General features: G+C 42.4%; 2 protein-coding genes and 1 long non-coding RNA gene across 3 annotated transcripts; 2 read left to right on the top strand and 1 right to left on the bottom strand.

Moving 5' to 3' along the window:
- The first annotated feature begins 21,408 nt into the window (after window positions 1-21,408).
- On the top strand, window positions 21,409-24,328 carry LOC137637398 (proline-rich protein 36-like). Its single transcript, XM_068369603.1, has 2 exons — window positions 21,409-21,496; window positions 23,757-24,328. Exons 1-2 carry the CDS (start codon window positions 21,409-21,411, stop codon window positions 24,326-24,328), a joined length of 660 nt encoding a protein of 219 aa, XP_068225704.1.
- Window positions 24,329-30,882: 6,554 nt separating this feature from the next.
- Window positions 30,883-47,438, top strand: LOC137637400 (uncharacterized). Its single transcript, XR_011043615.1, has 4 exons — window positions 30,883-31,002; window positions 32,351-32,563; window positions 41,811-42,027; window positions 47,066-47,438. It is a non-coding gene; the product is annotated as an uncharacterized lncRNA (long non-coding RNA).
- A 12,327-nt stretch (window positions 47,439-59,765) lies between these two features.
- On the bottom strand, window positions 59,766-65,700 carry LOC137637399 (uncharacterized). The gene has a single exon (XM_068369605.1). The coding sequence runs from the start codon at window positions 65,683-65,685 to the stop codon at window positions 65,218-65,220; it is 468 nt and encodes a 155-aa protein (XP_068225706.1). The 5' UTR covers window positions 65,686-65,700; the 3' UTR covers window positions 59,766-65,217.
- Window positions 65,701-72,089: the final 6,389 nt, after the last annotated feature.

Here is a 72,089-nt window from a genome sequence, read left to right as displayed (position 1 = left end):
TGACAATCAACATGGGCATAGAAAAGATAAGTTCCAGACCTGCGGAACATGTGAAACGAACTGTGCGTCCAAGCCATTTGAGCCGATGAAGCTGACTTTTACCTGAGAGATCATACTTTACCTCCATGGTCATTTTATGATATTCAATCGGGAGCCTTTAACATTTCACAATGCGTAATGTTCGCTTCCTGCTTGATCATCACTGTCAAAACACTCGCTGAGTAAGAAAGTCTTCAGTTTCCTCTTGAAAGCTTTAATATCTTCAATTATTCGGATGTCTCGTGGGAGAATATTATATAGTCTCGGGGCAGCATGGTATGAAGTTGGTGAAGACACCTACGAACTGGACATGGTCAACTACTTAATAGCAATAGACTACTATTCTAGGTTCTTTGAAGTGCTCCACATACTAACATGATGAGCAGGACAATGATTAAGTTGAAAGCAATTTTTGGCTACTATGGTGTACTCTGAAGTCAGGAGTGATGCAGTCAAGCAGTTCATCTGCGAAGAAATCGCATAATTTTCATTGCCATACAACTTCAAACGCAAAGTCAGTAGCCCTACGTATGCTAGACCAAATGGAGATGCCGATGCATACGTTGAAGATCACTAAGTAGCAGGTGAAGCAAGATGACCCAGCGTTAAGCCTGACGGTAAGATCGCACAACGCCACGCAGCGACTGATGTTGCCCCAGCGACATTGCCTGTAATGTTAACCAACTTCCATCTGTGACGGCCAAATGCGTCCTTGGTACATCAACGAGACGATGCCTACAAGTGATATATGGCATACATTCATAACCGACGATATGGCCGCATACCTGAAGAAAATTTCTGTGTAGGGGACAGCCTGTATGAAGACTGATCACGAAGCTGAATAGATGCCTGCAACAATAACACGCAAGGCACATTCCCCGAGAAACTGTGAGCTGCAGATGCGTCATGACCACATACTCCAACATGAAGCACATCATGTAGCTGTACGGCATAGATCCGGGGGTAATGCAAATTCGAAATTTACTTGATAATGGTATTAATCAAACTTGTCGATATACTATAAGTTTTCGAATTCTTTGAACTTCTATGTTTTCTCTCTTCTTTTACGATTTTCCATGCTGTATATAAGTTTGCTCCTTTAGAAAGTTTTATTTATAACATGAATGTTTCTTTAATTCCATTTGGCTATGGTGACTTGAGAGATTTCCTTATAACATGATCTTAAATTTATATATTCAAGCTGTCGTAAATATGGCGTATTTCATTTGTAAATTTTCATAATCATCTTTAATTTACTCAATTATAAAGCTAATTAGAAGCAGAACGCTTAAGAACGGTAAAAACTACTAATTTGTCTGTAAATATCCTGTGTTGAAATGATAAGCAAAAGTACCCTAGTTGTATTTCGTTTAGAAAGTAGTGTAATCAGTCATTAAAGTATTGTATTAGTCATTAACGAATATTTCACATTCTAATAATTAGTTAATTTATAAAACATCATGTTCACAGTACCTCTCATAGTAAAAAAAAATCGCTCAATGGTTCAGTGGCTACTTTCCTCTTGGTAAGGGTAGAAGAGACTCTTTAGCTATGGTAAGCAGCTCTTCTGTGAAAAGGACATTACAAAATCAAAATATTGTTCTCTAGCATTGGGTAATGCCATAACCTCTGTACAATGGTCTTCTTCTACTGTGTTGGGTTTGAGTTCTCTTGCTTGAGAGTACACTCAGGCACACTACTCTATGTTTCCTGATTTCTGCTCTCCAATGCAGGGCTATTTTTTCTTGTTGGGGCCCTTGGGCTTATAGCATCTTGCTTTTCCAACTAGGGTTGTGGCTTAGCAAATAATAATGATAATAACGTTATCTTGTGTGGATCCTTTTTCAAATATCCAGTCTAAAAAGACACAGTAGCCTATATACAGTTCTTAAACCTTTGCACGCACACACACACATACACACAAAACTTCAGTTAAAGATAATAGCAGTAGGTTAAAAATACATCTACAATATTATGAATATATAAAGAAGTGATTAAGTGAATATTTTTATGAAATATTCATTTAGTTGTAAATCTACCTTAATGGCTGTCTTCCAAGTCCTTTCACACAGGGGAGGCCAACTTACTACAAGACCCACAAGATCTTTTTTTCTTATACATTCTTAGGTATTTATAGTTTCACACAGCGTATTCCATATTAATTGTCAAATTCACATTACCGAAGCACTTAGAGAACAAGAAAGTCTTCAGTTTCTACTTGGAAACCTTAATAGCTTCAGTCTTTCGCATGTCTAGTGAGACGTTGTTTAGTCTAATTGGTGTCCCATATTTGGTATCTCTAGACCTTACATTAGAGGTACTTTTTAGCTCTAATAATTTGAAACCATCTGTAACCATTCTCGTGTCTAGATAGTTTGTTGGCTAAAGGGAGAAAATATAAGCCTATTTCTATTTAGACTGTTCATTATTTGAGTCTTTTGTATGATTACTTAGCAATCATATTGCGGGTTAGTGTTTTACTATTGATATATAGTTACCATCTTTAACAGTCAAAAATCAGTCGTAATTTACGATAAAAAAGCTGTGTGTAATTAATTTCACAGTTATTCTAAAATAGAATGTGTTAAAAGTTTTAATAGTTGAGCTTACCATTAATATACGTTTTCTTTTATGGGAAAAGAATATCCATTTTCTTTATCAACATCACGGGAAGACTATTTTGGCAATGTACCAAATAAATCTCACAAATTAAGCCCAAATATTTAAGGAGAGAAATTTGAGATTTTGAAAAAAAAAAAACATTAAAGGTTTCAATTAATTAATTTGCTTTTATTGATTGTAAAAACTGATATTTTTTAACCTGGTCCTTTATCACATCTACAATATTTGCTTGTCAAATAAATCCTTTATATTTTCAAAGAATCATATATATATATATATATATATATATATATATATATATATATATATATATATATATATATATATATATATATATATATATATATATATATCTATCTATATATATGTAGCCTATATATGTATATATGTATATATATATATATATATATATATATATATATATATATATATATATATATATATATATATATATATATATATATATATATATATTGGTTGACTGCACGATGTGTAGCAATTGTCTTAGATATTTTGAACGTCCAATTCTGATAACTTAAGTCTTTGCGAATATATTTAAATGTATTTCAACTTAAATAAATAATCATTGCAGTTCAACCAGTAGGCCTACATAGATAGTATATTTATCAGTTATCTTTCTCCTGCTTTTATTATGTTTTGTAACTTCTTGAGTTGTACTTAGATTGCAATAAATGGTTAAAATGGAGGTTAATAGCTCGAGTTATAGGCCTAGGTGATGTAGAAATGTCACAATTTTGTATTAATTATCAGGTAGTGTATTATATTTCTTTTTTTTTCTTTATTTCTTTATTTCCTTTCCTCACTGGGCTGTTTTTCCCCTGTTGGAGCCCTCAGGCTTATGGCCTCCCACTTTTCAGCTAAGGTTGTAACTTAGCTTGTAATTAAAACAACTTGTGGGGCACTCAGTAGAGCGCAGACCTCCATCACGGCAGCTTTTTTCCAAGACCTTTTACTCAACAGTGACCTTCCAAAATATAATAATTTACAGCTTTTTCCGTAACAGTTAATCCCTGCAAGTTTCATTTCTCTGGGATTAAAATTATGGTCTGGGAGCTGTGCACACACACACACACACACACACACACACACACACACACACACACACACACACACAAAGGGGGGAGGGTAAAACATAACCTACTTCCAACTTCGTTGGCAGAGGCAATAACAGTATTGTTCTTAAATTTGCCCTCTTTAGTAAAGACTTAACAGTTCCTCCTTTACTTAAACCAGGTGGCTCAGTCACTCACTGTCCAGAGGGAAATGCTGAAACCATTTTGGCTGATGTGTTTGACAGTAAGCAGAGTAATACGGGAAACCCAGTCTTCTGGAGCATAAAATAAATGCTGAAGAATAATATTTACTGTTTTCTGACAAAAAAGGACACCTTAGCTATGAACAAGAAAAAGGGCAGGGACTAGAGCAAGCTAAGCCCCCCCCGACCCGAGCATTTGTACACCCCCAAAAAAGTACCTTATGATAATAGGCAAGGAAATGGTTGTGGTGGCCGATGTGGTAACGTCCCTGACTGGTGAACGCCAGACTGGGGTTTGAGTCCCACTCAAACTCACTAGTCTCTTTGGTCCTGTAACCTCACCATCCTTGTGAGCTAAGGATGGGGGTGTTTTAGGGAAACACCAGCCATTCCTGGCCCTCCCTGGTCCTAGCTTGGGTGGAGAGGGGGCTTGGGCGCTGATCATATGTAATATGATCAGTCTCTAGGGCATTGTCCTGCTTGATAGGGCAATGTCACTGTCCCTTGCTTCTGCCATTCATAAGCGGCCTATAGACCTTTAAAGTAACATGGCGTTTGTAATTAGTTGAGAGAGAAGCTTGTGGTGTGTCTAGTTCGTTCTTACTTTTTGTTCTCATTTTTGGTGTTCGTATATGGACGGAAAGTAAACTGAATGATTGCCATCTGTTAATATTAAATGTAAATTTTTAACTTTCCCCTTTTTATATTTTAATCAAATTAATTAATTTAAATTTAAATGTATTCCTTATAAGGAAACAGTTTTGTTTTCCCGTCTTTATTTTTCGACGTTGTTCAAGAGTTTCGGACAAAGTAATAGAAAACGGAGATGATGATATTAAAATTGAAGATTTAAATTCGAAAAACCAAGACGAGATACTTCTTGAAAAAGTTGAAACATAAAGACTTTATTTAATTTGATTTGAGTTAGATCATTCTAACAGTATGAATGGTTGAGCCAAGTCTCCGTTATGGGAAGAAGTGTGAATGTTCTAATTTTGAAGTGATAAAGACTGATAAAGGGGTTGATCTGAGCATTTGGAGATGGCTTGGTCAAATGGAGAGAATGGAGATATTTTGGTGTAAATTATTTCAAAGAATGTTTGTGAGGGTTTGACTTGATGCTGATGAGCTTTCTTAGTATGTATTAAAAAGATAGGCTTAGGATTATGGAAATGGTCTGGATCAGGTTTCATCTATGATTCAGATGAAAAAATTTAGTGTTAGATTTTATAAAATTCACTGATAGTGTGATGTGTTGGAGAAAACGTGCTGTTAGTGAGAAATATATTGTGCAATCTTTGAAAAGATTCTAATAACAGAGAGAGAGAGAGAGAGAGAGAGAGAGAGAGAGAGAGAGAGTCTAATAATAATAATAATAATAATAATAATAATAATAATAATAATAATAGAGAGAGAGAGAGAGAGAGAGAGAGAGAGAGAGAGAGATTCTGATAATAATAATAATAATAATGAGAGAGAGAGAGAGAGAGAGAGAGAGAGAGAGAGAGAGAGAGAGAGAGAGAGAGAGAGAGAGAGAGAGAGAGAGAGATTCTGATAATAATAATAATGAGAGAGAGAGAGAAAGAGAGAGAGAGAGAGAGAGAGAGAGAGAGAGAGAGAGAGAGAGAGAGAGAGAGAGAGAGAGAGAGATTCTGATAATAATAATAGAGAGAGAGAGAGAGAGAGAGAGAGAGAGAGAGAGAGAGAGAGAGAGAGATTTTAATAATAATAATAATAATAATAGAGAGAGAGAGATTCTGATAATAATAATAATGAGAGAGAGAGAGAGAGAGAGAGAGAGAGAGAGAGAGAGAGAGAGAGAGAGAGAGAGAGAGAGAGAGAGAGAGAGAGAGTATATTTGATGCTAAAGAATCCTTGTTAAGTGTTTCCTATATTCCTTCTTCCTTGGAGAGGTTTGTTTATTTACTTACAAATATTTCCGAATCATTTCGTGTCATAGTTTATTAAGGAGTGAATATTTTTAGTGAATATGTGAGTATTGGTAGATAGAATGTTTAATAGGTTATTTTGTTAGGAGTGTATCCTATATAGGCCTAGATTAGATAAGCATGCCAGCATTGAATGGGTTAAATACAGATATGATTGGACCAAATGTGGATTGACATAATCTCAATTGTTTACTCGAGGTATTTATTTAATATTGTCTTACTGTTCAATAGATAGATAAAAATTATTTTTTCATTTGATTTCATGGATTAGTTATTTAGTTTTAATTAACTTAATGTATATTTGTATAAGCTATACAGTATTAGGCTACAATTTTAGGATAATTTCACCTAGGCTATCTTAGGTTACTTACCCTTGGCGGTACTTTACCTTATCCACGCCCTCCTTGCGGCTATTAGTGCTTTTAGGGTCGAGAGAACCGTTTATTTTTTGTACCTTAATACATATAAATCAGTATCCATTTCATTTTAATGAGGTGGCGATGATAGAAAACGTTTGGTTTTATTTCCTCATTCTTTACCTCGCAAAATACCGTACTTTTTTTTTTTTTTTTTCTTGCAATTGGTCTGAAATTATGTTGAAAATTTTCCACGTAAAATGTGTTAGTGGCCTATTTTTTCTCCCTTTAGTTCAAGTTTCCTCTACTTTTCATATACAGTACAGTATTCAAGGTAAGATTAGAGTGAAATATTAGTATGCATCGTAACATAGGATACTATATCTTGCTTGACGGTATCGGCCCCATAACCTAACCTCACCTAGGTTGTTATAAATGTAAATATAATTTGCTTAGTTGTTGGTACCATTAATCAATCTACATATATTTGAGACCTCGGCTGTAACTCGGCCCGTTTGTGATTATTTCTATGACTGAGAGGATGTTAAGATATTCGTCGAGATAAGGAATACCGTGCAATTTTGTACTATGGTACCATCTTGGGGGAAAAACTTAATTGGATATATTTTGCCTAAAGTGAATAAATTGATTAAGGCCAAGGAAAATCAGAATTATACATATCCCTGTTTAGGTCATTCATAGCTGTCTTAGTTCAACGCTAAACAAAACCTAGTTCGTTTGCCACTTAATAACTTTTTATAAATGTAAACAAAAGCTGTAATAGCACTGACTGTTTGCACATATTTTTATATGATACTACAGTATACAGTATATGACTTCTAATACAATTCCAAATGCTGTAACAGTCAAACTATTACTCTTCTACTTTTTGAAATTTTTATTTCTTTAAATACGACATGTAATGAATTACATAACTGTATTCAGGTACATACAGTAACCTACTGTATTCAGTTTTATCAATAAACTTAGTTATTTGATATCACCTGTATACTATATATAGGAAATTCTTTTCAGCACTTAAGTGGAAATTTTCTACAAAATTCATATTTATTAGGCTTCTTTCATTATAAATAATGACGGTGAACAACTACTGTACATGCATAGATTTCCAATGCTGCTATTGCTGGCTAGTTTTTTTTTTATTTGTCATATAAAATTTGTAGAATAGTAGGCCTATTATGTTCCTACATGAATACAAATGTCTGTCCTTTATTAGATTTATGTATATAGCAAAGCTGGACAAGTCTGTTAAAACTTAAATGAGGTAGCGGTGATGGTAGGTAGCTAGTGTGTGGTGGGTAAGCCTGCCCACCTGACATATCACTAAGCTCCCACATTGTTTTCAATTGCCAGATAGTACAGACATATTCTGTCACCCTAAACAGGATTTGTTCCGTAACCGAAATACAAACCACGCTATTTACAAAGGGTTATTACTTTTAGCGTAGCTGAAATGGCGAGCCATTAGAATTTAACGAGGGTGTATTACCCCCGCGCTAGTTAGCGGGGGGGTAGGGGAGTGGTAGCTAGCTACCCCTCCTCCCCCTCACACACAGGTGAATACTCACTTTCACTTTTGGCTCGGACTGTGACAGACGTCTCTCTGTCTTGGTCCTCGCTTGGCAGCCATTGTCTGTTTTGTCTTTACTTATTCGCTTACTTTTCTTTTACTCAATATATATGTAAACATGTTTTCATGTTTGTATATATATTTGAGTATAGAAATAAGTAAGTTTCCTTTTCAGATGTGTGTGTGTAGTGTACGATATCTACGTGGAGGCCTCGGCAGTTAGGCCACCACGGCCTAATTTTATGGGTTGCGATCGAGTTTGACTTCGGTCTTTCTCTCTCTCTCTCTCTTGAGGTCGTTCACCCTTTTACTATGTTTTACTACGCCCTTGTAGCTTCCTTCCCGTGTGGGTGGGGTTGCTACGCCGTACATTTTGTCTCAATTAGTTTATGAATCTAATTGTAGTTGTTAATTTTTCAGCTTGTAGAACGATTCCTTTCGGGGTTTTCGTTTTTTTTTTCTTTAGTGTTCATTCATTTTTAAATTACATAATTACATAGTTACATAATTATAATTGTTATAATTCTGTTTTGGTTACAGCTCTCCTTCCGCGAGTGTAAGTGGTTGTGAGGGCACGTGCCTGTTGTGTAATTCTTGTTCCTTTTCCTCGGGATTCCTCTTCGGAGCCTTCCCGGGGGAATGAATGTGTACTAATATTATTTGTTTTATTTTTTTACAGTTACCGATCTAGTTCGTTTCTGTAATATAGCAACGGTGTGAGCTGTCTGGTTGAGTCCTGGGGATTCGGCTGTTGCTGCCTCCCCCCTTGTATTGTCGTCAGGGGCGTGTCTCCTTCTACTGGTAGTACTCCCGTGTCGACGGACAGCTCTCCAGTTCATTTTAGAACAGTCAGGAGGCTTGCCTCCTTGGGCGGATAACTTTCCTTCCGAGGGAAGTTTTTTTCCTGTCCAGGCTTGAGCTTTTCCTCTTATGGGGGGTTCTTCTCTTGCCTTTTTTTCGTGCGACTATGCTCTTGGTGCTGAGCGGTCGCACCTGCAGTTTCGCTCAAGGGGCTGGGCAACTGCAGGAGCTCCTCTTCGGAGGATTGCCCCTTTTAGGTCACTGGCTGACCAGTCTCTTCCACGAAGTGTTTCTCTTTCGTTCGCGAGAGAGTACACTCATAGAGACTCCTCTTCGGAGGTTTCTTCTGTTGCTGTTGCTGTTGGCCTCCCTCGCCGTAAGGCCATCCGTCCGCCTCGTCGTAAGGGCCTCTCATCTCCCTATAAGGGTGCTTGAGGCGCCTTTTTGAATCTCCGTTTGCAGCCTACAACTTCTTTTTCTCGATCTTCCGTCTTGGTGCAGATGGACAGCAGTCTAATCTCGTCTTCCGACGGGCAACGGTCTTCCCGACGGACAACGGTCTTCCCGACGGACAGCGGTCTTCCGACGGACATCAGTCTCCCGGCGGACAACGATCCCTTCGGAGCAAAGGGTTGCCCCCACGGGGGTTCTTCCCTTGCGTGTCAGGGTTTCCCTGCGCGCCCTTCTGTTCGTCAGCGCTCTCCTGTTCGTCAGCGCTTTCAAGATGATCTTCCCTGCGGTTCCTGTTACGTGCCCTGTGCGCCCACGTTCGCCCTCGCGATCTAGAACTTCGGTTCAGGTCGGGGTCAAGGACTCTTCTTTACGCAGGCTTCCACGCGTAGCCTTCTGCTCGTCAGCGATCATCAGCTCGTCAGCGATCATCAGCTCGTCAGCGATCATCAGCTCGCCAGCGATCGTCAGCTCGTCAGCGATCATCAGCTCGCCAGCGATCTCCGGATCGCCCACGTGTGTTACAGCTGGCACGCCAACGTTCTCCAACACTTCTGATGGAACATGGTTCGCCAGCTACTAGCTCAACTGCGGATGCTGATCGCCATCGCGCGACCCTCAACTGCAGATGCTGATCGCCATCGCGCGACCCTCAACTGCGGATGCTGATCGCCATCGCGCGACCCTCAACTGCGGATGCTGATCGCCATCGCGCGACCCTCAACTGCAGATGCTGATCGCCATCGCGCGACCCTCAACTGCGGATGCTGATCGCCATCGCGTGACCCTCAACTGCGGATGCTGATCGCCATCGCGCGACCCTCAACTGCGGATGCTGATCGCCATCGCGCGACCCTCAACTGCGCGCCATCGCACAACCCTGAACGATTGCCCGCTTACGCATGCTGCTCCTCATCGCACCACCCTGAACGATCGCCCTCCTGCAGATGCTGATCACCATCGCACCCTTTCACGCGATCATTCACCTGCGCATGCTGCTCGCCATCGCACAACCCTGAACGATTGCCCGCTTACGCATGCTGCTCCTCATCGCACAACCCTGAACGATCGCCCTCTTGCGGATGCTGATCACCATCGCACCCTTTCACGCGATCATTCACCTGCGCATGCTGCTTGCCATCGCACAACCCTGAACGATTGCCCGCTTACGCATGCTGCTCCTCATCGCACCACCCTGAACGATCGCCCTCCTGCAGATGCTGATCACCATCGCACCCTTTCACGCGATCATTCACCTGCGCATGCTGCTCGCCATCGCACAACCCTGAACGATTGCCCGCTTACGCATGCTGCTCCTCATCGCACAACCCTGAACGATCGCCCTCTTGCGGATGCTGATCACCATCGCACCCTTTCACGCGATCATTCACCTGCGCATGCTGCTTGCCATCGCACAACCCTGAACGATTGCCCGCTTACGCATGCTGCTCCTCATCGCACCACCCTGAACGATCGCCCTCCTGCAGATGCTGATCACCATCGCACCCTTTCACGCGATCATTCACCTACACATGCTGCTCGCCATCGCACAACCCTGCACGATTGCCCGCTTACGCATGCTGCTCCTCATCGCACAACCCTGAACGCTCGCCCTCTTGCGGATGCTGATCACCATCGCACCCTATCACGCGATCATTCACCTACACATGCTGCTCGCCATCGCTTACCGCCAGCGATCTTCTTCACCTACGCGGCAGCACGATCCCTCGCCGTCACGCCCATTCGCCCGCGCGATCGCGCGCCCGCGCGATCGCTCGCCCGCGCGATCGCGCGCGCCGCGCGATCGCTCGCCCGCGCGATCGCTCGCCTGCGCGCCCGCGCGATCGCTCGCCTGCGCGCCCGCGCGATCGCTCGCCTGCGCGCCCGCGCGATCGCTCGCCTGCGCGCCCGCGCGACCGCTCGCCTGCGCGCCCGCGCGACCGCTCGCCTGCGCGCCCGCGCGACCACTCGCCTGTGCGCCCGCGCGACCATTCGCCTTTGCGCGACCGTTCGCCCTCGCGCGACCATAGTTCGCGGCGAATTCCACAGCCGGTGGTAGCAGCAGGGACGCCTGCTCCTAGGCGGCACTCGGGATCACCTCCATCCAAGCACAGGTTGGTAGTGCAGGACGAAGACAGGTCAGTACAGCATTCTTCCCACCTTCTTTTCAGGCAGGAACCGTCGTGTCCTCTCCAAAGGATCGCCCGATCCCTTTCACCTTAGCGAGGATTTCGGACTCTGTGTCCTTGGAGCAGCAGACATGGTTTGATCCGCTGGCACGGGCGTTAATGAGGGTTATGAAACCAGCACTCACCGGCCAGGGTAACAAACCAGCGGCTGTCTCTCCTACGCTGAAGAGAAAGAGAGGAGTGGACTTCGTGGTGACTTCCCCCAGGGCGAAGTTGGTTCCCAAGAGGTCGGTCTCGAGGGTCCCCACTCCTGCACGAGTACTCTCTCCTTCTCCCGCCCTGGAAGGATTTTTGGCGGGGGGGCTTTCCGTTGAAGATTTCTCCATCGGACAAGGGGTGACTGCTTACCTCTTCCTCTGGGAGCTTACCAGGTTCTTTCCCTCCTCGGTTACGGCCCGAGGTTTGGTTCAAGGAAGCTACAGGAAGATCAAGGGTACTTTCCTCCTCTCGAGCTCAGGCACCTTGGCCTTTCGTCGTTAAGTATCTACTTGCGGACAAGCTCGATGTTGTACCATCTGGACGCACTGACTGAAGGCTTCCTTCGGGTGTCTCATCTGTGGAGGTCAACGACCTCAGACACCCTTCCATCCTTGAGAAGAGTTTTGTCTTTGCCCAAGGACAGAGACTTAAACATCTGCTGTGCGGAGTAAATCGACTTCCGGTTTCACTCCTCCAAGGCGCTTTCTTCCAGACTCTGCAGGGCTCCAGCTCCCTTTTCTTTCAACCACGTCGGCCTAAGTTATCGGCTACGACAACTGGGACAAGGTGTCCAATTGCAGTTTCCTCCTGTCAGGAACAGATGGCACGGGAGACTTCCCCGGGGGAGGGCATAGTCCTAAAAGGAGTTCACGAACTCTAGGATTGCAGGTTTTTTCGCTGGGAGGATGCTTAAGGTTACTCATCCGAATGACAGCTTCCCGATGCCCATTCCCGCACAATCTCTGTGAGTAGCCAAGGATATCGCGCCTGCCGTCTCTGTCAGCGAATTCAGTGTCTCTGAACCTCTATGCCATAGCATCAGCAGAGTTGCCCGGTTGGGCAGAATGATCCATACCTTAGGCGAAGGTCTTCCTTAGGATCATCGACGGCTTCACCCCCGGCCCCCTCAGTCGATCCTTTCTTGTAAGGAAGGATCTGAGAGGGGATGTCCATAGTCGACCTCTCAGCCCTGATCAAGTTTGTCGAACAAACTTCGGCCAGCGTAGACCAGCAGAATCGATCAGACTGGTAACGAGGCGACAGGACTCCTTTAACCCTGGATCGGAAGGACGGGTACTTTCAGTTTCCATTCCATCCATCTTCCAGGGTGCTCGTCGAATTCAGCCTAAACTGCAAGTATTCCTGCTTATGATGCAGTGTGGCTATCCCGCCGTGGCATAGCAGGTGTGTTTCCCCAGAGAACTCTCCCTGCCTTCCTTTTGGCCGCTCAGGTGCAGACTTTCGCCTCCTCTGCTGTTTGGAGGGCTGGTCAACTCCGGTAGGCTCGGGTTTCGACCTTCTTCAGCGCCGGGAAAAGCTTCCGAATGCTGACCATGAGTGTGGGCTCATGGTATTTTGCTTGGAGCCTTCTCTTCCTCTGCCTCAACATCTGGAGTATCTGGCCATGATATTGAGTCAACCGCCTTACCACGTTGGAAACCCCGCTTCTCGTCCGTCCAGCGAGGTTAAGCAACGTCGGTACTTGGATGGGTGACCACCTGGGGACGCCAGATTCTGTTACCACATCCTCCGAGCCTTCCTTTCGGTTGACTGTGGCAAGACTGAGGAGAGTCGCAGTACCTGTTCTCAGTCAAGCAGAGTTTTCAGCCCTACCTTGGAACGTTTCCTAGTTCTTCTTTCCTCATTGACCCGTTTATAGTCCGAACGGTCGCCTCAGGATAAGTTCCATGTGGGGCGATCCAAGTTCCGGTGGCTTCAGGCAATGTTTAACCGGACTCCCTGGCCCTATGGGACCAGCGGAACTATTAAACCTGCAATGGGTGTTGACCTATGGAGCCTCTTGATGGTAGTGGATATTCTCGTCCTTTCCCCACATTCTTGATGCGGTTCTCGGACTCGTCAAAGGAAAGGGGGGGGGGCATGTTCCGGTCCAGGCCTATGGTCAAGACCTGAAGGATACCTCTCCATCATTCAGGCAGGCTTAAGGGCCTTAGTCTGGCCCCTCTTCAGATCCTACCGCTCCTGCCAAGTCGCCCCGTTGCGTGTCGACTTCATGCTAACCAGCAGGGGACGCATTTTCACACCTTCACATCTTGCAGTAGAGATACCGGGATGATTGAGATTCTCTCAATTCCACCATCGGCTCTCTCATTCCAGGCAGGGGAATGTTTCTCTCAGACTATCCGAGCAGAGCCTCATAGAGAGAGTGTACCTAAGGGTCTTTGACCTTGGGTAACCAGCAAGTGCTGGTCTGGGGGACCTGATCGCGACAGCTTGGAACCTCAAGCTTCCGCTAGTTTTCCCCCCAGTCTCAGACCCCGAGACTCTGGCAAGATGCATTCCGGTGATGGTGGGACAACTTCGACGCCTGCGTCTTCCCTCCTTTTTGTCTGCGGACAATGGGTCTCAACAAAACCAGGTTGTCTGTCAACCTTTCAATGGGAGAGCTCCACTGGGACTATGCGCAGAACGGTTTCTGGACCCTCTGCTTCCCCTGACGGAACTCCCGGGAGAGCTTCTCCCACGGCGCAGACTACTCAAGCAACCACACTGCGACATCTCTCCCGAACCGGGGCGTCGCTTCGGCTTCATGCCTGGAGACACTACGCTTCCTCCTCTAGAAGAGACAACCCGCTACAGTCGCGGTACGGAGGTCGCGTCATCTGCGATAGTCATCCACAGGGGTCTCCCAGGCAAAGTGAAGAGTCTAAGGTGGTTGGTGCCGTGGGAGATATACCTCTTCCCGTGAGGCCTCTTCTCCAGCAATAACGGTCTTATTGCCTTTCGGCGGGAGGAAACTCCTTTCCGCTCTTGGCAATGAAGCCTGTCGCTCAGCCTTTCCCTGACCTTCAGGCTTAAAGGAATAACTTTTTCCTGCCCGCTGGATCTATCCTCGCTCATGCGAAGCTACGATCGTCCCTGCCCTAGTCGGAGGAAGACCTCCGACTTGGAGCATGGCTCGGACTTTTAGTCCTTTAAGAGATCTTCTCAAGACCCTTTTACGACAGGCCTCGGATTGTATTCCGCCTTGGGTCTTCTGCTCACTCTGGCCACGGCCAGTGTGTAAGCAATCTTCTTGGTCTCTTACTACTCCCCCCCTTTCTAAGGAAGAGGAGAAGGCAACATTCAGGCTCGCTCCTGAGTTGTTGGCTAGACTCAGAATCTGAGGGTCCCGACCCTTCGGTCCGATTCATTCAAGATTTTGAGTCTCCATTCTGTGTCTGATGTCCCAAGACCTTCTCTTTCTTGCCAGTACAGGAATCGAGAGGTTAGCGCTGGGAACAGCTGCAGTTTGGCCTCAGTTGCAGCCGATTTGGGAACACAAGGAGGACATGGGGGGAGAGTCACCAGTATACCTCTTCAGCCCGGACTCAAGGACATTCATCTCGACCTGTCTTCAGACCCTCCCCCGTCACGTCGCCCTACAGCACGATGTTGGATACATCGCAACGTCCCTCGCCTTCGAGTAATACTACTCTGTGACGCAGGTGCTACAAGCTGGAGTCTGGAAGCGTCTGATGACCTTCGCAGCCCGCTTCCTGCAGGGCGTGACCCACAGGAGTCTCGATACGTTTTCTATCGCTCTGTGGTGGCTACACAACAGCTGGTCTAACCTCAGGCTCCTTTTTGGACAGGTAGCAGAAGGTTGAGGGCATTGTTATCAGGTTTTAGTCTGCATGAACGAAAGAAGTATGTCTGGCCCTTACTTCTTTCTTCATCATCCCCTCTACGGGGAAGCAGCATCCTGGTCTCTGCATAGCTGACCTCGAACCTCTGCAGGTAAACCATGCTTCCTTGTGTTCCGAGTATTGAGTCAATACTGTCGCGTCCCCCATACCCTGACGAGGTGGTATTGGGAACGTCCTAACCCAGAGTTCCTTCTGGAACTCCAGGTCAACTGCCTAGGACGGGTCACACTTCTTCCTTCACACACAAGCTTACGTAGGCCACATGGTTCCTTGCGGTGCAAGGAACTTGTGAGGTGCAGGGACTCCTTTTCTCGAGTGCGACTCACTCGGATTCTGAGTCCCCGGGTAAAGCCAAAGCCAGTATGGCTGGGGACTTTCCACCCTTCCTAAGGGATAAGTCACCCTTTGTAAATAGCGTGGTTTGTATTTCGGTTACGGAACAAATGACAAATTCGAAGATAATTTGTATTTTTCCTAACCATACAAACCTTAGCTATTTACACATATTTGCCCGCCAGCCCTGTCCCCCAAGACAAGTCCTACCTCTAAGTGAAAGTGAGTATTCACCTGTGTGTGAGGGGGAGGAGGGGTAGCTAGCTACCACTCCCCTACCCCCCCGCTAACTAGCGCGGGGGTAATACACCCTCGTTAAATTCTAATGGCTCGCCATTTCAGCTACGCTAAAAGTAATAACCCTTTGTAAATAGCTAAGGTTTGTATGGTTAGGAAAAATACAAATTATCTTCGAATTTGTCATTTTCTAATCTTTTTTTTTTTTGATACATTTGACAGATTGTTGTGTGCGAGGGATATTTAGGAAAAAGGGACTTGCAGTAGTTTCCCGATGGTTGTAGCAGGATGACAGTTTTCTGTGCAAACCTGCCAATATCCCGTTTTCTTCCTGTTAGATAGCATTCATGTTTGGTATTTATTCCCTTCGCGAGTGTGGCCTTGTAGCGACGATGCCAACGTATTCATAAGGAGGTAAGGAAGCTGTCAATCCGTAGGCATCGATATGATCTGTCAGAGGAAGAAAATTTTGCTGCCGTCTAGTGTGAGGGGGATGGGTGCCTTCCTTCTCCTTATCTGTCTCCCTAATCCCTGAAGGTTGTAAGGATGTAACACCTGTTTGTGCTGCATTTTCATAGAACTCCTGTGTTCTCTTCTCCTGTGAGAGAAGTGTTTTCGCTGCTACTTATACATTGTCTCCTACTGTTTCTCTTAGTGGGAGACAGTGCAGTACCAGGAACCTTATTTCCAAAGTGCTGAAAGTTGTCTTTTATTGTAGTAGGAAGGAAAGTTTGCTCTCAATTCTGGGGAGATGTCTGGGTACTCATCATGGGTGTTCATACAATTTTAATTGTGCTCTGTCTCATACAGTGGGAAAGCAAGTACCAAAAGGTGTTCCGTAGCGGGAAGAAACATCGGCACATGCTACTCTTGTGGGGAGAAGATTACGTGCACTGCTGGTATGGAAGGACACCGCCCATTTTCCCCTTTTTGGACAATCTCTCGCTTTTGTGAGAGAGAGAAGCAGTGATGTTCAGATCTGACTATGCATCGCTTCTGCACCCGTCTTTGATCCTGGGAGGGCACCCGAGATCTATATTCACACAACTCTTGGTCCCTTACTGGGACCTTGACAGAGTGGTGGTACTTTGCCCGAACAAGATGTTGTCTAGATGGCTCATCAATGTAGTTGTCTCTCCAACGATCTCTTCCCATCTTTGTGAGAGTGGTACGTACCAGTAGGAGTAGTACTTAATAAGTTTGTACCCAGTACTGAGCGGTACATGGTACAGATGTTCACATGCCTGTTACCAGTATTCTGTCTCTTAAGAGACCTACCACTTATACCCTTATCCAGGATAAAGGTGCCACCCTCTTTCTCGTCCAGCTTTTGATAGTTCTCGAGACGAGACAAATTTACTGCTAAGGAAGACTAAAGCCCAGCAGAATGATTGTGGTGATAAAGTTACTCCCTCATATGAGCAATGTGAGGAAATAAGCAGGCCATTTTGACACAGTCATAGAGGCAACCTACCATGTGGGAGGTTGACGAGCTTGGGCACGGTGACATCAATACACCATCTGTCTCCTGCTGACTGACTATCTATGCACCTGCTATACGCATGCACTTGTGATGCACCTGAGAGTGATGGATGTCAGCAGACTTTCATCATAGACCTTTACCTCGCCTAGTCTCCTGCTGACAGACCCTCTATGTGCTTGGTGTCCACACCATTGGCCTCCATGCAATGTGACACTGTGTTAGGAGACCATGAGCTTGGACTCCTTACTCCTTCGTTTCAGTGATTATAACTAAGTCATGGGCCACTGTCACCTGCTTCTTTTTGGCATTCTATTCTGACATATCAAGATCTTCCTGTGTTCTGTGACTGGTCTACATTGAGATCCTCCTATACTGTAAGACTGGATAACCACAGGGAACCTTCCCACTTGTTCTTATATTTGAGTTGATATAGGTGATTTCATTTGGCCGCTGTGAATGCTCTCACGATCTTCGATGCCATATCTCACATTTACTTCATTCCTTACTGGAAGAATCTTCAGCCCTCCCGGCTCCTTCTGGTACTGAGCACCCTCACAGGGGGCGGGGACGAAGGGTAACACCCTTTTCCACTATCTTGGAAGATCGACAGAGGGAACCGAAGCATATGCCCTCACCTTCCATATCGCCACACCTGTTTCTGTATCTTCTTCCTTACCTGATGCTGAGCCTTTGGATGTGATGCCTGCTGTCACAAAGAGATGAAAAACTTATTTCAGAAGCACAGGACAACTGATTGGACAGTCTCTGGTAAGTCATAGACTAATTCCTCTATATGGTTTTGTAGGAGTAGTATAGTAGTGCTGTACCATACCCTACCATCCCCAGGAGGGTCTACGAGGTACTGAAGATCTTGTTCCTATTACCAGAACTAGGTCTCATGCCAGGCAAAAACATTCTCAGGATGCTTTAAAGATGCCAAGGCTTTGAAGAAACTTGTAAAAGACCACCGGTAGGTACCGAGAACTTAACATCTCGGGAAAATAATCCCATTGCTTTCTCACTTCACACGCAAGATGTGAGAGGTTTCATATCAAGAGAAAATTTCTTTCCCAAGAATACAATTCGGTACTGGTCGTTGGCAGACACCCTAGTTCCTTTCATGCCCTGGGACTTCCTTGGGAATACTCACTGATGCTAACTCTTGAAGACCATTGAGAGACTTGCCAGTACTACCAGGAGCATATTCATTTGCAAGATGATCATGGTGCATTCTTAAATTTTTTGTATCGAGAGATTTTTCTTCCAAGAGAATATGTTTGGTACATGGCACAGGTGTTCACGCGCCTATTACTCTTCAGTCTCTTAAGAGACCAAACTCTCACACCCTCGTACAGGATGATAGGTGCAGCCTTCATCTACTTCCTCTTTGTCGTGTTCTAGAGATGACAACCCAGAAGGAGATGGTGGAGCGTATGATCGAGTGGTGTGAACGTAATGGCATTACCAAATCATCTCGTCTTAGCTGACCATTCCCATGACATAAACGCCACAGGCACGATCACTTCTCGTCCGATCTCCACTATCCAGGTCTTCCATATCGCCACCAGGCTCCACACAATTGTTTCTCTCTCTCGACTGTCCTTCAGTGACTTTCATGTTGCAGAACTTCTGGCATCTGTTTTATTTCAGCTTTTCCAGTTTTTGATACCGGTGGAAGAAAAACCTATGATGATTCCCATTGCCTGTATGGGCTACGATATCTTCCCTTATTCCTGTGGTTTCCTTGTGGTCTTTCTTTGTGTTTCATCATCACAGTAATATTTCAATTGTGTTCTCTCCCCTTAATGCAGAATTCATTGTGCTTGTTCTCTTAGATTATTGTATCCTAAGGGGCCAATGTCATCGAAACTTAGTCCTTCTTCAGGTTATTGTTACTTTTAAGTCACTAGGTTACTTGTTCACTTGTCACCTATTATCTGTTTATTGCCATCACTCCCACCCTAGAGGTCTTTTAACATGCCTCGATCTTTCAATGTTTGAGATTTTATGCACAGAGACTGTTCTGCAACTTAGATCTACCCATGCTCAGAGACTGGTCGAGTATATCTTCCCACTCTCAGAGATTTTACCAGACAACTTTGTTGCACTTAAGGGATTGGAACAGGTGACGCCTCAGGCCCGATCTCTGTACTTGTACAAGCACCAAATGCTACATTGTGCTCGCACAGTTGTCAGCAAGAATTCTTGCCAACCTCATAGAGCATGAAAGTCTGAAGAAATTGTCATCAAAGGATGAGAGGGAATTTCTTGAATGTAATAAGACTTAACCGATCCTACGGTGCCCCAATTTAGTCTGTTCCCTACAAAGGCACAACTCTTTAAAACTCGGTCTGCAATTACCAAGGTCTTTGCACTCATTCAAGAGTTTTTGACACTACTACTTTTTGTTGACGGAGAGGCTAGTTCCTCATGGGTGGCTCCCAAGCAATCGCTCCAGTAGTTCCTGAAAAGTCGCTAATCAGCATCCAACATTCCCTTTACATTCTGGTTATGTTGGTAGCTACATGACTATCCTTATCACAGGAACTCCTCTCGCCTGAAAATCTACTGTCCACAGACTGAGTATCCGTCCATCTTGGGGACGTGATCCACAGAAGAAATATAGTCTGTACCTGATTTTCAACCTACCGGTAATACATGCAGCATTGCTACATTGTAAGTTTTACAAAGGACTATTATAAAGCACTCGACGGTGTTGATGAACGACAATGCTGCCATCCATGACTTGCTTCAACAAAGAGTGTTTCACAGACCCTTACAAGAAAGTGCACTCTTGGGAAGTCTATAACTTGGTAGACCTGTTTGCAAACCTCATCCAGGCAGGAGGACTGTTCAAGCAAACTCAATTAAGTCAACAAGGATTCTTGTGTAAGGGTCAATTAAGATCCCAACATTGTGTGGTGGAAAGGCTACTTTTTTCAAATCTTCACTATTGCTCAATTGGCTCTCCATTCAACTGAACAATAAAAAAAACTCCCAGTATTTTACTCCCCAGTCCCAGCTGGTTGTCAGCATTCAAGAATGCCTTTCAACATCCCCAGGAATTTTAGACGCTTACTCCGTTTTGCCAATTACAGTACTCTCGTCAGTTAACGTCAAGGCTTGGCATGACCCTGATCACTCCCGAGCAGCCACACGCTGCATGATATTGAGATTGGCTGTTTTCTATCTTCTTTCATTGGGAAAGCTCCCTAGTCTTCTAGGGGAAAGATACCAATCGGCTCCTGATCCAAGTTTTATAACTAGGACTTAGTCTGGACTTTGTGCGAGAATCTTCAAGACTCGTGAGAAGCAAGGAGCTCAAGCTGCATGGAACGTTTCGCGAGTTCACAGGCCTCGCGAGTGATCCCCCTCGAATCCAGTGGGATGAGTGGCATATAGAGCTTTTACCCTCAAGAGTGTCTTCTGTTTTCCTAGCCATGTAGATGCAAGTAGGAAATGGCATAGTTTAGCAAGTCGCAAGTCATTTTTAAGGATTAAATATCTCCACCACCTTGGTACAGAAGTTTTGTAGCTAGTACATTGAATTTACAACCTAGTCCTTTTTTATCTCTTCCCTACAAAAACTGACTAGCAAGGATCAGGACACATAGGGTCTTCTTACAGCAATAGAAGGAATAAGAGAACAGATACTAGAACAGTTTATTTAGCTAGATGATTGAGCGACTTTTCTTTAACAAGTTTTGTTTAGGAGTATTTCCTCCCTGCCTTAACTACCCCGCAAGTCTAGGTTTAAGGTCAAAGTGGGAGGTCGATGGCCTGTCGGTTGAGTGGGCTTACCTGCCCTACTCCAGCTAGCTTATGCCGCCTCGCTAAATTTTGCCAACCGTATCCAACCTCTCTGAAAGCATACTCTTTATAATTACAGGATGAGAGTTTGTGTAATTAGGAGAAATACAAATTGCAGTACTGTACCTTTAAAAAAGATTATGGTAGCTGTATATTCTTTTCCACTCTAACCTTTGTGGATGAGAAGAATCAAACCATACACTTACTGTATTTTTTGTTTTTATATATGCCAAAGCCAATGGGAATTCAATACCCTGTCTCAGAGAGAACCAGGCATAAGGAAAATGACTGATGTATCTTTACACTCCTAAATTGGGAAATCTGCTAGAACTTTACTGACAAGGACAGACTATATCTGTTGAGTTTTTTTTTTAAATGGTTAAAAAATGCAATTGTCTATCTATGAAGAATTGGCAAATAAACTATGAAGAATTGGCAAATAACTTTTATATCTTGTAGTTCAGTCAATATTTCCCACAGATTGTTGATGAAACATAACAGTGTAGTTGTAGGTAAGCCAATTTATTATGTTGCAATTTACTGCTGGTACTTAGGAAGAAACTGCATTTTTTTTATGCTGAAATAACGATGTAATTTGTCGCTCTTTATATGCATAGCTTTAGAAAACAGTTTTTACGTTCCTCTTGGATAGGTATAGTGTATCTTGATATAATTCTTTTGAATTTTTTTTGTAAATTGGCAAGTTTTCCTCTAACTCGGTATAGTTAAGGAAGTCTTCCATCCCTTCAATTGCCAGGCTTTGAAATTCTCTTCCCATTTCACACTATCCTCTACTCTCTGATTTGAAGTGGGGCTTGTATTAAAACTCAATTGGTTGAATTCAGCATAAAGTACTATATTAGTTGTCTTTGCCCTTAAACTCTTAACATTAAAAAGGGATTTTGACAAAGGAAAAATCTATTTCTGGGCTCAACCTGTGTTTTCGTGAAATGCTCCTTATAGCACCATTTGTAAGGTATAAATACTGCTAAATATACCAGAGGAAAAAGTTGCATGGAATGCCAGGAATATACCCAGTTCACTCACCCTTATAGGGTGTCGGTAGAGTAATTGGGGCGTGTTAAAACCCCTACCAGAGGTCCCTTACCAATTAGTCTTCTCCCTCCTCAATATCCCTCGTTACTACGAGGTGCCGTTCTACATCCGACTGCTGCCCGCTACTACGACTACTGCCCGCTACTGCCGATACAGTATCAAAAGAATGATACACTATCAGACACCTTATTTGTATAACTACTATAATGCAGTAGCCACTGAAATTTCTTAACCTGACCTAATCTAACCTTGTTGTTACAAGGTAAGCTTCTTCAATTCAGTCTTAAGAGTGATGTTACTCGGAAGTTTGACCCATTTTACTTCTTAAATAAAACTTCTGCAAAATTCTCATGTAATATTTTTCAGAGTGGAACCACTTAGAAATAATTTTATTAAACCTACATTACTTTCTTCTCTATATTTTGGCTTTGAAAGTATTCCATTAATAGTTTTTGAGTAATATTGTCAAAATCTCTGGAATCTTTAGTTTCTGAAGATATTTCAGTACTGTATTCTTCATTTTACTCTTGATTTGGTTAGTGACCTCGGTACAGCTTGCAAGGCGCACTGTCTACTCTGCACCAAAGAATCTTTGTATTATCATTTTGGTCTTAAGCTACATCCACTTGTAGTCAGCATTAGGGTGCTGAATGGCCTCCCTGGTCCCAAAACTAGGATATAATGCGCAAATTCTATTGGACAAACCTAAATTTTAGGTGAAATTACAGTACTCAAAAATTATCAAACAAATTTTAATTCCATTGAGCAACAATTGTAACGGATCTTTTTCTCATTTTTATTTTTCAGTTTTAAGAGAAAGCTTCCCATGAAAATCTACAGTCTATTGAAATACTCAAAGTGCAAATTTCCCTCTTAATTTACACTGGAAAGAAAAATACTCCATAAAATGTTTTTATCTCGTCGGAGTATTAGATTACACTCCGAAACTGTAGCCTCATTTTACTCCGAGAGGAATTACTCCGCTTGTAAATGGTTAGAATCTCTCGTCAGAGCACAATGAACTCTGTCGGAATAGCGTTTCTCTCCATTATGCTAATGGATCCCGAGCAAGTAGACCTCGTCACTTGCCTTTGTGCGTTTCCATTGTGTGTTTATATTTCCAGCATTTGATGTGTATGAATGTATTATGTGTATTATATTAAACACATACATTGTTTTTTTGTGCGTTTCTATTGTGTTTATTTTTCCAGCATTTGATATTTATGTATGTACTGTATGTATGATATTAAATACATACTTTTCATAACATGGAATACTCCATCGAAAAAAATATACAAAATATACAGTATTCAATATCTTGACATACAAGATAGGGATGAACACGCTGTGTAAAAAAAAAAAAAAAAACTAGCGCTGTATTAACTGTTTCATACAATTATACAAAGTTTCATAGCCAGTGTGTGAAAACACGTGGATCCGGTATTTGGATCACCTTTAAATATTTGTAGTTCACTTTTTGAATTACCTTAGAATGCTTGGATCTATTGTTTGCATCACCTAAAAAACTTTAATGTATGGTTTGGATCACCTTGAAACACTCTGAGCCATTGTTTGGATCATGTCTAAATACTTGGATCCATTATTTAGGTCTCCTCAGAACACTTGGATTCATTGTTTGGATCACCTCAAAACATTTGGATCCAATGTTTGGATGACCTCAAAACAACTGGATCCACGATTTGCATCATCTCATAGCACTTGGATCCATTGTTTGGATCACCTCTAAATGCTTGGATCCATTGCTTGGATCACCCCCAAACTTGGATCCATTGCTTGGATCACCCCCAAACTTGGATCCATTGCTTAGATCACCCGCAAACTTGGATCCATTGCTTAGATCACCCGCAAACTTGGATCCATTGCTTGGATCACCCCCAAACTTGGATCCATTGCTTGGATCACCCCCAAACTTGGATCCATTGCTTGGATCACCACCAAACTTGGATCCATTGCTTGGATCACCCCCAAACTTGGATCCATTGCTTGGATCACCCCCAAACTTGGATCCATTGCTTGGATCACCCCCAAACTGGGATCCATTGCTTGGATCACCCCCAAACTTGGATCCATTGCTTGGATCACCCCCAACCTGGGATCCATTGCTTGGATCACCCCCAAACTTGGATCCATTGCTTGGATCACCCCCAACCTGGGATCCATTGCTTGGAGCACCCCAAAACTTGGATCCATTGCTTGGATCACCCCCAAACTTGGATCCATTGCTTGGAGCACCCCCAACCTGGGATCCATTGCTTGGATCACCCTAAAACTTGGATCCATTGCTTGGATCACCCCCAACCTGGGATCCATTGCTTGGATCATCCCCAAACTTGGATCCATTGCTTGGATCGCTCCCAAACACTTGGATGGATTTTTTGGATAACCTCAAACTTTAGGATCTATTGTTTGGATCCCCTCCGAACACTTAGATCCAATTTATCACAAAAAAATTGGATTTTTTGTTTGGATCACCTCAAAAGGCTTGGATCCATGATTTTCATCAGCTCAAAACACTTTGATCTATTGCTTGGATAACCTCCAAACACATGGATCTATGCATGGATGAGTTAGAAATACTTTGATCCATGATTTTGGATCACTTCAAACACGTGGATGTATTGTTTGGATCACCTCCAAATACTTGGATCCTATGTTTTTATTACCCCAAAACACTTGGATCCATGATTTGTGTCACCTCAAAACACTTTGATCCATTGTCTGGATCAATTAAAAGGACTTGGATTGATTTTTTTGTTCACCTCAAAACACTTGGATCCTTTGTTTAGATAATCTCAAAACACTTGGATCCATTGTGTGGATCACTTCAAATTGTTTTGATCCCTCTTTGGATCACCTCAGAATGTTTTGATCCCTTTTTGGATCACCTCAGAATGTTTTAATTAATTTTTTGCATCACCTCAAAACACTTTGATCCATTGTTTGCATCACCTCAAAACACTCAGATCCATAGCAATGGATCACCTCAAGAGACTGAGATTTATCTGGACCACCTCATTAGATTGGATCCATTGTTTGGATCACCTCAAAACACTTGGATCCAGTGTTTGGATCATCTCAAAACACTTGGACCCAGTGTTTGCATCACCTCAAAATGTTTTGATCCATTTTTTTTGCATCACTTTAGGACACTTTGATTTATTGTTTGGATCACATCATAACACTGGATCCATTATTTGTATCATGTGGGATCCGTGTGTACGATATGTTTTCCCGCGCATTTATAAAGACGTGCGGAGCCTATTGCAGGCACTTGTAATCTGGGTATCTGATTAATAAACAATGAATCGTCATCGACTCTTCTTCCTCAACCCCAAGATGGCGCAGTGAGATATGAACCTACGCCTGTGGAGCGTAGATCAGGATGGCACCACCTATTAGACCTCGTCTTGCAACGCCCTCCAGGAGGGCCATCGCAACTCCGTCACTTCGTCAGGCCCGCGACACCATTATGTCCCAGCAACGAGCTATCATTGCACTGCAAACCCAGGTGGCTAACCTGCCGGTAGCCGGAGTGCCACGGGTGTCCAATGCTTCAGCTCCTGAGAAGTGTGATGTGGAAATGTCTTCAGCGGCGTTCAGGACATGGAGGCGGTCTATGGAGTGCTGGATACACCTGAACAGGTGGCCTAGTTTGGAGGCCGTCATGCACATCCGTCTTCTGTGTGTGCCAGCTCTACAGAGAGCTTTAGATGCGAAGTTCTCAGCGGCCCAATGGTCATGTGTGAGCCCCAAGGAGGCATTAGATAGCGTTGAAAAGCTAGTACTACGGTCATCCAACCAAGCAGTGCTATGGAGCGAATTCTTTAATGATGTTCAGGCCACGGATGAGCCTATCAATGTGTATTTTCAAAGGTGTTCTCAGTTAGCTCTAGATTGCAAGTTCGAGTGCCCACAGTGTAATTCCGATCTGTCTGAATATATGCTATTGCGTAAAGTGATGGTAGGGTTGAATAATTTAGTGCTTAAAAGAGAAATTTTTCAAAGTTATCATAGGTATGATAGCGTAGACGCCCTCAGGGCACAGTGCATAGCATTTGAAGCTGCGGTTAGGGATGTAGGTGAGAGCGGGAAAATTTCCCGCCAAATTGCAAGTTATCCGCCAGTCGAGGCAGCCAATGTCACGGAGGAGGGGGAGTGTGCAGCCGCCACTATCCACCGTGCTGTGCATCGTACGCCGCCAACGAGGTGCGGCAACTGTGGCAGTTCGCACTCTGATAAGAATTCGTGTTTGGCCAAAGGTGTTACTTGTTATAATTGCCAGAAAGTGGGGCATTTGAAGAAATGCTGTAGGGGCAAACGTAAGGTCCTGCCAGAAGTATCTAGTGCTGTAGTGATTGCATCTACCGCCGTTGCGGGACAACCGTTATTAAATGTATCAGTGTCAGTGCCGGGGGGGAGGGAGTGTGTACCCACCACCGCCGTTGCCGATACGGGGGCCCAGGTTTGCGTCGCTGGCAGCGAGCTGTTGCAGCTGCTGCACCTCGACCCCGCGAAAGTTGAAAAGCAGCAGACGCTGAGAGATGTTGCAGGCATTCGTTTGAAGTGTTTAGGGGCAACTAAGTGTTGTGTATCATTAAATGGTCGATCCTCTATGCAGGAGATTTTCTTCGTGAATTCTGCAACAAATTTATACTTGTCATTGTCAATGTGTAAAGAGTTGGGTCTAGTCCCAGCTACGTTCCCCTATCATCTCGCCAGTGTTGCCACCGTTGATACAGTAGAGGAGGTGGATCTCTCACGTCCGACAGTGTTACCATTCCCCCCGCTGGAAGAAAACGTTCCCTTACTTCAAGATTGGCTACTCCAACGTTTTTCGGCGACAACCTTCAACACCTCCAAGTCACCCCTCCCAGTTATGGAGGGCCCACCCCACCGCATCCACCTCGTCACCGGGGCCATACCCTATGCTTGCCACACACCTGCAGCGGTCCCAAAGCACTGGGAAGATGAAGTCAAGGCTCAGCTGGAGGAGGACGTACGTAGGGGCATCATCCAGCCAGTACCACCGGGGGAGGCCACAGAGTGGTGCGCCAGAATGGTAGTAGTGGCCAAAAAGGATGGCCACCCGAGGAGGACAGTGGATTATCAGCGCTTAAATGCATGTTGCAAGAGGGAAACGCACCATACACCAGCACCCTTTGATATAGTATCTGGTGTACCTGTTCGAAGCTATAAGACTGTTGCAGATGCGTTCTGGGGTTTCCACCAGGTGGAGTTGGATGAGGACAGCCGAAGACTGACAACTTTCATAACCCCATGGGGCAGGTACCAGTATCGTCGCACCCCGATGGGCCACTGTGCAGCTTCCGATGCCTACACTCGACGGTTTGATGACGCAATTATGGATATTCCTCGCAAGTACAAGTGTGTAGACGACACCCTTCTGCATGACATAAGTGTTGAGGGAGCCTTTTGGCACACCTTTGATTTTCTGGCTACCTGCGCGAAGAAAGGCATTACCCTAAAACCAGAAAAGTTCTCATTTTGCAGGAGAGAGGCTACCTTTGTTGGTTTTCACCTGGGGTGGGACTCGTATGAGCCTACAAGTGAAAGGTTGGCTGCCATAAGAGACTTTCCCATGCCAGCCCAACCATCAGTTACGGATATCAGATCCTGGTATGGTTTCGTCAACCAGCTGGCACCCTTTTTGGCCACCGCGCCCCTCATGGAGCCCTTCCGGGAACTACTGAAGAAATCTACAGGAAAGAAGGTATATTGGGACGAACAACTGCAACACAAGTTCCGACAGGCTCAAGATATTATTTGTCGGCTGGCAAAGGATGGACTACGGTATTACGACAAGACTAGGCCTACAGCAGTAATCACAGATTGGAGTAGGGAAGGTATAGGTTTCGTTGTCCTGCAACAGTACTGTGGTTGTACCTCCCTAGAGACCCCTTTTTGTTGCAAAGGGGGTTGGCGGCTGGCTCTGTGTGGGAGTCGTCACCTGTCTGCTGCCGAATCCGGATACGCAGCAGTGGAAGGAGAAGCTTTGGCAGTGGCCTGGTGTCTACGGAAAGCAAGATTGTTTCTGTTGGGATGCCCCTCCCTCATTATCGTAACAGACCACCGCACACTAGTGAAGCTTTTGGGGGATAGGGCCCTCACAGATGTGGTGAACCCAAGGTTATTCCACCTTAAAGAAAAGACTCTGCAATATAAGTTCACAATAAAGTACCTGCCAGGAAAGTGGAATTCAGCAGCCGATTTTCTATCTCGGTACCCCTCCCTAATGGCAGTCCCAGATAAGGAGGACACCATACAAGAAGAAGATATCTCCGCGGCGGTAGCAGCAGCAACAGTAGCTGTATTGAGCCAAGATGACGGTATTACAATGGACGAAGAGATGGTCATGGACGCAGCAAATAATGATCCCGTATACCAGCTGTTGCTTGCAAGAGTCCGTGCTGGGGACTGGCCTAAGCAAAAATCCCAAGAACTACAGTGTCTTCGACCCTTCTACAGCGTAAGGGACAGGTTGGCTGCTGCACAAAGTATGGTGACATATACCCATGAGGAGGGGGCAGTGAGATTAGTGGTACCTGACTCATTACGTAATAAAGTAGCAAGGAACCTGCATGCCAGCCATCAAGGGCTAGATTCGATGTTACGTCGTGCAAGAGCAACCGTGTATTGGCCTGGAATAGCAGGCGACTTGGAACAATGCCGAGCTTCCTGTGATGTCTGCAACCTGCACACGCCCTCTTCACCGCCAGAAGTCATGATTGTTACCCCTCCCCCTGAGTACCCCTTCCAGCAGACGGTGGCTGATCTCTTTCAACTCGAAGGACAAGTTTATTTGGCCTACGCTGACAGACTGACGGGTTGGCTAGAAATAGCGCATTTCCCCAAGGGAACTGGTTCCAACAAAATTATAGCGAAACTACGTGGCTACTTTTCCAGGTGGGGGGCTCCCGAGCAACTCTCCACTGATGGAGGCACTAACTTGGCTAGTGAGGAGATGATGGACTTTCTTAAGAAATGGAGGGTTACTGTCCGCCTTTCATCTGCTCATTATCCACAGTCAAATGGGAGGGCAGAGGCTGCTGTGAAATCCGCCAAAAGAATCATCCGCTCGAACACGGGGGCCAACGGTAGTTTGGACAACGACAGGTGCACACAGGCAATGCTGCAATACCTGAATACGCCCTTGAGAGAGATAGGCAAGTCACCAGCTCAACTAGCAACAGGAAGAGCACTTCGTGATGGTGTTCCTACAGCAAGACAGCAGTATAAGGTAGATCGCCACTGGAGAAGAACCCTTCGACAGCGGGAAATATTGATGGCATCGTCTAGTGACAGATTTCCCCAATCACCAAGACAACGCTCTTGCAACATGACTCCATTGCATGTGGGCACCCAGGTTAGGATTCAAGATCCCGGGACTAAAAGGTGGGACAGATCAGGTGTCATCATCTCCCATCACCCATACCGGCAGTACACAGTAAGGCTTGACGGAAGTGGAAGGTTATCATTGCGCAACAGAAAACATTTAAAGGGACAGATAGCTTGTCCCACGCCCAGCCCACCGTCTGACCCAACCCCTAGCACCACACCAGCTGACAGCAGCAGTGAGAGCCCGCCCAGGTCTAGCTCTCCCACACCCAGTCTACCCCGTGCTACGAGAACGCAACGCTCCAGGAAAGAACCTGGCTGGCTCACTGAATTTGTTAAATAATATGTAATTGTCATTGCTTTTGTGTACTGCTAGCCTATAAATAGATGATTTCCTTGTCCACGTGTTATTATGGATTTTTTTTTTTTTTTTTTTTTTTAAAGAATTATTGAAAATTCATGCTATACTATACATCTGATAGTGTTGCTCACATTGCTTTGTTCTGTGAATGTTTTAATTTTTTCTTGTATGGCTATGTTTGCAGTATGCAGTTGATCCATTTCTATTATGCCAATTCGACCCATTTTATTAAGCAATTATTGATTTATTTACTCTGATTATTTTTGTGTAGCTAGATGCTACATCGTGCATCCTATCTGTTTTGTTACTGATTTACCCCATTTGATAATTATCAGATTGCAGTGTAATTGTTGTAATTATTACATGTCAATCTTGGAGGGGCATGTGGGATCCGTGTGTACGATATGTTTTCCCGCGCATTTATAAAGACGTGCGGAGCCTATTGCAGGCACTTGTAATCTGGGTATCTGATTAATAAACAATGAATCGTCATCGACTCTTCTTCCTCAACCCCAAGATATCACCTTGAAATACTTTGAGCCATTGTTTGACTTAAACAATTTGCCATTTCTTTACATGAGTAAATAATTTATTACAAACTGCTTTGTACACCTACACAAACTTAATTATAGGGCATTGCACCCCTTACACATTGCACCATTAACCTCATATTTCACTTGTTCAGTACTTGCTTGTTTCCTCAATAATAGGACTTTTTCTAAGTGGTACTATCATTCTTAACGTCATTTATACAGTAGTTTCTTAGTCGTCGTCTTCACTTCCTTCCTGACTCTCCCTTACCAACATATTTTACCGTAACTACTTCCATTCTTTCCTCTTAAAAAAAAGAAAAACCATTATTCTGACTCTTATGTTCACCTGATGTAACTTTTCTACTAGTTACTCTGATTATCTCTTCCTTTCTTATTTCCATTCCTGTTTTATCCCATAAACAGTAGGCTACATGTGCACAAATACACCAATACAGTATGTTCATATCCATGTACACTGCATCATTCTTTCCTGCCTTGAAAGGCATATACATCCAATAAGTATATTCATCATGATAATGCAATTTTCACAGATACATTTTCTTTCTTACAGAAAAATGGGAAGCCTGATGACTGATCTTTGCTATTGTCAAGAACATTTTCTTCATTTGCAGAACCTGAAAAGAATGGAAGACTTGGACACTTCAAGGGAGAAATAGTTTGTGACTTTCTGGTATGATTCGTAGAAGAAAGCAAGGAATAAGGATGGTTGAAGGGATCTGGCGTGGGCAATTCGCTTTCATACAGTAGTACAGTAGAGGGGTTGGTTAAGTAAAATAAACTGGGCTAATATACTTTCAGACCCCCTTTAGATTAGTGTTTCCTCATTTTCTGCGGGACTTCTGTATATCTTGGAGACATTGCGATGAATGGCGGACCAATTATCTGTTTTTTACTTGTTTCTACATGAATTCAAACCATTTAAACTCCTAATAAAGTGGTTATAGTTGCTGTCGGGTAGAGGGTAGACCCGGCCCACCCAACATACAGCCCAACCTTTACTTATATTTTGGCAGTAGCCATATAAAGACAGTTCTCTGCTGCCACAAAAACTGGCTGTTTTGATCCTAAATCTTTCAGATTTTGCATTTTTGGTAATTGAGACTCCATGAGTGGACATGCAGCTATGTTTTTGGAGACCTGGCTGTAAGTGCCACAGTTTCATAAAGTAGCCTTTTGTGAATCCCCTTTAACTTTGTGTTATCTGTTGGGGACTTCTGTTTGCAGTCATCCCCTTGTGATGAGTGTAGGTTATGGCGTCCTCTGCATTAAGGTCAAAGTGATTGTTGCTCTATCTATTGGGTGGGCGGGGCCTACCCTCCCCCCCACTACTACCACCTCTCAAAAAGAATAAAGAGCTGTCCCAAGCTTCGCCAAAATCATACTTATATTAAACAACTCGGGTTTATATAATTAGGAAATATACTAATTACTTTAAAAATCTGTAATTTTTCAAGTTTTTAATTGATGAATGTTTAGTTGCTGCTGATCTTTTTAATGGTTAGATCTGTTCCCTTAAATGGTATATTATATTTTCCCCTTTTTCAGGTTTAATTTATGAAAGATTAGTAGCTCTCCAAGGGATAATTATTTGTCCTGGAGTACACAAAAAATCTGAAAAAAGAAAAATAAATTAGATTAAATTACGAAGATATCAGAAGTAATACTTGTACTTGAAGTCGAGTTACATTAATGGTCCAGCTGTTAACTTCATTTTACTTTTATTCTTCAGTTTTGGTCAGTAAAGATTAATAATGAAGTAAATGTGAGTAAAGGTAAGTTATTCTCTCCTGTCAGTAAATTTCTTTTTAATTTTTTTCAATTTTAAAATTACAAGTAGTCAAAAATTCATTTAATGCAAACCCAGATAATGCATACCTAGTTCTTTGATCTTTGCCACATTGAATCCTAAGATTATGTTGCTGATGCATACAAATTTAGGACAAAATAAAATGTACTGGTATGTAATGTATATTTTACATGTCCCTACAATTGTCACTGACATATTTTGTTCCTTACAGGAAATTGGAAAGCATGATGACTTGACATTTCCCCTCGTTGAGAACATTTTCTCCATTTGCAGAACCTAAAAAGATATTGAGATGTTGACTCTTCAAGGGAGAAATAGTTTGGGATATGCTGATATGATTTTCAGAAGAAAGCAAGTGATAAGGATGGTTGAAAGGATCAGATGTAGAACATTTACTTCACACGGTAACAGAGGCATGGGTTAGGTAACAAAAAGTCTACTAGCATTTTTTATACCGCTCTATAGATTAGGTGTTTCGCATTCTCTGCAGGTCTCCGGTATATCTTGGAAGCATTGTGAGAGGGAAGGGTTTTTATTTTCAGTTTGAACGGTTGACCAATTTTTTTTTTTTTACTTGTTCCTACGTGAATACAAATGATCATCTTCTAATAGAATTATGAATTCTACTTAGAAATGGGCTCTTTAGACTTGCTTTGATTTTGGCAGCAGTGAAATAAAGACTTGCCTAACTGGCTGTTTTTATCTATTTGTTCCGACACAGATACAAACCTTACGCTATTTATAGGGTATTACTTTCGGCAATGCTGAAAAGTATCCAAGACAATTTTAGTGAGGGATAACTACCCCCATCCGCTAGTTAGCGGAAGGGGGTGGGGTAGACCGGCTACCCCGCTCACTCACACCCATCAGCTGAGTAACCACTTATACTTCTGGCTCCTAAACTGCCTTAACTTTATTTGCTTTTCCTTTTTCTTTTGTGTACGGTGTATGTGTTTATTGTCCCGCTGTGCGGACATGTCCTGGTCGTGAGGGCCGCTGCTGCGGTACCTTTATGTTGTCCGTAGAGACGGGAAAGGTTTGTGCGTAAAAAGGAAAAAGAAGTCAAGCGTGAATCTCCTCGAAATTGAAGAAATCGCGGGCTTCTGCTTCCTCTATGCCAAAATCTCTGTCCGAAGCTACTTCTCGGCCGGGCCCTTCTGGGGTACGGCCGAGTAGCAGTGCAGGGTTTGTGACTCCAGGTCAACCCTGTGGGATAGGCGAAGGTGTCGGCTCCCTTAGTGAGTCGGCTCCTTCCCTTCTCCCAGGGAGCGCCTGTTCCTTTTCAGACCTTGTGTCTTTGTGGCCATCGCTGGGCGTCGATGTCCCCCTTTCGAAGGAAGTTCTCTTCGAGCTCCTTCAAAGGAGCAGAGAGAAGGTGGTCATCTCCTTCCTCCGCGGAGGTTGATCCTCCTAATGTGGGCACAGGCACTGCTGCCCGTTGGTCAGGCCTAGAGTCTGTTTCCTACGCCGAGGAGTTAGCTAACCCACCAGGGGCAATGGCAGGGCTTTCTCCAAGGCAGGCTTCCCCTTCGGAGGAACATCTCTCTCGTTCGCGAAAGAAGATCGCCTCTGATCATCAGCAATCTCCGTACGCTTATGGTTCTCCTCCAGGGGCGGAGCGAGAACCTTGTCTTAAGCGACGTTCTCCTTCGCAGGTACTCTCCTCCCCTGCAGAAGATTTATCTGTAGATCTGGATCAGTCTCCCCCTCGGGCGGAGTCTGCTGAATGTTCCTCTCCGGATGTTCATAGGGTGGAAGGGTTTGTAACTCCTCTCCATCCTGGACGTTCTCCTCCTTGTGCTGTGAGGAGACGTCTTTTTGAACCTGCTGGTTCTCCTTACGTTGACCCTTCCGGGTCTCGTGACGATCACCCTTTGGGCTGGCGTGATCGTGTGCCTTCGGGCTCTCGTCATGTTGATACTGCGGGTTTTCATGACAGTAGGAGTCCTTCGGGGCTCCGTCGTGCTAATCCTTCGGGCTCACACGACTCGAAACCTTTGGGTTTCAGTTGTGCTGAACCTTCGGGCTCTTGTAACAATGGTAATGTTGAGCCTTCGGGCCATCAGTCATGCTGACCCTTCGGGATCTCATGACAGAGGAATTTCGGTTCCTCTACGCTGACCCTTCGGGGTCTCGTAACTTTAGTTACGCTGAGCCCTTGGGCCCTTGTAACTTTAGTCACTCTGACACTTCGGTGTTTTGTGACAGGGAAACTTTGGTTTCTCGTTACGCTGACCCTTCGGGGTCTCGCAACACAGGCTACGTTAGGCCTCTGGTCTCTCGTGCCTTTAGTCACGCTGATCCTTCGGGGGCTTGTGACGCATTACAAACTGAACCTTTGGGTTCTCGTGACCCTAGTCATTATGAGTCTTACTCGTATGACAGAATTTTTGGACTCTCGTTGTCTTGAGCGTTGGTGCTCACACAACTTACGCTACTGTGAACTTTCGGGTGACCGTAGCAATGAGTTCTCTCCTAAGCGCTAAGAGTTTTACTCTTACAACAGAGTGTTTTCGGACTCTCGTCACGCTGAGAGCTCTCGCACGTGTAACCAAATTGGCGCGCACGACCGACTTGGCGCGCACTACCAACTTGGCAAGCGCTATGCGCGTGAACAAGGCGCGCGCAATCAGCGGCATGTTAAAGGGCATGCGTGCATGGCCAATTTGGCGCGCTCAAACATCTTGGCGCGCATGGGTCATCTTGGTGCGCGCGGGGCCATCTTGGCACGCACAATCAATATTGTGCTGAATCCTCAGGCAGTGAGGGGGTTCTTAGCTGCGCGAGTTATGATAGAGCGCGCGATCGTGGTTCACGATCCTCTGTTGCTCCCTCCCCGGGAACATCTCAACCAGGAGAAGGTTCTCGTGATTTAAAAACCTCGCGGAACCAAACCCGCGTTGGTTCGGTGGTTACCTCATCCCCAAACGAAATACCGTCTCCCTTTTTGGTGGCAGGGGTTAACCTTCCTGCAAGAAGAGACACCCATCAGTCTCTCCTGTCTCATAAGCTCCCATCACCACAGAGACAACAGTCGCCCATGCGACTACACCCAGATCCTATCGCTAAGGGTAGGCCTGTGCCAATCTTGCCTGCTGAGAAGCCTCCCTCAGGCAAGAGGGTTAAAAAACCTGCCCAGGTTTCTGAACCCAGGTATCCGTGTCTTCTTAAAGACCCTCCCTTTAGTTCCTTGGAGCCCACTAACCCCCATGGCTTCGCGCCTTATTCGATGTAATGCATCAAGCCGTGACGAGTCATTCCCTGCTCCTAGTCCTTAGGAGACACTCCTAGGATCCCTTTGTTGCCACCTCTCGTCTCTGGGACCTCTCCTCCCTCCGATCCTAGAGGAGTTCGGAGGGTTCCGCGCCTGCAGGCCCGACTGGCAAGGGGAAACGGTTATCCCTCATAAAAGACCACGGGAAGAGAGTAGGCAAGAACCTCAGGGTAGCCCCCTGCAGTTGAAGACGCCACAGGCCTAACCCAAGGGAAAGAGGGAAAGGATTCGTCCTTCGCTCCCCAAGGAGGATAGGGTGACTTAATACAGCGACTCCTTCCGTCCCTCGCCGGTCGAGATAGTGCCTGACGAGGTACGACCTGCGACTGGGCGTGAAGTACTCCCTCTGGTAGCGGACTCCCATCCCTCCTGTAGACCAACCGAGCCCTCTGTGCCCTCGTTGACAGAGGACCACCTGCCTCGTAGCAGGGAGCCGAAGGATTTATTTACCATTCCAAAATCTTCGGCCAGGCTTCCTTCTTCACTGCCTCCTAGGCAGCCGGAAGCAAGCACCTCCATGGCAATCTCCTTATCCCCGGTCTATCCCTTTGACAACTACGACCCACTCCGGGCTCCTATGGGTGAGAGTTCGGATGTGGAAGGGTAGAGCGATCCCGAGGACGACGCTTTGCCAGCAGCTGCTAGCCCTAAGCTAACAGAGGATGAGAGGAAGGAGGCGGAACAGGCCCTAGCCTGCATCCGATCCATCAGTGGGCTACCAGATCCATCGGCAGCCCCTCTAGATGGAAAAGAAACAGTACTTGACCAGTTCTACAGCACTCAGAAACCCCAGAGGACTAGGGCAGCTTTGCCCTGGTCAAAGGGGTTAAAGAGTGCCAGACAGAAGGCAGTGTCCCAGGCAACTGGGTCCACCTCCTCGCTCCGCTCCAACTCATCCTCCAAACCTCTACCTCCTCCGTATGTGTTCGAGAGGAGGTACCACGAGATTCTTGGGGAATCTCTCCCAACGCTGCCTCCCGATCACTCCATAGAAACACTCTCGAAGGCCACACCCTTTGAGAAACTCACGGGACTTCCAGTCTCCTTTTCGGCCTCTGAGATCCTTAACCAGGAGAAGGTGGCGAAGTATGTCATGCAGGCTGCTTCGTGGCTTGACTTCTGGTTGGGATCCTTAGGACAACTGATTCGGTTTAAGGACCTGTCTCGGGAGTCCTCCAGGAAGTCTTAGGTGGCTTTCCTATTGTCTGGCACTCGGGCCATCGAGTTTCTCTCCCACCAGGTAGTAAACCTTTGGGCTAACACTATCCTGAAGAGGAGGGATGCCATTATAGGCAAGTTCCACAGACAACTCCCTCAGCCCGAAGTAGCGAGACTAAGGAATGCACCCTTCGAGGGCAATTCCTTGTTTCACCCCGAGGATGTCGAACGGGTGGCAGAGAGGTGGAGGAAGTCCAGCCAGGACTCCCTCATCCAAAAGGTCTTAACAGCCAGACCTTATCCCTCTCAGCCACAGCGGAAACCACAGCAGAAACCGCAACCGAAAAAGGCTAGAGACCCAAAACAGCAGGGTCAAAAGGGTGCTAAGCAAGCCTATCGCAACAAGAAGTCCTTTCGTGGAGGAAAGGGAAAGAGGGGATCTGGCTGAGGCCGGTCCCACTAGGGCAAGCAATCCTCCCATTTGTCCACCTATGGGTGGATGCCTGCAAAGCCACTGGCAGAGGTGGTTTCACCACGGAGCTGAACCCTGGACGGTCGAGGCGATTCGTTCAGGGTATCGCATCCCGTTCACGCTCTCTCTCCCTCCACCGACTCGAGTGCCAATTCCATCGAACTTCTGTGCAAATAGATCTGCACGGGAGTGTGGCCTCAGGTTGTAGGTTGCAGCCTCCTCTGCTCTGGATGGAGTTGGGAAAGGAGAAAAAGAGGGCAAAGAGGTATTCTTCAGCTTTGGACCTGGAGATGTTGAAAAATCTCTTTAAATCCTTTTAATCTTCTGGAAGTTTGAAACTTGTTAAATCTTTCAGGTTCCTGTAGGACAGGGTCCTTTGGAGGAAATAAGGGAGGAGGAGCCTCTGACTTACCCTTGCAAAGCTATTGGGTATTCCTCTGCTTCTTCCCCAAAGTTTGCCTTCCGTTGTGCAGCTTGGTGACAGTGTGTATTTGACCCTAAACTTGTGAAAGTTGTGACCTTTTTTGAGTGTCAATGGCACCTTGTTTGCAGACAAACTTTTGGAGGTGCTGGCTGATGCCAGGGCTCTGAAGATTATCTTGCTGTGCCCTCTTCTTCAGCTGTTTCACCTGTTGAGAAGCTGTGAGACGTGTTGACCAACTGAGAGTCCTCACCTGCTACTGGTGAGAAACCTACGTCTTCTCCCACTGCAGTATCGTCACTGCCGGCCCCCAAAATACTCTACACCTGTGAAGCCTGGTAAGGAAGAAAAGAAGAGCATGCACTTCCCCCCTCCTCCCCCCCCCATGCTCTTCAGCATCTTCACCCTCACCATCTACTGATCCTTTAGATGTGATGCCTGCTGCTCCAGAGAAGATAGTCCAGGAATACCTTTAGGCTGGAGTCTCTTGGGATTTTGAACGTATGTGTGAAAGAGATGGTTCAATACCCAGAGCTCAACAGACCCTGGGAAGGAGTATCGATACATTCTATAACTGCTAATGCTCCTTCTGCTAAGGCTCCTTCTGCTAAGGCTCCTTCTGCTAAGGCTCTGTCTCATAAGGGACTGAGCACACTTAATGCTGGCCGGGATGATGGGCTCTGCCCTCGTCCCCTTCCTTCTGGACATTTGCACGACTCCTTATCTCCTACGAAGAGGGTATCCCCAAAGAAGTCTACTCAAGGTGAAGAAGGAACCTCCAATATTTCCCCTTGCTCCTACTAGTGACGATGGCTTCCCTCCTGTTAATGTGAAAGCAAAGTAGATAGTTGGTCTCCTTGTCGTCGTCGCCATCATCGACAGTCTTTTGCATGATCAATCACCGTAAGACAACTGGTCTCCACATACTGTCATCACGTGATTAGTCTCCTCACAATCAGACTCCAGTTAGGATGCTATGCGATTGGACACCATGCAATTGGGCCCCGTTGCACACGACTCTTTCTCCAGGGATTTCGATCATTATCGGCCTGTTCCTACCGTACGATAACAGTCAACACAGTGACCTTCTACTGCACTGAGGGAATTTTATCCACCAAGAAACTCTGACCTGCCGGGACTGGTCTACATCATGAAATCTTTCCTCTTGTAGTGAATGGTCTTTGACTAGATCTTTGCATGCTCCAAGATCATCTTACGCACCGAGACTTTCCAACATGTCGAAGTGGATAGGTGATGTCCCAGGACTGCTTTCAGCACTATTAGAAGCAGTGAAGTCTTGCTGCATTTGCGTGTTGTTTGGAAAAGCTCTTCTCCATCCATGGACATTCCCTCATTCAACTCTCTCATTTGCCATTCTATGTTTTCCCTCCAAAGGCTAAGGCACGTAGTGCTTCTTCAGCCTCTGAGGACATGAGAGCCAAGGACAGTTTAGTCTCCGAAGGGGAATCCAATTTGTCCATCCCTTCCTCTGCGGAGGATCACCCCCAGTGCTGTCCTTGGTCTGGTTCATTAATACTCCAAAGAGAAGTATAAGATAAAGGGTTATGTGTTGTCCACCCTCATGAGGAGGGAGGATTCTTGGGACGCTGTCAGTTCCATGATACCTGACTTGTGTACTGTCTACTTAAGGTGAAGAAGGAACCTCCAATATTTCCCCTCGCTCCTACTAGTGACGATGGCTTCCCTCCCGTTAATGTGAAAGCAAAGTAGATAGTTGGTCTCCTTGTCATCATCGCCATCATCGACAGTCTTTCGCATGATCAATCACCGTAAGACAACTGGTCTCCACATACTCTGTCATCACGTGATTGGTCTCCTCACAATCAGACTCCAAATGTTAGGATGCTATGCGATTGGACACCATGCAATTGGGCCCCGTTGCACACGACTCTTTCTCCAGGGATTTTGATCAATATCGGCCTGTTCCTACCGTACGATAACAGTCAACATAGTGACCTTCTACTGCACTGAGGGAATTTTATCCACTAAGAACCAATGACCTACTGGGACCGGTCTACTCCATGAGATCTTTCCTCTTGAAGTGACTGGTCTTTGACTCTAGGTCTTTGCATGCTCCAAGATCATTTTATGCACTGAGACTTTCCAATGTGTCGAAGTGGATAGGTGATGTCCCAGGACTGCTTTCAGCACTTGAAGCAGTGAAGTCTTGCCGCATTTGTGTGTTGTTTAGAAAAGCTCCTCTCCATCCATGGACATTCCCTCATTCAACTCTCTCATTTGCCATTCCTTGTTTCCCCTTCAAAGGCTAAGACACGTAGTGCTTCTTCAGCCTCTTGAGGGTATGAGAGCCAGGGACAGTTTAGTCTCCGAAGGGGAGTTCGATTTGTCCATACCTTCCTCTGCGGAGGCTCACCCTAGTGCTGTCCTTGGTCTGGTTCACGAATACTCCAAAGAGAAGAAGTATAAGATAAAGGGTTATGTGTTGTCCCCCCTCATGAGGAGGGAGGATTATCGGGACACTGTCATTTCCATGTGCCAATGAAAGCTGAGAATCCTGAGGCAGAGTCAACATTCTTTAAAATTCTTGTTCTCATTCATGAAGTCAATGACCTCGGCGAGGCTACTATGGTGCCCATTAAAGGAGACACTTTTGAAGGGTCTTGACCCATCCTTAGGTTACCATGGTGGATTCTTGCTCACAGGTTTATGATAGGGTCAATTCCTCCATCTGATCAGGGGAATTAGTTACACTCCAGCCATTTGAACAAGACCCTGCCCCCACATTCTTTTGACGACAATTTTTTTAGTTTCTGGAAGCAGCAGACCTGTCTCCTCTTCCCATGGATCTTACGGTAGCAGCTCTGACAGCAGGAACCCTGGCAGAGAGACTACCACCAGGGAACGTCATTCTTGGCCTTTTAGTCTGCAGGTATGAAAGCTGCTTCCATAGCTAGCCTCCAAGCAACATCTTGAGCGACCACTGGTCACGGGCGACTGTTCACATTGCTCTGACTCGGGATTAGGCAAATCTTAAGATGATGAAAAATTACTTGGTTTAGTCTTGGGTGTGAAGGCAGTAACATTCTTGGCTAATCGGGGGCCAACTGGATCCTGAAGAAGAGGGATGCAGTTGTCTCTCGCTTAGCCTTGGTTGGAGCAGGAGGAGGTAATCTCCCTGAGGAATAACCCAGTGCTGGAGTCTGTGACTCTTCCTATGGAAGTATATGGAGGGGATGATATAGAAATGGAGGGAGAGGTGCTAGGCCTCCTTGATCCATTCAACAGTTACCTTTAAGGGCCCAGGCCCTTCAAAGGTAACAGCTGGGAGAGCTTGGAACTCTATCGCATTGTTAAAGTCAGCATTGAAGAAGTCTTGTACAGTATACAGAACCCAATGTGCAGCTCAACCACCTCCTCCTCCTCCAAGAAATGCATAGGAATTACTCCACCCGTTGACCTTTACCTTTGGATTGCTTGTAACTGAGCAACAGTTTATGTAAGAGACTTTGTACCTTTCACGAGACAAGAAGCATATCATCTAAAGATAGGGGTTGTGACATAAAACTAAACTATGAGTTAAGAATGTCTGGTCTTTTTCCTTTTTTTTTTCTTTCCCTTTCTTGGGCTACAGCAAGTAAGCTTCTCAACCAAGCAACTTTTCCTTAACAGCAAAATCTTTATTAGAAGTATCAAACCTCTTCCTCTAAGATTAGGCGGACGATGGACGTTATGTATGCAAATCCATTTCTCGTAAATGACCATACATTAACATATTATTCTTAAAGATGTAGGTCCTTCCATGACCGCCTACTGTACCAGTTACTGTACCTGGTAAAGGACCTAGTTCAACGCTAGCGACAGGAGTCATCAATTTTCCTCCTCTACATAAGTGTCTTGATATTTCCCAGGAAAGTAAACCAGCCAGTTTGATTATAGGGACTTCTTCTATCCTAAGCGTAAGTCTCATTAATGGACAATGGTTTGTATTTGAGTAGCCATAAATAAAATATTTAGTTACAGTACTGTGTTTGTAATTTTTCCTAACTGTACAAACCTGATTCCTTTGAATTACACTGCCAACCTCAACCACCTCACAAGTCTTAGATTAAGATCAATGTGGGGGTTACCTTGTGTCCACCCACCTGCAACACTTCTTTGGAAGTTCATTTGGCCGTTTCCAGCTTCGCTGAAATTTCTTCCTACATAAAGGCTTTGGTTTGTATAGTTAGAAACAATACAAAATTACATTAGAATTTCTTGATTTTTCAAGTTTTAAATCTTTTGATGTTGACTGGTCGACTCTCATTTTTAATGGTTAGATTCTATTCCGTTAATCTGTGTATTATATTTTCCCTTTTTTTCAGGTTTAATCAGTATATGAAAGAATAGCAGTTCGACAAGAGATGATTTTATGCCTGAAGTATACAAAAAACTAAAACAAAAGATTAAACTAGAAAGATTAGAATTAATTCTTTGACTTTTGTCAAGTTTCGTTAATGGTCCAGCTGTTGACTTCATGTGGTACTTTCATTCTTCAGTTTTGGTCAATTGTGATTAGTAATGAAGTAAATGTGAATGGAGGTGAGTTCTCTCTTGTCTATTAACTTCTTTTGAAATAGTGCATTTTAAAACTACAATTGAAAAAGAATATTTAATTAATGCATACCAAGTTCTTTGGGTTTTGCTGTATTGAATTCCAAGATTATGATGTTAATGGTTTTCATAAGATGATTGCAAATTTAAGACAAAATAAATTATGCTGGTATGCAGTGTAATTGTGCCGATAAAACCACAACGAAGAACAAATTCGTGAACTTTGTGTGTATGGCAATTGCCATTTTGCTTTTGTTGCATTCTCAAATTTTATAAAATGTCCTTAGTCTCTTTAATACTATATTGATATTAAAAGTAATTGTGTTGATCAGAGTTCTTTGTTGTATATCTAGTGTATTTATTTTGTTTTTGAGGTCATGTTCCAGGAGCGGCATTGATGTTAAGGTACACCTAGCACTGGGAAACTCTCCCCTTCCCTTGGTGCCCTAAGCACTTGCTTGTTTTGCAAAATGATTAATCCAGGCTTTATCTGTCATAGAAATTTTTGTTTAATGGTGGATCAAGTCGGGTCAAAGGTCTCTTGAGGTGGAAAAAAAAAATATATAAATTTTAGAGGCTTATGGTAACTTGTGCTAAGGTTAAAATATGTTTCCAAGGATTTTTATCAGAAATAACATGACTTCAGCTGATGTCTGAGAGAAGGAAAAGTTCCCCAGGTGTGAAATTAGTTGAAAAAAACTTAATAGATCTACTTTGATATAATAGCCTACAGATCCCAGCTCGAATGTGCACCTCCGTACATAATTTCAAAATCTGAAATGAGACTTGATCTTGTGTGAAATGGGGAACTGTTTGTATATCACTAGATAACCAAGGAAGGTAGAAAGATGGCCTTCGCTGCCTTCCGATTTAGTGGAAGCCCGTCATTCCCATATAAAAAAGAGCAGACTGATAGAAGGTGAAAGTATACAAGATCTGTCTGAAAAAAAGCTATTTCGGGAACATTTCCATGGTGCTGGTGGCAAATCTGATTAGTGTGTGAATGTGCTTTTTGAGAAGTTTCTCCTATGCGAGTTGAACTGGACAAATCTTCCTTACACAAGTGTCTCCTCACATCGAGGTGTTGCCATAATGGATTGGTGTGGTAACTTTGTTGCTGTTGAGACCTCTTTAGGGCTGTTAGGCCATTGGGTATGACAGCCTTGTAGCACTGGTTAACCTCGAGCCTGATTTTCCTTGAGATTTTAATCCTGTAACCAATTAATGAATATCACAACTTTATTTATGTCATATTACAGTATTAGGATAAATTTCTCTCTCTCTCTCTCTCTCTCTCTCTCTCTCTCTCTCTCTCTCTCTCTCTCTCTCTCTCTCGTCTTACAAAATTATATTTTCATTTGCTTTGTAGATAAAAACATATGAGATGAATGAGAATATTTTCAAAGTATTTTTAATGTGTATTGCTAATAACCCAATACATTGACTAGCCTCACATTTCAATCCCTATTGGGTGATTTATGTACAGTTTAAAGGTTTAAAGACTGTTCATGAATGGCAGAGGCAAGGGACAGTGACATCGCCCTATCAAGCAGGACAATGCCCTAGAGACTGACCATATATACATATGATCAGCACCCAAGCCCCCTCTCCACCCAAGCTAAGACCAGGGAGGGGTAGGCAATCGCTGCTGATGACTCAGCAGGTAGACCAATAGGCTCCCCCAAACCTTCCAACCTTTGCTCACAAGGATGGTGAGGTTGCAGCGACCAAAAGAACTAACGAGTTTGAGCGGGATTCGAACGCCCAGTATGGCGATAACTAGGCAAGGATGTTACCAACAGGCCACCATAACCCTTAACTTAGAAAAAAATGTATTGTGGTTCTGCTATCTAAATACTGTATGCATGTGCTCTTTCCATGGTTATAAGACCCTCTTCTCTTGCTTACGATATGCAAAATAGATATTTCATTTGAAAACTGCAGAACCTGCCCTAAATTGGGAAATAGCATTACAATACTGCACTGTATATTAATATCGGTTGTATGCTATAAACTTGAAAATTTGTCGTAAAAGAATTTAATTGGTAAACTATTGCTATACAGTAGGTAAGTTATGAACTTTATCTAGTTATGACACCATTTGGTAAAAGAGTAGTTAGACTAATTGCCTAGTTAAATGCAAAGAATGCATGAAGGATCACTGTGTTTGGGTCGTGAGGTAGATCAATCTGGTCCGGAAGATAACACATTGGACTGAATGCAATGGTCGACGTTGTTGGTAGGAAAGTGGAAAGATGGCAATCGAGGTTCAATTGCTTTCCTTGGAAGCACATAAAAATACAAAATGTGCAGTGTGTAATGAACAGGAATAATGAGAGTGTGGTAGCAAGGGAAGTTATAGTGTTAGCCCTTTTCACCTGCTTTTACTAAGAACATGCGTTGCAGGCTAGCAAAGAATTGTGATAGAGGAAATTCAAGACATTTTTCTAAAATGGAAGATAGAAGATAGCACTGAATAATTTTAATGGGTAATAGTATATTGGGTATTGGTGGCGAGGACAAACAAAAAGTAAAGACCTGCTGAATTTCCATTTCTGGCACAAAGTGGGAGATTTGAAATTGGGGTTTTAGAGGAATGTAATGAAGCGTTTCGAGGAAGCCCTATATACTTAAAAAAGGTGATGAATGTTATTCATGATTGAAATCTAACTCATAGTATTTCCCTTGCTAGGTAGTGAAGAAGGGGAGCCATGGTTAAAGATTTATGTAGCCAAGGCCTTTCGAAAGATGAAATTTGGCAAGAGCACTGATAGACACTAATGGCCAGGTTGTTTTAGGTCATGTTAGCAGAGTTTTATTTGGTGACCTTATAAGAAGAGGCATCTTCTTTTAAAGGACTGGAGAACCTCTCAAACTTCAAAGGTGGAGGAATTCCAGGTTTTAGTAGATTAAATTACCATGAAAGATACTAAGCCACAGCAAAAATCTTTTGAGATTTATTTACAGGGGAGAGCAGCCCACCTCTTGTGGTTTCGTTTATAATAAGTCACTAGAGTATTTATATTTGGATGTTGCTATCATCCAAGAGGTGTTGTAATTCCTGCTTTCCAATCTCCTGAGGGCCTACAGGAGAAGGAGGGTATTACAGTCTGTGTACCTCACACACTTCACTGTAAGCATTATTTAAAAGGTATTTGCTATTTCCATAGCTCCTAGCTGCCATATTTTTTAAGCCTTCTGTTATACCTCAATTCCTGGTGTCTTCCTTCCATCTTGCTATCCAGTCAATTAGTTTTTACTTAGTGGAACTGCAGATTTTACTCAGACTGTACCTGGCTACAGAAAGACCTCCCCATTCCCAGTATTTAGTAAGGGACATGGTTTCAATACTATAGACACTGAAGTTAGATTCTTTGCAATCTCTTATTGTGGCATATTCTGATTTCAAGGCTACAGCATGAGGCCTGGTGTGATTATTATGGTCTGGCTGACCCAAAAGTAGTCCCTCCAGTCCCAGAGGGTTTGTGGAAAAGTTCATCCCATTCCCAATTCAGGAACTGTATAATATTATATAGCAAAGACTAATCCAGTTCATGAGAGTTGCATTGGTGGATGGGCAGCTTTGGCTCTTGGCGATAGTGATGGCCTTCCTTGAAAGAAATTTATCTAACGATGTCCCCAAAACCTGATTCCTCGGCTGCGACTCAAGTGGATGGCATCTGGAGCTACTCTTTACCTTCTCATGTTCATATTCCATTGATATAAGATTGGAAATAGTGGAATACATGCTTCCACACTATAGAGGCCAATATTTACGTGTATTGCTCATTGTCGGCATATAAAGTAACAACTTGTGACCTTGCCAAAAAGCTTTAATTCCTCTTCTTCAGTGATTTTGTTAGTCCAAGATGATCCTGACTCGTGTGCATATTCTCTCATGCTTTAAAGGTTTTGTACCTCTTATACCCTATGTAGTACTATATAGTTCATTTTATTACAAATAGCTATGTTCACCTATATAGCAACTTAGGCAAATGTAAACCAAATAGTTAAAACAAGTTTGTTTAGTATTATGAACTTTCCTTTCCACCATTTAACGACTTATTAACTCTCTAAGAGGTATGTTGTATTATTATAAAAAGTTTCTTGTAACAATATGATTTATTTTCAGAAGATATTTGCAGATATATCTTTGAAACCTGAAAGTTTTGTAGTTAATGCTTTTACTGTTACTTTAACACTAGTAATATTTTTCACCACCATCTAAACGGTATAATGGGGTTTTTAAACCTAGGAGTTGAGAAGGGAGGTTCCTAATTTTATACATCCGCTCCATTCATTTGGTGAAATGGATTAAGATTCGATGTTACTCCGCTCGTTTTGTCACAAGCTTGATATTAGTCTAGTAAGGTAGCTTATATTGGATTTATACTATACTATTAAATAGTAACCATTAATAGTTTGTGGAGACAGTTACTTTCATGCAAAGGCTTCAAATATTTATAATATAAATTATGATTTTAAAGAATATGAAAAAAAAATTCCTACTTAAAAGAAAATGGTCTTGTAAGGACACCGATCCCTTCGTCGTCCAGAAAATCGACAAACTACTTATTTATTTGAATTCTCTTTTCGCCACACTGTGGTTTCCCATGTATATACATTCCGCTCTACCAGAGCTACATTTTAACATATGTATCATTTCATAACATGTTTCTTTTAGCCCATAATTCATATATTTGTAAGTGTAAGAAAACACATATATTTTGGCGGGCACTTCAATCTGATTTGGCGCCAGCGTCATCCTACCTTTCCGTCTGCACCTTGTAATATACTCCCGTGCACATTCGAATAAAGTATCAGTTGATCTTGGTGACGCTTGTCTCACTGTCCTTACAGTCTAAGTCGAATATGGCATAGCATATGGTACATGTTTCCTCTGTTGTAAAATGGAACTTTACATAGAATTATGACTTGGAATGCTGAATATTTTATATTTTTCATGGAATTTTTGAAATTTACTGCCATAATAAACACATTATTTATATATGTATTGTACTTGCAGTTTCTAATGCCAACGAGGTTAAGGAATTCTCTATAAGCTAGAGTGAGGTAGCCCCTAACAGCCGCTGTTACAACTTCTATTTAAGCCTCCAAAAAGACTGTTGACTACATAGAAGGGTAACATAAAGTGACGGGTTTGTATTGGTTTTAATTTGTTTAAAAAGAAATAACTTCGACATTCTAATTAAAGAAATTTTGTTATTAAAATTCTAATTATTTTTGTAATCTCTCCTGATGTGTGTATTGCTGACTCTCCATACTGTTGGAGGTGGGGCACAATTGAATGAACAAGAAGGATAAATTCGAGTGTAAGTAATGCAATAAAGTTTAGTGTTACTATCATGTTGTAGGTTACTTGCCTAGAATACTTTGATAAACCATTTAAATAATGGTTTGAATTATGGGCCTTCAGATTGCTTACTAAAGTAATTAAAAGTGTTATACTGTAGATTGCTTTTAAATGTTACTTTTGATCCAGTTGATGATTTTGAAGGATTCTAGATTTAATGTTTAATAAAACTCCATATTCATAGATAAGCGAGTAATGAATTAACTCTTAAATTACTTGGACCATGTCTTCTGTCACTACTAGGGACCTAGAGCCAATGGTCTTAATAAGGAAATTATGCTTCTTTATGGTCATCATCATATCTTATCCCACCACTTGTGTATCCAATGGATAGCTCTGTCATTTACTTCCTGTAGATCTACATCAGAACATGCAGGTCGCAGTGGACAGCAGCGGAGGATGTGGTCCATAGTCTGGAGCAATTCATCGTAGGTAATTAGCATTGGTGACATATCCGTACTTTTGTAGTCTATCTCCTGTTTTCCCAACCTTGGATCTTCCTCTATTTAAGGTGGTCCACTCCTGTCTGTTAAAGGACGCTCCACGAGGTAGGTGTTTGCTAGGTCAGGTAGTGCTTCATTGGTTGAGTTACAGTCGCCCTCCCCTCCATTTCATCAATCTGTAGGCAGTATGGTTTAGATGTTCAGGAACCTTCACGGCCAAGAAGCTTTTTCTTGATTTTAGATGCCCTCTTGTTGCCAGATGTCCTTGAAGTGAATGTCTTGAATCATTAGTCTGTTTGACCATTTTTTGTGTAGTGGCATCTCATCGAATATGAGGTGGTGCAATACTGGGCAGTGTATAAAGAGATGGTAGGGGTGTTGCCTGTAATGTGCCAGTCATTATTCGACAGGCTCTATTAAGCTCTGGATTCACTATCTTTGTCTGCTTGGCAAACACCGACTTGGTAAGCCATTGAGCTATAGTTAATAAAACAATTAGGAGAATTAGCTGCTCTCCTAAAATCATATGAATTCTCTTTCAAGCATTTATGAATTTTCAATCTAATTTCTTTTGTGACCAAACTTTTAAGAAGGAATGACATAGTATTTTTGTTTAGCTGGTGATTAGGATCCCTCAGTCCAGAGGGCAAAATAGGAATGTTAGCTCTTCTACCTTTCGTTTTGTAGGTGTAGGAGTAGGTGGAAATTTAGTTTTTGTGCCTGCGTGACTAAACTCACTACAGAAGTACACACTTCTTCTCTTAATCTCAAAACACACCAAGGAAGATATTGCTTTGCTGGTCCCATCTGATACTGCTTTATTTACGCAAGTCAGGTAATCTAAAACTACATCCAAATCCTGATGCCCAGCAAATTTCTCTTCTATGAAATTAGAAACTAAATTTTGCAATGGAATCGTCAAAGGAAAGGGATATTATAATATCTCTATTTTAGTTAACAAACTTACATATCCTGAATTTAAAGATTTTCTTTTATTAGGCACAATGATCGGATTGAGACTTGCTTCTAAATAGTCATCCAAGATGAGGTTAGGTAACTGATATGTCTTGTAAAAGCTAGCACGGCACTCAAGCGTAAACCTGAATCTCGAGTCTTTCTCTGAATTAAAGATAACAGTTTTGAGCATCTCTCCATAAGCTATTTGATAGTAACCCCTTTTTCCACTTTGGTAGTATAAGGTACTTTTGAACTTCCCTTAATCCTTTTATTAGAGTTTATGATTGAAAAGGCGATACTTCCTCACTTTCATTGCCTCTCTTGAGATTTCGTCTTCCTCATTTTCCTGTCCTGTAGGAGAATCCGTGTGGACATCAGCTGATTTCTCATTTTGTTTACCCTTTGAAACTAGGGTAGCTGTTGGAGTATGTACTTATTATCTTTGGATGTACTAACTGTTACATTAACCCTTGTAGCATTATACAGCAGTGAGACAAGCAAGTGGCCAAGCATGCAAGCTTAGTGTGAATACTGTTGTATGAAACATAATGAAAAGGATCCAAATTAATTGAAACTGTTCACCTTTCTAGAATTTATGGGAATCATATAATATGCCAACCCAACCACATAAGAAATATGAGACTCTTTATTACCTTTATGGAGAGAAGCACTTGCTTAGCAAGTGTACAGGAATTAGGATCAAACCAACCTGCTCAGTCTTTAGCCTTACAACCTAGTTGTCTTGTATGTAAAGATTTTGAGACTCTGTGCAAGGCTTTTGAATCTTTGGAGTGCAGCATACTTTCAGAACCCTTACTTCATGAAATGCTATTGATGTTAAAATGACTAGGGAAGGTTGGGTTAAGTCATGGTTTGATAAGGATCAGAATTACCCAGATAAAGGAGGATTCACTGGACTTCTGAAGTTTAACAAAGGAAGCAAGTGATGTCAAGAGCTTATGAAGCTCGCCACTACCGAATGATGGCTGAACTTGTGTGTTGTCTAAAGGCCAAGGCATATCGATATCATCATCATCATCTTTATTATGATCAACTAGCTTAGGCTTCCCCGGCTTCTCCTCGGAACTAACAGTAAGACTCCTTTTCTGCTTAGAACTGTTAACTTGATCGGCAACTGTTAAAAGATACTTTTCCATGAGAGGTAACAAGAGTGAAGCACTTTTCACAACTATTAATTAAATCACAGTATTGTCCTCGAAGCAGTACACAAAGGGGATTTATCAATAGGGATCTTGGAGAAATAATTCCCATGCACATTACAGGCAGTAATTAACTAAACAAGGGAAGATATATTGTGTGCAGTAAGCAAACTAATATGATCGTGATGAAGACTAGATTAACTGATGTGGCAACCTGGACTTATGAACCGCTTACTCCTAGAGGCTTCCATTCTTTTCTTAAGAGCATATAATTGTTGAAGCAAAAAATGGAAAATTTTTAAATTATGGGCAATGGGCAAGTGTAGATTAAACCGAACTTTGGAGAAGAAAGAATGAGAACAGCAGGGGAGAGTCAAAAAATAATTATAGGAAAATTCTGTTAAAAGACTGCTTGAAACTACAGTGAAATTTAAAATTCCAAGTCAAATCTGAAGTTAAAAGATCTTAAAAAAAAATCTTGTATTGTACTGCAAGTTAGATTGTGTATAATGTAACAAACGAAGTAGAACTTCAGCCTATGTAAATCGCAAAGTCTACACTAGCCTCGCACAGTATTCAATAATTGTAAGAGACCATGGAATGTTGTGCTGACAAATCCCATGTATATCATTTGAAAAATCCAGTGACTCTACTGCATCCAGTTGCCATATGTGTGCAACATGCTATTAATTTCAAAAATATTTTGGCATCTCTGTGAGCCCAAGTGACAGACAGATAGCTTAAAAACTGATCTACATTGTGACTTGGGATAAAGTAATAAAGCACCATCTTGGCCGTGGAATACCTTCAAAACAGTCATTATACAATGCTTAATCTTTTACAGTTAATCAAATAAGAATTATTACCCAAAACATCTTTCACTTTGACATGTACATTTTAAGTTATTTATTAATAAAAATGTGACATTAATGCCATAACAGTCCAGTTTAGGATTTAAGTTTCAGCATGGTAAATATAACATAGGCTAAATACTGGGCTACTGTATGAGAAAAATAGTATTGAAGTAACCAAAAAATGTAGATGGATATTTCAGGAAAAACTGGCACTTCTCAAAGACTTTTGCAACCCTGTCTTAACAGTTTATGTAACTTGGTTCCTTCAATATTGTTAAATAGGTTTGAATGGTATGTGAGTGAATTGTAGAATGAACTGATTTGAGAACAAATCTTAGTGAAAATGTATTTTTGCTGAGCATAGAATTGTACTTTATATGATTTATTTTCTCTTTCTTCTTCTTCTTCTTCCGAGCTGGTTCCCATTTTTATATGGGGTCGCCGTTGCGGATGAGCCGTTTCCATCTTTTTCTATTCTGCGCTTCTGCCTCATCAATCCCCTTCTCCTGTAAATCTCTGACACAGTCCCTCCATCTCTTTCTTGGTCTCCCTCTTCTTCTTCTTCCCTGAACCTCCATCTCCATAGTATGTCTCCCAACGTGGTCCTCATCTCTCCTCATCAGGTGTCCATACCAACTCAGCCTCCCTTCCTGCACTTTCTTTGATATTTCCACCACCTTTGTCGACCCCCTTATGTAGTCATTTTTTATTTTTTATTTTCTTAATAATATTTGGTTTTCTGTTATTTTTCTTGTATAGTTTATTCCTAATCTTTTTCACTATTGGATTGTTCTTCCCAAATGGGACCCTGAAGGTTGAAACATTTGGTTTTCCAGCTATATACTATGAGATTCTGCTTCTCTAATTCTTTCTCTCTTCTGTTTACTTGATGACTTGCATCTAATCTCTGATTTGCTTGGTCTTAGGCAATAGATAACCCTCTCTTATGGATGGGCTTGCCTTTCTTGTAGTTTGATCGCTAAAAGACTTCCGTATATGCATACATCTCTGCTATCTTGTCTTTACTTATATTACATTAGATTCCTGACTGTTTGACCTTTCAAGTAACCTGTATATTCTTGTTCTATCACTGTTGAGTCCAAATAAGATTTCTTCTATATTCCGTAGGGAGCCAGGAGGCTATACATTGTAGATACAGTGTGGTAGTCAAGTAAAAATAATTCAGAGCAAAGGATAGAATTTTATTACCTTTTGTGCCTTGCCAGTAACAGTTAGGGTAAATGAATTAAGCGGAGAAAAAGAATGAGGTTTGAAGAGCTTGATTTTTCAGACCAGTATTATCTATTTTACTTGGGAAGAGAAAGAAAGTATAAGACCATAGAAATTTACTAGTCTAAGAACCTATTTAATGGAAACTTGTACTGTACAGTTAAAGAATTAATTTACATCAAAGGCATTCCCCACATATGACAGGCTAACATGGCTGCACTACGTGGTAAAGCCCTTGCTTAAGCTCCTGGCCCTCTAGTAAAGTAGTAGCAAAGACTTCAGGTGCGTGTGTTGTTTCTAGAAAAATTGGTCTCCACAGATGACTACATTAGAAAACTGTGTGGTGGTGCCTGAAAACCCAATGGTTGGGAGTAAGGGACTAGCCACACAAAACGGGTAACGATCGACCAGGAGAGCAGGGCAGCCCTGGCGTGGTGGACATCCAAAAATAAACTAATGCAGGCCACCCCCCTAGAATCCTCCCCGCCGTAGATGCTCCTTCTCACGGATGCCTCCATGGTAGGAGGGGTGCGCATCTGAGGACTGACACCGTGCACAGGTTATGGTCACTGGAGGAGTGAGAGCTGCACATCAATGAGCTGTAGTTGATAGCACCCCTTCGAGCTTTAAAGAGATTCACAGTCTATCTTCAAGGCAACTTAGTCGCTGTAATGAGCGACAACACCACAAAATGGGGAATGGCGACTTGACAGTGAAGGCACTCTTGATTCATTCTGGGTAAAGGGAATGTTGGAGCGGACAAACTCAGCCGGAGAGGCCAAGTGGTAGGGTCAAATAAGTTCCTTCATCCTCAAGTGGAGAAGACACTTCAGACTTTGTGGGGTTCCCTGACCATAGATCTGTTTGAAACCAGCCTGAACCACAAGCTACGAGTCTATTGCTCGCCAGTTCCGGATGCATCGATATTTGAGGATGCATGCCAACACCATTAGGACAGGATGAATGCGGACGCCTTCCTTCTGTTTTGCCTAATCAGTAGGGTTCTCAACAGGGCTCTAGCTACACCAAACCTCTGGCTAATCTTTGTGGCACCAAGATGGCCTGACATGAATTTGTACCCAGACCTAATCTCCCTTCTCATTGAGGAACCTCGAGAGTTACAACTGAAACCAGACCTGCTGTGCCAGCCACACATGCGAAGATACCACAACACGCTATCAGTCCTGCCTCTTCATGGTTGGAGACTATCCAGTTCCTCCTCTGAACGAAGGGGTTTTCAAGGAGATCTGCGGTAGAGATAAAGGGAAACCTCGTGAAATCTTCCACAGCAGTCTACCAGGCAACGTGGGCATTTTTCTGTGCTTGGTATAGCGGGAAGGACATTTCCCTTGTCTAGACCTCTGTTTGTGTGATAGCTGATTTCTTGTTTTTTCTTTGAATGAGCTGACAGCTGTCAGTGCCGGCAGTAATGGGCTACCCAGGATGCATTAGGCATAGTCTTCCAGCTCAATGGACTCAACCTTGGAGCCTACAGGGAGATCTCCATGCCCAGAAAGGAGTTTTGAGGAGTCTTGTTCACCCAGATAGGTATGCTTCTGGAATGGGAAGTCATGAAATTTGTCATTGCTCAAAAAGTTAACTGCTTTTGGAAGCTTCGGACGGGGACCTAACTTTCAAGGTAGTTATTTCCTGGCATTGAAGCTGGTGAGATTCATAGTATTCGACAAGTCTCGCACTTGAAAGGTTTGAAAGAGACAACATTCAAGTTTATGCCGGAATTTGTAGCAAGGGCTCTGAACCCCGCAGTTCATGACAAATGGTTAGAATCTTCTCCATCTCCTCCCTGAGGATAATATCCAATGTTTTAGAAGATCTGCTCTTACCTGTTGGGGCTATCAGGAAGTACAGGTCCTGAAACGGACAGCAAGATACAGGCCAGCCATTCAGAACCTATTTGTGGCCACAGGTGGGTTAAAAAGGATCTGTCAAAACATTCTCATTTTAACTACGGGAAATGATCAAGATGAGTAGTACAACCCCTACCACTATTAAGGCTCAAAAAGTATGAGGGGTGGAGGCCTCAGTTGCCCTCAGGAACATGTCCATTTAGGAGCCACCAGACACATTCTGAGATCTGGTGTTATAATAACAGTGTTTGTATAGAAAAAAAGGAATTTTTCAACCTGATAGTAAATTTTTTGTTTTGGGTTTGTGCAACGCCCTACTCACATGTAGGGTCTAATTTGGTTGTGTAGATTACAAAAAGAACATATCGCTTTGGTGTAACGAAGAGCCATTTTAGTGGTTAGGTGATAGTCCTCAGAACTATGAGTGCCCTTTAAGCCATGATAAAGTTAAGGTGTTTAGCTCCGAACTCTGTTTGTGATAGTGCCTTTACTGAAAACAATTTCCTTGAATAGCAATATAACAGTTGGGGTGTTCTATGGTAAGGTATTGCTTTTTTTGATTACATATCCATTGGTGCAATTAACTACTTTAACCCTTTAACCCCCAGGCTATTTGGAAATTTCCAACCCTTAACCCCCAGGGTTTTTTTTTTTCCCAGCACATTTTGCAGTATATTTTTTTTTAAATTGCTCTAACAGTCTTGATTTTTGTCATAGAGAGGTCAGGTTGGTCTTATTCTCTCGGAAAATGCCTGAATTTTTTCAAAAAATTATCAAAAATATGAGAAAAATATGAAAAAAATAATTTTTCTAGCATTTTTTTGCAAGGACGTACCGGTATGTCCATGGGGGTTAAGGGATGGCTTTTGTGAAACGTACCAGTACGTCCTTTGGGGGTAAAAGGGGTTAAGCAAAGGTCTGATAGATCCAGACACAGCCTGTAATATTATACACTGTTTTGGAGCATAAACATAGACCGGTTTGTGCTGTTACTGGCAAGGTAGTAAAATTGGCTTTAGTGTCGCCTGGTTACGATCATGACTGTTTTGAAAAAGGATGCTGAACCTCCAGAATGTGTGACTAGATCAGGCTTGAAAAGGTTGGGGACTTTTTGAGTTTTAGCTGATGTGCTGTTGATGTGGGATGATACTAATTTTTTTCATCTTCTTATATTACTTGGCAATAATTATTGTTTTTGTCAAAACTTATGATATTTCTGCATCCACTGTTCAGTATAAACCCTAATATGGACAGAGATTATGAACAAAGGTCATATATTGGCAATATAATTTAATTACATATTAATTGAGTTGACACCTTTTATTTATTTTCCCATTATAGAACATTAGTTTTTCCTTTAATTTGGCTTTAAAAATATATTATTTTTGTTTTGTTTTGATTAAATCCTTATTTAATATGGCCATTCCTCAACTGTAAAGTAGTACAATAGTTTTTATGTGTCTTAGTTTAAAATTCTGAAATATTCCCTATGCTGGAATAGAAAAAATCTTATTTGAGATCCAAGCTTTTGGGTCCCCTTTCCCAGAATCAATGGGTGGTGCCCATCACAAGTCCTGGAACCCATCTACTGTACTTGATTTTAAGGTAGCGGGATCAGGATCGGCAATTCTTTAACAAACTTTCTTGCTATACCTGGCCGCAGTCAGCTAACAACCACAATGTAATCTGCATTCTGTTGATTACCCTTAAAATCAGGTAAAACAGCAAAATAGCATAAGCATATCTTGCTAAGACAGGTGCTGAAGGCAGGAGTATGGAATAGGCAGTCGCCCTTCATGGCACACTGTGGGAGGTTACTCGCAAGTCTCTGGACACCTTGGGGCCTGTCGTCAACAAGTAACTTATTCCTGTTTCAGTTTGTATCTGAACACATAGACAGTGAAAGCACATTTATGGTGAATACATGATTTTCTTCTGTTTTCCTCCTATTGAGGGCACATGGTCTTTCACCCAGGCATGAAGAAGCACCCAAAGCAAGTCTTCTGGAGAAATGTTGGGGTATGGTATAGATAACACTGTCTACTCTCGGGAGGATTGATGAGGTTGGGCTGGACAAACAAGTTACTTTTATTTATCTAGAAGGATGACACTCAAATTCCAAGAATTCCACTCTAGTAAGGATTACCTGTGTGGAGCTGCATCTAGTTCTTGCTTACCTCTTATAAGACTGAGAATAGATACCAGGAGAGTGGATAAGTCCCAGAGGTTAGAGGTTTCTCACAGTCAGCGCAGGTAGGGTCTTCTGTTTAAAGGACTTTGGTTTGTATTCGTGTCGGAACAAATCGCACGTTTGTATTCGTGTCAGAACAAATCGCACCCCTAAGGTTGTGAGGGCAAAAATGGGGAATCGATCCATGCGGGAGAAGGGGGTAACCCCATCCGTCCCTACACTCCTTGACAGGAAGTTTTTTTTTGTTAACCCAGACGAGTCAGTGATGCTGTTGATAACTATCTAAAGGATGTTTAGTAACCATTATTGAATGGTCTTTGCACCATACTTTCGACCATAGCTGTACCCACTTTTTCTCCCTTTACCTCACCTGCATTCTGCTTTCTTTCTCCCATCTTGCTGTCTGTCAGTTTACCTAGCTTGTAGGTGAATGGCCTCCCAAGCCCCATTGCTGGACAATATAGCTTAAATCTGAGGTAAGCAACAAGGCATTTGTCAATATAAATATTTCTTTAAAGATTTTCTCTACAAGGATGAGAATATTCTATTTAAAAAGGAATTTTTATGAAATTCATTGTCATCTGTCAGAAGTACTATATTGTAGTCATAAAACGATACTGTACTTTGATTTTGCATTTGGTAAAACACATTTACCGGTACCTTTTAGAATCTGTTAATCTGAGATATCTAGTTCCTAAATTTGTGTACAGTAAGTCAATCTAGTTGTAGTTAGTCCCCAAGAATTTGATCATTCTAACCTGCATTACAAATTCTGTCTGTAATAATCTTGTATGAAGTTTTAAAGTTAACGATTGTAGTTATGAAAGTACAACCCATCAGTTCTTTATTTAGATGATAAATTTGGTGTTGTAGTTGAGGTTATGTTGCCACAGTTACATAAAATCTGATAGTCGTGGATTCAATGAGTAGAACGAGTAGGAAATATTGTATAGTTGTGACCATGTACTGTAATACTGGATAAAAATTACCAAGACATGTACTTCTAGAATATTTTTGTCCAGGGATATTTTAATTCAAATATTTTTTTAATTTAACATCATAATAGTTTTTGTTTCAGTGTTTAGACAAATTTCCTTTTCAATTTCAAAAGTTTTGTTTTTTCTCAAAAAAAGGATAATTTTAAATGTACTTGTAATTTTCCCTTACAGATTTATGGTCAATGTATTTTTATTATTTTTACAAGACAACTATACTGTATGTTCTATGCTTTTGCATTTCCTTATTCAGCAGTATTTGCGTATTAAAAATGATGCATTGGAATCACAGTACAGTATACTGTGATTTATACCCCACCCTGAAAGTCTTGCAAGGCGGTAATGTGTCGTTCATATGTTAAGATTAATGGCACGTTTTTTTTATATTAGTTCAGACTCCTTTGGTCTTTATTCTCATTTTCATCCATTCCAATTGGTTGGTTTTCACCCAGGTGTCCAATATCTTCTCTCTCTACTAGCCAAGGTTTTCACCTGTAATTCAAGAGTATTAATAATAATGAACCTACACTGAACTGGTCAAAAGTAAAATGGTCTGAAAATTTCACTACATAAATTAAGTAAGATGTAGTTAAAAATTCAGCTACACTGCAGTAATCATGCAATGGAAGAGTAACAATTTTTAGGATCTTTTTCGAAGATAAAAATCGTAGGTTTATCCTTAGAAGACTCAATTTAAGACTTAAAAAGTCTTTAAAAAGTTTTGGTTTGTTTCCACAGTTTGTGTAAATACTCCCCCTCGATCATTTCACGTACTACAAGCGATTACTGCTCTCTGTAGGCCTGGCAGGGTGCGCTATAGACAATCTAAAAAGGTTCACACAGTGCTGCTTCAATCTCGGTGACATTATTTCAGGGTGTGTATGTAGTTAGTTGGGACATACATAAACTTTCTAATTGCTTGTCAAATCAATTTTTCTTTATGGGGAAATTGTTGTTGATCTGTCTGAATTGCAATATTATGAAACTGGTTGTACAATTTATAAAATATTATGATTTTGTGTTACCTTGCTATGAATGAAACAAAAACAGAGCCGAGCCTTAGTCCTAGGGTAAGCTAAGGATAGAGGGGTCTAAGTGGGGGGGGCGGTTTGTTAGCAGGGGCTTGTCCCCCTTCTCCAGCCCACATAGGTAAAGCAAGTAAGGATGTATCTCAGGTGGTGATTTTGTTTGTATCCTTTTTAAAATATGGTTTTTTAGTCAACTTTTGTAATTTTGAAATTTCTAAATTCAGAAAAATATGGGTTCCACAAATTATTTGCATCAGAGCAGTCCAAAGTACCTATAAATACATTAGAAATATTGTGCTATAGTAAATATTTACCCACATTTTAATTACTGACCTGGTCCGTCCCAACAAACTACAAAGGCTCCGATTCCTGCTTGTCACTTTGTTTTCCTTCACCTCTTCACATCAAGCTTTTTGAGTTCCAGTTTTAACCGTTTAAGTGTAACATCAAGTTTTTAGCCGACCCTACATTATAGTAGTGTTCTTGGTGGTTTTCATTAATTATCTTCAGTTGCTTTAATTCCTACATTAAAATTCAATCCTGTCAAATCTGCTATCTGGTCCACTTGCCGCTTGTTTCTTCCTTGTGGTGTTTTAGATCAAAATAGGAAATTCCAGTTTTTATAATTGATTTTTTTAACCAGTATTTGCATAGATTAAAATGTTTTATTATAATTTCCTTCACTGGATTTATTTTCTCTTCTCAAAAGATGGTTATAAAAATTCCTAAAAAGAGTAATGTAGTCATAGTTTCCAATTCTTATTTGCCATCTGGAATTAATGTTTTATTTTGCCAATTGACTCATTTCAGAATCTACACAAAATTCAAGTCATGAAGAAGAAAAACATTCTTATTTGCTAGGAAAGATTCTAGCACATTCGGCCACATGAAAAGGAGCTGAACAGTTGTCAAATGGAATGTAATTTGTGCCAAGGCTAAAAGAGGAGCTGTAGAACTCTTCATGCTACGACTTCCACACGTCAACAATACACTCGTCAAATCTGGGTAGGACTATTTTTCCCTGTTGGAGGTCCTTGGCTTATAGCATCTTGCTTTTCCAACTAGGGTTGTAGCTTGGATAGTAATAATAATAATATGGTAATTTTGAGGGTGGCTTTTTTAGTGGCATGAATTAGTTTCATTTAGATTTAATAAATCTCGCAGCTAGCCGAGGAGACCTCCTGGCAACTACGCAATGTAGCGGTTAATATCTCTGTTTCGAAAAAGATTTAATAAATGGCATGATAAAGTTAACTACAGTACATTAGTTTGTTCATAATCTACACAAAATAAGAAAACCTCTTTTGTGTTGTGACTGGGCTTCATTGTCGAGTTGCTAAATATCTCCTTGGCTTGCTGTGAGGAAAGCAACTGGACTTTTAATGAAAGGTTCGTGTTAAAACGGTAATCACTGTATTGTATTCCACTTTTGAGATTGCTTGCAGAATTTGAAAAATAGATTTAAATTGACACTTATTTTTGCCTGCAAATGCCTATAAATATTAATGCCCTGCAAATTCAGCTGAATTTGGAAAATTTAATACAGAAATACCCCAAACTGTACGAAGCCATAAAAAGAGTACCGGTAACTAAATTTAAAGAGGAATTCTGCGAGTGACAAACGTATTGAAAAACAAACACTTTATTTATGCAATTATTTATATGTCTCACAATGATTTTGGTACAAATACATATAATTACCTCTACCCTAATGAATGATCGACAAAATGCCATATGCAGGTGGTGTGACGTACTTTGACCTGTCAACTTGCAGCCCCCCCTACACACACTACGTAATTTCAAGCAGGCTTTCTCCTCCTCCTCCTCCTCGTGTCACACGCTTTCAAGATTGATCTTTTCCGTCAGCAATGAGGATGCTTGAGAATGCCAAAGGACATATATAATCTCTTCCCACCCCACCCCACCCGCTCCCCGATGAAGCAGCCGAGAGGTGTTCCATGAGCTGCCGTCCCATTTGTAAGTTAATCTTTTCCTAACTTTTCAAACTAGTTTTTTTACTGTCTCCAGCAGCTTTTTTGTATCTCGTTGACCATAAGTAATACCTGTGGCCCATATCATAATATCACACTTACGACACCACAAGCAGACAGGCCAAGAGAAATAGATTTACTACCAAGAAGCAGCTAACATGAGGTGTCAACGTGCATAAGGATGTTCCAGCCGTTTAAGGATTCGTCAATTTTTTATATTAGCTTCCCTTTTTTTCATATTTTACACCAGAAACTGAGTAGTGACTGGAACGTCCATATGTACTGAGCCATTGAATACCTAAAATTTCTGGCAAGACGGTACAATGAAGCCACAAGTGAAGTTTTTCTATGTAATTTTATATTTGGAACAAAGTTAAGTTTATTGTAGATAACGGTCTACAAAACTTTTTTTTATCTGTAGTCAAAGATACTGTTATTTTGATGCTTGGCTGTCACAAGATCTGCTTAATATTCATATACTATATAACTGATGAGAGGAAGGTGGTAAATATATAATATATATATATAGCTCAGAGAAGTAAAATGTTACGATACTGAATCAGTAGAGGAAGAATTAAAAAAGTAAATGTGCTGGTTGGTTGTGTGGCTCTTTTCCTAAAAAGAAATTGACGCTACTGTTTGGCATTTCGAGCTTTAATACAAACTTTACATCTCTCTATCCAGTACTGTACGTGAAAGATCCCAAGACACTTAAACAGTGCTAAAGGTTAAGCGCACAGGTGTCGTGGGCAGAGAAATACATAGCAGAACACTGCAGATATATATGAATGTATATACTGTCTACATATATACTGTATACAGTATATATATATATGCTCTTTTCACGGCCTGGTTGCCAGACATACGAGAATACTAGTGTCGTTACATTGTACAAATTGACCATGCAACTTGAGTCCCTTTAGAAGGCATTTTGTTGTCCAGTAATTTTCCCAGACTGAACTGGTTGATGATGATGGTAGTTAAGGCTTATTCTCACATACACAGTTCATCAACACCATCCAATATTTCACATGGAAGCAAGACGCTTATTGAAAAGAGTACGTACTGTACGTAGTTCCTGACTGTCTGTGTCGTTATTACAGGGAGCTAAGTGCATTATTCCTATATGCTTTTTACAATGATGAATTTAATGTCAAATTTACATATGAACCTTTATTCAATAACTATGTACACATTTTTTTCCTGACATTGCCAGATCATAAAGTGTCCACTTTGGTATTCTGTCAATTTTTGGTATTATAAATTTAACTTACAAAAGATGTACGATAAAAATATTACTTCTTTCAATTGTTTAGATACCTTTAATTTTGCTTAATATTGTTTAATATTCTGATTATCTATATTCAATGCTGCACTTTGAAAGATCTGGATTCATAAAAAAAAGCTATGATAATAAGTATAAATACCTTACTAATGAGGGATAATTAATATAGAAAGTTACTGGTAATACAATTTTTTTTTTCAATATAATATTGTAGTTGTCATTTTGCTATGGATAATCTCCATTCATGAAGTTGTATGATTTACATTATTCAGATCTTAACTGTAAATGTATCTTAAAAATATGTTTGTAATGAGCAAGATTGAAGCCAATGAATTTTTGCACATACACAGAACATCCATATAAGTATACGTACGCACTATGTATGCGAGCAAATGTGTATTTACACTTGGTTTTAAATTTACATTTGACTTTGCTTCAGTTTGTTTCTTAAATGACATCAGCATTACCATATATTAAAAAATAAAGATCTCCAAGAGTGGTATCGCTACACGACTCGACAAGTTGAGAGTTTCCGATGTTAGAACCACCACCCGCCCTCCTCTTCATAGTAATGTATACAACGTAGAGAGAAAATAAATATTTTAGCAGTTATGCGAAACTGAACGTCAAATGTAAATGGTAACAAATACTTCCACATCATAATGGAGATCATGCATTTATAAATCTTTTTACGAATAACAAACAAAAACAAAAAATTACAAATTGACTGTATCACAATAATATAACTAAGGCCTTCTGAGTGCAGACTGCCTTTGTCTTAACATCAGCAATGTAGACAATCTTTTGTCATAATTAATACAACAGATGTAGACAACCTCTGTCGAGCGTAACATGACAATCTGATATATACCTTTATGGTTGATCAATATCGGTACCATCTTCATCTACTAAGAGTACAGGACTAATGAAAATCTTACAGTCCACACCTAAAATAAGCGGACGAAACTTTTGTCTCGTACCACTTGAATGTGTCAGGCTATCTGCATTGAGATAGCTTGATGGATGAGTACTAGATTTACTATGATCCACTCCTTATACACGGTGGAGTTGAATCGTCCTTCATTTTGTCCTACTCCACAGTGGTGACAAAGAACTCTTGTCTAACATCACAAAGAACACAAATGGCTTACAGTATTGAACATGTGGGAAGTAGTGTTGTATTCTTCCAGGAGTATCCAACCTTTAGTCAAGAAAGTAATAAGTTGGGCAACAGGTCATAATGAAAACAGAAACTGAAGTAAATATAAGCTACAGATGGATGTACATAGCTCGTTTTCTATTACAATTCAGTCCTAAGTATTCACATTGCATTTTTACCTATGATTAAGATCTCTTTTTAAAGTCTAGCTCATAAACATCTTATAAAGGTAATTTATATACAAGTATAGACACTAACCTTTTGCTCAGTTGCAATTTTCAACCTTTTTCTTGAGGTACACTGAGTGTTGAATCCTATCGTGAGACACTTTCAAATCCCACTTAACATTTCAATTTTGTTCCTCATTCCCCGTATAAAAGAATCTATTGCTTTCCCTCAAGTTACAAACTTTAATCATGAACACATTTTTTCATTTTCTTAACATATTGACTGGAAAGAAAACTTGCTGGATGGCGTGCCATGACAACAAGACTGGCCCGCTACCCCTAGCACCATGGATGTCCCTGCTTGCTGTCATGGCTGCCACGTTCTACAACGCGTCGACTCGCGGTCGTGTCATTTACAGAAAAAAAAAGAAAGAAGTCTACACAGTAGAAGATCTACAGGATAGCATATGATGAGCCAGACACCCCCTTTACGTGGCACGGAGCAGAGGTATGTGGATCATCACTACCATGTAACTTTTCATAGGCACTTGGATGACTGCCCAAATTTTGAATTTTATCATTTCCTTTCTTTGCTACCAAGGTGTTGTCTCTTCGCTATAGGCTTTCTTGGAAAAGGTTATGTAATCATAACGCAAAATATCAGCCCAAGCCAATTAGTTTTACCAGAATTATATCTGTAATGAACCCTCTCACTCCTAACGATTTGTTTGACCAACATCCAGATAATCATAACGTAGGAACCATTTTTACGTCCGTAGTTTATCCACTTCTCCCGACGGAATAGGATCCAACGTCCTCAGCAAGTAGTCATGTATACTCTTATCCTGCTGTACGGAAACTTATCAAGATATACTGTATGGTTGAAACGAACGGCCAATGATGATCCTCCCAACTTTCTATTTCTTAGTGCAGCACAGGAAAGAAATATTCTAAGTTGGATAGCTTTGTGAAAGCTTTAATTAGTTTTAAAATTCTTACCATTCATAGGAATTATTTCAATATTAAGAGAGGAATTTCAGCTTTAAATGAGAAATAAGTGTGGGGTTTCTTTGATAATCTTTTGGAAAGCTTTAATTTTTATATATACTCTACTATAGAGTAAACTTATACATCTGTACTTTCATAAGTATGAAACCTTTACTTTAATAAGAAACCTCCATTTTCAAGGCTTTCAAAATAAGAAACCTTTACTTTTCTAGGCTTCCAATATAAGAAACCTCTATTTTTCAAGGCTTTCAAAATAAGAAACCTCCATTTTTCAAGGCTTCCCAAAATAAGAAACCTTTACTTTTCTAGGCTTTCAAAATAAGAAACCTCTATTTTTTAAGGCTTTCAAAATAAGAAACCTTTACTTTTCAAGGCTTTCCAAATTCCTATGAGCACCATTTCTTCAGTTTTCTTGTAGTAATTTTATTTTTTCCAAAGTGTGTGCCAACTCAATTTTAATGTCTGTTTGCTGTAAACACATAAGGAGTCCATATTAACTGCTTTAATTCGACAAACAACATGCATGGATATGTGATTGCTTTGATTGTAGGGTAATACGTGTTACCATGAAGAAATTACTATCCTGAAACTACCGTTCGCTATGAGAAACTCTCTTTTAACTATGCGCAGTGTTGAGATAACCTCTGGCAGTTCTGAAAACCTTACATCTATCTGTAAATATTTTGGTCTTGTAGGCACGTGCATGAAGTAGTCAACCATTAACCAAGAGGAAGTAATAATCAAACGAAAAATAGCTACGGAGTTCCCTACGAGAGTTTTACCGCTTCGGAAAGAAAGCCAACACCTTTTTAAGTTGAAGCTCACGAAAACAAGATCTTTGAAGAGAACCTGATCTGCCAGGCTACCAAACGCTCCACTGTCAAGAAAGCTCCTCACAGACCCAGCGTATAAATGTTTCCAGCCAACAGACACGTAGCTCAATTTGGTGGATGATAAGCACTAGTTAAAAGTGCAGGACACTCACAGGAACAGAACGAGAGATTAAAACACCTATAAGTCAGCTAATTGATTCTGTAGTGTGTTTCCCAAGGACAAGTGATAAGCCAATTCGTGTTAATGAATCATATAACTTTTTGTTTTTCTCTCTCGCCTATAGCAATGAACTAGTTATGAAATTAATGATACATAAAATATATTTCGTCCATCTTTGGAACACTTCGAAAGTACAGTAAAGTCATGGTGGATTGTGCACACAGCAGAGAAGAAAACAAAGCACATGTTAAAAGTCAAGCAACACCGCACTTGCGCCCCTCTAGCCCCAAAGAAGGATTAGCCCCATGTACAGGTATGTCCCAGGTTTCGCGACTTGATCTCCTTTCCGTCTTTCACTGGACGACGGAGGGACGTTCAGTCCTTTACACGCCTGTGACCCCTCCGGCCATCCCAAGCCAAATCCGTTTATGTATTACACTTAAAGTTTCGCTGGTGATCTAAACGTCCTTAATATTTACTGAATCACACAACAGTTGCATTTGCTTTTCTTCTTAATGACAACGTGTTCGACGTGGGCGGCATCTGTGGGCTTCACTGTGGCATGGGTAACCTCAACAGTGCCAGGAGTTGAGTTGTCGGGGGCGGCCGAGCCGTTGGCGCCGGCCTTGCCGGGGGAACTTGTCGTGGTTGCACCTACAGGTTGCGTTGGCACTGGTAAGGGCGAGGGTATCTGTTGCTGTTGTGGGGAAGCATCGTTGACAGAGATGAGGGGCTCCGAAGAGGCCTCTTTGCCATCCGGCGAAATCGGACCGCTGTCTATAGAGTCTGTGGTCTCCCCTCGGCCCGGTTGAGTCTGTAAGGGACGACCTGATTTGATGAGTTGGACAATCTCGTCAGCCTCTCGGGATATGTCCCCATCTGGTCTGAAGGGATTGTCTCGTCCACTCTCCGTACTGAAATATAAGGGTGATGTTAATACCATGTTGTTTTCTTAATTTAAAGTATAGAAAAAAAAATCCAAAACAATTGAAATTTAAAAATGCAAACTTTAAAATAATATTAGACTATTTTATATTGCGATCTTTAAATTTTATATTTTATCTTGATAAAAGTCCAATGGTTTAAAACAAGTAGAGTAATAGTATTGTAGCAATGTATAATATCTTGTATCCATTTCACAGAAACTCCAAAAGGGCAAGATTATGAAAGTTTTCTGGTGAAAATTTTTAAACTAAAAAGTCATTATTTATAGACAGTATTACTGTACAGGGTACTTAAATTTCACACACTAAAATGATGATAAAGAATACTTGAATCTTTCAGTGCATAATAATAATTTAAAGAAATCTAAAATTAGAAACACAATGGAATATACTGAACAATTCTGCTTCACATAATAAGTATCCCCACTGCTTAAATGAGGAAATAGTTAAAGATCTTTTGATTATTGTCTTTGCACATAGTACTTCATACATTGGTTAAGAAGATAGTTACTAAATGTGTACCAGAGTTGAAAGAATTTAAAAAAAGTAAAATCTAGAATTGAAAACTCCACCTGCAATAGATCATGTATTTCAAATGATACTGTTCTTTTAGAAAACAATTGTTTACACTGCAACGCATAAAAGATGTTACGATGAATGCAGTACAATATAAGAAATCTATACTTTTAACAAATTCATTTTGTTTGTTCCTGTTGCTTTACTGTGCTGCTTTTCATGATAAAATGTAGTTTAGAATTTCATGTCCCATAATACAAACTTTATTTGACAGCACTGTAACGACCCAGTATGGCCGATATTCTATTTACTGCCCAACCCCTAAAAGTTCAGTACTAGTTGTAAGATCCCCCCCCCCCTCCGACCCTGTTACACCTTGGCACTGAATAGCTTACCAGGCCCCTGTGCCATTCCTAATGGCAAATAATTCCATTATCCTTAATTTTACTTGTACCTACGAGATGGTCTTTCAACCCTGAAAGACTGAAGGTATGGCAATATTATGATCTGAATTTTAATCTGACCTTTTGTTAAAACTTCCGTAGCTACTCTATGTATTGCTTCTCTTCATTTATATGGTCTAATGGCATTCCGTTTTAGATAATTGAATTTTTAATGTTTTTTTTTTCTATAAAACAAATGGTATAATACCAGTAACACAATAATTTCATGATGACAGTATATCAGTTCTTGAAAAAAAATTATTTGCCACACTATGTATAGGCTACACAAACATTTTACCGAAAATCATATTAACCATCCTTCACCGTCTTAGTATTTAACAGGAAGAGCTTCAACAAACCACATGATCCTATAAAGTATAGAGACAGCTTGAACACTTGGAAACAAGAAAGGAACTGTAATCACATACAGTATAGGTTTGAGTTAAAAAGTATTTAATATTAGAAGATGGCCAAGAAAGCCAGGCAAGCTAGTACTGACGGTTATGCAGTGCTTGGCAAACCAGGGAGGCAAGCAGCCAGTGGCAAACAGCCCAATGAAGCATTAGATGGAAAATGGCTTAGGGTATATCATTGCAACCAGAAACAAATCAAGGATTGCACTGAACCTGCCAGGGAGAAAAAATGCTGGTTCAGGACAAGCACCCTCCTTGACCTGCTGCTGAACTAGATGATTGTACTACTGGCTTAACCAGTAACCTATTTAACCTGCCACTGGCTTCTAACCTGACAAATGTGGCTGGCACATGTTAGGTCAAAAGTCAGTCAGAAGCCCAGGAAGACAGTAAGAAGTTTATAGAGAAATCAGTAGTTAAATCAGGAAACTGGGAAAGCCAGAGGCAGTACTTTATACTGGAGGCCAGGCACACCAACAAGAGTATGAGGAGAATAATGACCATATTGGCTTGTTAGCACATAACCTGGAAAGTAAGCTAAATGCCATAGAACACCATGTGTGAACCTAACAAGATAGTGGCTGGCAACACTAGGATAACGATGACAAAGTACTCCTCGATGGCAGCAAGTAGAACACCTGCAAAGACCAACAAGAATGCCTCGCAAAGTACAGCTTGAGTAGCACTAAAGGTACTCTGAATTACAAGAAGGAGAGGACCAAACACAAGGTGGTACAGAGCAAGCCAAGGAGACCAAGTATGTTGGTCTATATAGCACCCTCCTTTACCAATAATTATCTGATTAATGCTTAACAAACAAACCCAGCAAAAATCTTCAATTAGATGGTAGTCTAGTCGGAAGCAACTGGTCGCTCAGGTTGTTGAGCAAACCTGTAGCATTCAATTCAATCAAACAGGGACCAAGACAGCAACAGATAATTGGTAATGCTGGTGGCCTAGCAATCTGAACCAAGTTGACTAAGGAAAGGCAGCAGTCTGCGCAGATAGTAAGCAAGCAAACAGTAGAAAATATGGCAGGCAAGCTAGAATTGGCTAAGGAAAGCCAGTGAGCAATATCTTCAGCTGGACACTTAACTAGTAGTGGCCATTCAATTGTGATAGGCAACCCGGCAACAATCAGAAGATCATGATTTTCAACAAGACAGCAGCACCTAGACCACAGGGAGGATACCTGTAGATGAAGCAGGATGAGGTGGACGGTGGGTAAGCCCGCAGGAATGTGGTCTAGTGGTGGATCTGGCAAGTCAACTGCTGTAGGTATTGGAAGGCAGCAAGAAATAAATGTAGAATGGCAGATAATCCTGCAACAGTAACACTATTAGCTAGCACTAATAGTGCTAAGTTGAGCAGGATACTTGAAATTTCAAACCAGAAGCTGGGAGTCTAGGATACCTGGAATGACAAAAACGAAGTCCCCAAGGGGATGGGAGGGTCATACGAAATAGCAGCTACTGAAGGTACAGTAGGGGCTGTAGCAAGCCAACTGCTACCTGAGGTTGGGCTAGATATTAGACGAGTTGGTAGTAAATACAGGTGAAATGGGTCCCCTGGCAGGTTAGGTGACAGGGGTCAGGTATCCAGGATCAATTAATTGGTAGCTGCAGTCCCAGCCGGATGATCTGCGAGCTGTAGGGTGACTTGTGAAAAGTAGAGGGACATAAATGCCACATGTCGAGCAGGGCACCTTTTGAGCAGGCACCCATGGGAGCCATGGGTCGAGAAGACCACTGTGAGAGCTGCAGGTCAAGCAAAAAGCTACGCGAGCCACAGGTCGAGCAGGCAGCCATGTGAGCCGCAGGTCGAGCAGGCAGCCATATGACCCATAGGTCAAGCAGGCCAGTGTGAACAGCAGGTCCAGCATGCCGCTGTGTGAGCCGCAGGTTTAGCAGGCTGCGAAGTGAGTCGCAGGTCTAGCACAGTGTCCCCTGGTGAGAGAATGGCAGGGTGTGCCCAGGTGAGCAGCAAGCTGAGCAGGGTATGCTGCGGTGAGCAGCAGGCCAAGCAGGATATGCCACAGTGAGCAACCAACTGAGCAGGGTGTGCCCTGGTGAACCGCAGGCCAGGCAGAATATGCCTAGGTGAGAAACCAACTGCACAGCAAGACAAGTAGGGTGTGACCCGTTCAACAGCAGGGTATGCCATAGCGAGCAACTGAGCAGGGTGTGTCCTGGTGAGCAACAGAATCCACATCTTCGCAATGCCTCTATGGGATTACAATATATAATGCGTCGCGTAAAGGGAAGCCGCTACATAAAATTCAGACAAATTTCTTCTTTGAGCAGGATATGCTGCATTGAGCAACCAACTGAGCAGGGGGCACCCTGGTGAGGAGCAAACTGAGCTGGATGTGATCCTGTAGGCAGATGTTTGAGCAGGATATGCTGCTTTGAGCAACCAATTGAGCAGGATGCACCTTGATGAGCAGAAAACTGAGCAGGAAGTGACCCTGTAGGCAGAAGTTTAAGCAGGATATGCTGCTTTGAGCAACCAATTGAGCAGGGTGTGACCCTGTAGGAAGTTTGACTAGATATGCTGCATTGAGCAATAAACTGAGCAGGATGTGACCCTGTAGGGAGAAGTTTGAGCAGGATATGCTGCATTGAGCAACCAACTGAGCAGGATGCACCTTGATGAGCAGCTAACTGAGCAGGGTGTGACGCGGAAGGCAGAAGTTTGAGCAGGAAATGCTGCATTCAGCAATCAACTGAGCAGGCTGTACTTTAATGAACAGCAAACTGAGCAGGGTGTGACCCTGTAGACAGAAGTTTGAGCAGGATATGCTGCATTGAGCATCCTACTGAGCAGGGTGCACACTGGTGAGCAGTAAACTGAGCAGGGTATGACCTGGTGTGCAGGATATGCAGCAGCAAGCAACCAATTGAGCAGCAAACTGAGCAGGGTGTGACCTTGTAGGCAGTTTGAGTAGGCTATGCTGCATTGAGCAACCAACTAAGCAGGGTGCACCCTGGTGAGCAGTAAACTGAGCAGGGTGTGACCCAGCGAGCAGTAAACTGAGTAGGGTGTGATCTGGTGAGCAGTAAACTGAGCAGGGTGTGACCTGGTGACCAGCCTTTTGAGCAGGATATGCAGCAGCAAGCAACCAATTGAGCAGCAAACTGAGCAGGGTGTGACCTTGTAGGCAGTTTGAGTAGGCTATGCTGCATTGAGCAACCAACTAAGCAGGGTGCACCCTGGTGAGCAGTAAACTGAGCAGGGTGTGACCCAGCGAGCAGTAAACTGAGTAGGGTGTGATCTGGTGAGCAGTAAACTGAGCAGGGTGTGACCTGGTGACCAGCCTTTTGAGCAGGACATGCAGTAGTGAACAACCAATTGAGCAGGGTGTGACCCTGTAGGCAGAGGTCTGAGCAGGATATGCTGCATTCAGCAACCAACTGAGCAGGGTGCACACTGGTGAGCAACAAACTGAGCAGGGTGTGCCCCTCTAAGCAGAAGTTTGAGCAGGATATGATACATTGAGCAACCAACTGAGCAGGGTACAACCTGGTGAGCAGAAAACTGAGCAGGATGTGACACCATAGGCAGATGTTTGAGCAGGATATGGTGGATTGAGAAACCTACTGAGCAGCAAACTGAGGAGGTTGTGACACTATGCAGGAATTTGAGCAGGATATGATACATTGAGCAATCAACTGAGCAGGGTGCAACCTGGTGAGCAGCAAACTGAGCAGGATGTGATCCTATTAGCTGAAATTTGAGCAGGATATGCTGCATTGAGCAACAAACTGAGCAGGGTGCACCATGGCGAGCAGCAAACTGAGCAGGGTGCACCCTGGTGAGCAGCAAACTGAGCAGGGTATGATCTTGTAGGCAGAACATTGAGCAGGATATGCTGCATTGAAACACCAACTGAGCAAGGTGTGTCCTGGCAAGCAGCAAACTGAGCAGGATGTGACACTGTAGGCAGAAGTTTGAGCAGGATATGCTGTATTGAGAAACCTGAGCAGGGTGCACCCTAATGAGCAGCAAACTGAGCAGGATGTGACACTGTAGGCAAAATTGAGCAGGATATGCTGCACGGAGCACCCTGGAAAGCAGCAAACTGAGCAGGGCATGATCTTGTAGGCAGAACATTGAGCAGGATATGCTGCATTGAGCAACCAACTGAGCAGGGTGCACCCTGGAAAGCAGCAAAATGAGGAGGGCATGATTTTGTAGGTAGAATATTGAGCAACCAACTGAGCAGGGTTTGCCCTGGCGAGCAGCAAACTGAGCAGGATGTGACACTGTAGGCATAAGTTTGAGCAGGATATGCTGCATTGAGAAACCTGAGCAGGGTGCACCCCAATGAGCAGCAAACTGAGCAGGATGTAACACTGTAGGCAAAATTTTGAGAAGGATATGCTCCATTCAGCAACCAACTGAGCAGGGCATGATCTTGTAGGCAGAACATTGAGCAGGATATGCTGCGTTGAGAAATCCACTGAGCAGGGTGACCCTGGCGAGCAGCAAACTGAGCAGGATATAACAACATTGAGCAGGGTGCACCCTAATGAGCAGCAAACTGAGCAGTATGTGACACTGTAGGCAGAAGGTAGAATTTTGAGCAGGTTATGGTACATTAAGCAACCAAATGAGCAGGGTGCACCCTGGTGAGCAGCAAAATGAGCAGGGTGTAACCTTGTAAGCTGAAGTTTGAGGAGGATATGCTGCATTGAGCAACCAACTGAGCAGGGTGCATCCTGGTGACCAGCAAACTGAACAGGATGTGACCCTGTAGGGATAAATTTGAGCAGGATATGCTGTATTGAGCAACCAACTGAGTATGATGCATCCTGGTGAGCAGCAAACCAAGCAAGATAAGCTGCATTGAGCAACCAACTGAGCAGGGTACATCCTGGTGAGCAGTAAACTGAGCAGGATATGCTGCATTGTATAACCAACTGAGAAGGATGCACCCTAGTGAGCAGCATACTGAGCAGGATATGATCCTGTAGCCAGAAGTTTGAGTAGGATATTCTGCATTGAGCAACCAACTGAGCAGGGTGTGTC

Source organism: Palaemon carinicauda, unplaced genomic scaffold (genome assembly GCF_036898095.1).
Source record: "Palaemon carinicauda isolate YSFRI2023 unplaced genomic scaffold, ASM3689809v2 scaffold700, whole genome shotgun sequence".
Taxonomy (NCBI): Eukaryota; Metazoa; Arthropoda; class Malacostraca; order Decapoda; family Palaemonidae; genus Palaemon; species Palaemon carinicauda.
Note: the sequence above shows the minus strand (reverse complement) of the source record. Positions and strands in the feature narration are given on the sequence as shown.

Excerpts from the sequence above, each read along its gene's own strand:
- LOC137637398 (XM_068369603.1), top strand. The coding sequence starts at position 21,409 with ATGAAGAATTGGCAAATAACTTTTATATCTTGTAGTTCAGTCAATATT. Across the intron at positions 21,497-23,756 it reads ACATAACAGTGTAGTTGTAG|CACTTGGATCCATTGTTTGG; the intron begins GTAAGCCAATTT and ends ATCATCTCATAG.
- LOC137637399 (XM_068369605.1), bottom strand. The coding sequence starts at position 65,685 with ATGGTATTAACATCACCCTTATATTTCAGTACGGAGAGTGGACGAGAC.